We start from the raw sequence: 71,871 nt of genomic DNA, 5'->3' as shown, positions 1-71,871 counted from the left end.
TTATTGTAACCGCCGCCTGTGGCGAAGATCGTGAGCACGAGGTTGTTGCCTCCGTGAACTCACTGTTGTACATACTAACCTAGTGATAGTTTGCAGCCTGTGGGCTACTGTGGTTTTTCCCCTAGTGTGGGGTTTTCCACGTAAACATCCTGCGTACTCTTCTCTTCCATTGTGTCGTTCTTTATTTCCCGTTTTTTGTGTATGATTCTAAGCTCGGTTGTGGCCGAGCGTTGCGTATAGGGAGTGTTTCAGTTCCCGTTAGATCCGTCTCATCAAACTCAACATCCCGGCTAACTCGGAACTGCTTCGTCCGGGGGTTATAACACTTATACCCCTTTTGCTCATGCGAGTAACTGACGAGGATGCATTTTTCCGACTTTGCATCCAACTTCCTCTACTTCTCATCCGGCACATGCACATATGCAATGCTACCGAATATCCGAAGGTGTCTCAAATTCGGCTTGCGCCCGAAATATACCTCATGCGCCAACACCTTGTCACCGATCCGGTTTTGGATATAGACGGTTGTCTGGACCGCCTCAACCCAGTAGAATTTGGGCATGCTCTTCTCCTCCAGCATCACCCTTGCCGCGTCGATAATCGACCAGTTCTTCCGCTCGGCCACACCGTTTTGCTCCGGTGTGTATCTGCAACTGAACTCTCTCCGAATTCCTTTTTGCTGCAGATAACTATTGAATTGGCCGGAAAAGTATTCTTTCCCGCCATCCGACCGCAGGCACTTGATCTTCCTCTTCGTTTCCTGTTCAACCAGGCTTTGCAGGTTCGGGAAACACTCGAAGACTTCTCTCTTCCTCTCGATGAGGTAGATCCACGTGTGTCGGCTGTAGTTGTCGATGAAGGAGATGAAATATCAACTCTTGCCAAGACTAACGTTCTATGCCGGTCCCCATACATCCGATGAATAAGGTCGAGCTTGTTACGGCTCCGGTTTCGTTCGGTGGGGAATGGAAGCCGGTGTGGCTTCCCGAGTTGGCAAGCTTCACATATTTGGACCTTCCGGCCACTGAACTTCGGCAAACCGAAAACAACTTGTTTCATTTGCAGGTCTTGAAGCCTCTGGTAATTGACGTGGACGATCCGCTTGTGCCAAAGATCAATATCCGATTCAATTTTCTGTCCTTTGGCGAACAAAGCGGTGCCGACGTTATTGGTGTCGAGGATGAACATCCTCCCATCTTTGCGCCCTTGCGCAATAATCTGGCCTTCTTCCTCGATGAAGCACCCAAGGTGCATAAACTGCACCTACATCCCTTCGTCAACGATCTGACCTACTGACACTAGGTTCTTCGTGATAGTCGTTATGTGTAATACGTTCATCAGCTTCCCCCTCTATCCGTCGTGGCTCAAAGGGACTTCTCCGACATGCACAATTGGGTGAGGAGTGTCATCTCCGGTTTCGAAGACTCCCAGTTGTTCCGGTTTCTCCAAGAAGGAGAACCACTCCCTGTGGCTCGTCATGTGATTCGACGCACCGGAATCAACGTACCACACTTCCTCCGATTTGGAAGTTGTCTTCTTCATCGAGTTAGCCTTGTGTTTGATCACCAAGGCTGGCCCTTTACCGGCTTTTCCGGTTTTGGATCCTCCCGATCCTTTTGCGTAGTGTGAGTATTGCCGGTTCTCTCTGCCGGCCTTGCAGGATCCAGATCTGTCCGAATCGGCGCGCTTCTTTCAGCACTCGCTTCCTCTGTGGCCCTTTTTACCACAATACCAACATTTCGTGATGGCCTTTGCTTGCCGGCTTCCGGCACCGCATTGACTCCCCTTGCTTGTGGAGGGTCCGAAACTGCTATCAGCACGTTCTCTGTGCCTTCGGTCCTGCTCTTGCCGGCCGCTGCCATTGTGAGCCGACCCGCCTCGTCCACCACGCCCACGGGGCCGATCCGCCTCCGTGTACAGCATTCGGCTATTGGTGGGTGCACTTGTTGACGCACCGGCGTGGTTCTCCTCTACAAGGAGCATCGACTGTAAGTCGAAAAATGTCGATGTATTCTCCCTTGTACATACTGCCGTTCGGAACGCTTTGAACTTAGACGCTAGGCCCCCAAGACAGATCTGCACCATCTCATCTTCCTCTACCATGACGTTGATAGAGGCAAGTGAGTCACAAATCTCTTTGATTTGGGCCGTGTAATCGGCTACCGACATGTCCTTCTATCGAACATTGCTCAACTCCTGTCAGAGTTGCAGCTTCCAGGCCATAGTGCTTGCCGCGAAAACCTTCTTCAGGTTTCCCCAAGGTTCTTTTGGCGTCTTGGCATCTCGGACATGGCTCAACAGCTGGTCTCCGACACTGGACGCAAAGCAGTATATCACTTTGCTTGTAGCTTGTTCCCACGCTGGGAAGTCCTTGTGTGCCGCATCAGGTGTTGTGTCGTTAGTTCCGTCGACATAGCTCAAGTAACCATGCCCAAGCAGGTACTGGTGCATCTTGTATGACCAAGATGCGTCGTTGGATCTGTCAAGCATCTCCACCGGGAGCAAGCTAGCCATTCCTCTGCCCATTACTTCTCTTTCTATACTTACCGAGTCTTAGGGTTTGTCTCCAGATGTTGATGTCGGCTGTAGAGGTTCTCAGCCCTCGCACTTTGATACCATGTAAAAACAAAGGTGCGGAAGTGTTAGACAACCGGCTTAGCCGGATAGCAACAGAGAGAGAGAGAGATTAACACACAGAAGATACGCAGGAGAGAGAGAGAGAGAGAGAGAGAGAGAGAGAGAGAGAGCAGAACAACATAAATCTATTATCATCAACTCTATAAAATTCTCTATGCATACAACGTGCTCAACAACACTATTTATACAAGTCCTAAGAGGACTGACAGAAGTATAGTGTACTTCAATGCTCACACGAGCGTCTAACACTAACTACGAGACATTAACTACCTAGTAGTCTAGGTTGCTACCAGGCTTCCGGTTACTGCTGGATCCGGCTAACCAGCACCCCAGCTCACCAGCTCACTTGCTCACCGGCTCACCGATCCGTCTCATCCTTCTAGATGCCGATACGGCTCAGGCTTATTCAGCCGATCTGGATCTGGTTGAGCTTGCCGCTCAACAAATTTATATTTCAGTTTACATAATAAAGGTAAAAGTGACCACTACATCAACATGTACAACACCTTTACCAATGAATGTTGCAATGCACATTGCACATTGCCATTGTGAAAGGAATGTATGCCAGGAAAGCATAGTTGAAATCCCAACCAACTTCGAGTTCCGACCTGTCGAATTTGAACAAATGACCTAAGGATTTCAATCAATACTACAATCCTCCGCTCTACCAATTGAGCTAATGTCGGAGGTGTGGTAAAGCCTGGATATTGCTCCAATATAGAAGCAAAAATGGACGTTCCTAGGGTAAAATCTAATGCTTGATGTCAAGCCTACAATGGTGCAAATATATTATATTAGTGACCATAGTCAGATGTTGGCTTTAATATAGGGACGATATTCAAACGAACAAGGAGTGAAAAAGAACAAACGTTTAAGACCAAATTTATATTTCATTTTACATAATAAAGGTAAAAGTGTCCACTACATCTACATGTACAACACCTTTACCAATGAATGTTTCAATGCTGCACATTGCCATTGTGAAAGGAATTTATGCAAGGAAAGCATAGTTGAAATCGCAACCAACTTAGAGTTCCGACCTCTCGGATTTGAACCAATGACCTAAGGATGACTATCAATACTACAGTCCTCCACTCTACCGACTTTGAGTTCCAACCTATCGGATTTGAACCAACAACCTAAGGATGACAATCACACTATAGTCCTCCGCTCTACCATCCGAGGTAAGATCGTAGGTGTGGTAAAGCTTGGATATTGCTCCAATATAGAAGCAAAAATGGATGTTCCTAGAGACAACACAACATCTATACCAAGTTTCCATTCATGAGTAACTTCTAATGCTTGATGTTAAGCACGCAACATTGCAGATATATTATATTAGTGAACATAGTCAGATGTTGGATTTTATATAGGGACGATGTTTAGACGAACAAGGAGTGACAGAGAATGGAGGTATTCGGTAAAAATAGATAGGTAGATTATATTATATTCTACCTATTAGATGAATAATATTTCATTTTACATAATAAGGTTGAAAGTGATCACTAGATCTAGATGTTCAACACCTTTTCCCATGAATGTTGCAATGGAGAGCGCACATTGCGATTGTGGAAGAAATTCATGCAAGTAAAGTATAGTAAAAATCGCAACCAACTTAGAGTTGTGACTTGTCGGATTTGAACCAATGACCTCAGGATGACTATTGAATATTGAAACTACAATCCTTCGCTCTCCCAACTGAGCTAAGGGGAAAGCTGTCTAATAGACTTCGTATTGATTCGATATAGAACCAATGATGGATGGGTGTTCCTAGTGTGAATGCAACATGAATGACATGTTTCCATTGATAGCTAACATATAATACTTGATGTCGAGCTTGCAATGTGGCATATTTATTAATTGCATGACCAAAGTCAGATTTGGGATTTAATAAAGGGACGATACTCAGACAAACGGGGAGTGACAAAGTTTGGAGGTGTTGTGCAAAGGTAAATCGATAGATGGTGGGGGGGATTGAAGCAAATCGTGAGGGGTTGAGAATCACACTAGACTCATTTTGTTGTTCTTTGTACAGGACCTTGGTAGTAAGCGGCGAGATGGTTGATTGGAACGGAATGAATCATAATTTTGTTTAGTGTTAAGGTTGAGTGAAGATGGTGTGGGGATCGAAGCAGATGGTGTGAGGTGAGGAGGACATAGTTCATCTTGTTTATAGGGAGATTATTATAAGTACATTTTCAATTTTCGTAGAGATGAAGGACATGGTCGTTTTGATATGGGAGATGATACATGGGGGCGACATAGGCCACCCATCACATTTTACCCAAGCGTCAGGTGCATCATGGACTACTTTGGTGTCCTCAACTGTTGTGTAATAAACATTTGTCAAATAGCATCACCCTAGTGGATAGCCAGTGATGGTGAACAACTTCAGTATAGGTGGAGTCAAATGCATACATGGACTCGTTTTTAGACTACTGGTTAGGGTCGACAACTAGGGTATATTGACTAGGATTACCACCAAGATATGTAAAGATATGTATTCTCTTGGACCACGGGAATTTGGTTATAGGTTGACAATGAGTCTTGTTGGCAAAGGCTGAGAGAGTTTTCATGGATATAATTAGCCTTATCTTGCCAAAGGCCATCATTTATATTTGGTATTTTTTTGATAGATACTTGTGTAGTGGAAATTATTATATACAAATTGTAGATGGACTTTGGCATTGTTAATTTTAATACCAATGGAGTATAGTATTTGTGGGAAAAATAAATTTTATATTTCATTTTACATAATAAAGGTAAAAGTGACCACTACATCTACATGTACAACACCTTTACCAATGAATGTTGCAATGCAAATTGCACATTGCCATTGTGAAAGGAATTTATGCAAGGAAAGCATAGCTAAAATCGCAACCAACTTCGACTTCCGACATGTCCGATTTAAACCAACGACCTAAGGATATCAATCAACACTACAGTCCTCCACTCTACCAACTGAGCTAAGGTCGGAGGTGTGGTAAAGCCTCCATATTGCTCCCATATATAACCAAAAATGGACGTTCCTAGAGACAACACAACATCTATACCAAGTATCCATTGATGACTAACATCTAATACTTGATTTCAAGCCTACAATGTTGCAAACATATTATATTAGTTAGCACACTGAGATATTGGATTTAATATAGGGACGATGTTCAGACGAACAAGGAGTCACAAAAAACGGAGGTGTTCGCTAAAGATAGATAGATATATTGTATTATATTAGACCTATGAGATGAAAAATATTTCATTTCACATAATAAGGATGAAAGTGACCACTAGATCTAGATGTTCAACACCTTTACCAATGAATGTTGCAATGGAGAGCGCAAATTGCCATTGTGGAAGAAATTCATGCAAGTAAAGCATAGTAAAACTCGTAACCAACTTAGAGTTCTGACCTGTCGGATTTGAAACAACGACCTCAGGATGACTATGAAAACTACAATCCTTTGCTCTACCAACTGAGCTAAGGTGAAGGCTGTCTGAAAGACTTCGTATTGATCCAATATAGAAGCAATGATGGATGGATGTTCCTAGCGAGAACGCAACATGAATAACATGTTTCCATTGATAGCTTACATATAATACTTGATTTCGAGCTTGCAATGCTGCAAACCTATTAAATGGTTTAGAGCAAAACCAAATTTTCGATTTAATAAAGGGACGATACTCAGATAAACAGGGAGTGACAAAGAACGGAGGTGTTGTGCAAAGATAAACATGTGCACATGTGATGTGCGCTCAATTGTAAATTTAAAAATAAGACTAAAGCCTAGTAACATCTAAGTGCATACATAGGGGTGGAAGCAAGGCTTGAACCTTGCACCTCCAAGATAGGAGACAAATTAACTTGCCACTAAAGCCACTACTGAGTGCATTAAAATTTATATATTTTGTTTTTTATATTCAGTATTTTGTAGGAAGCAAACATATAGAAACCGTGGGCACAAAACCATGGTTTTAGCCCGTGGGTTTAGCCCATGGTTTTTGCATGGGGAGACCTATAAAAGCCTATAGTTGGGCTTGTGTAAGGGGAGAGAAGTGATGTAAGAAAAACAAAACTTAATACAAGATCTAAGTTATTCTAATGGTTATGTGCTGAGTTTCTCAGATCTAAAGTCAAAGGTTCAATCTCTATCTCAATCTGTCTCATAATTGGAATCTCCGTCTCTCAATCTGTCTCTATTATCTTCTGAATACATTCTCAATTATGCTAGACAAACATCGAGTCCTGCCTGTCCAGGACCCCGGTGGTTCCGCCTCACGATCCACATGTAGTGACAGATCTTCACGACATAATTAATTGGTGAACCCGACGTGAAAGAGGTGGTAGGAAGGATCAAGTCGAGGATCAACCGATACTTGGAGATGCCATCCTCAAGCAATCAAGCGGGAGAGTTTGTAAGGATGATGTTGATCGTCAAACAAATGATGAGATCTCGAGACAACGATATGAGCGTGGAGAAGGCCATTGACCGTTGTTGTCAGAACCAAGGATAAAAGATAGAGTGATGGAAGAAGGATATTAGAGAACACGAGAAGAAAGGAACGAAATACTAAGAGAAGAATGGATGTATAAGATAGAGAAAGAAAGAGAATGGATACAAGATATGTAATGAGAGCTAAGGATTGGTGTTGATTCGAATTTATTTGAGAATACATGTATGCCCTTATTTATAGGTTCCTATAGAATAGCTTAGAGATTTCTAGAATGTTCTCGGATGTTCTAGACCTAGAATGCTCTAGGACATTCTAGAACATTCTAGAATAATCTAGAGGCTTTACAATAATCAATGTAATACAAGAAGTAGCTTTTATTGTTTTATATTACAATAAGCTATCTTAATGGTTGAGGTTTTCTAGTATGGATTACAAGGTTGAAGGTTCAAGTCTGGGTGACGCCATAATGGTCATGTGTTCATGACACTATCCCTCCTTCGAGAACGCCGAGTGGAAGTCAGCGTTAACATTGTTGGGCCGGGCTTGTTTGGATAGTGACGATGGAAGTCATTGACCAGAGCTTCAACATTACAAACGTTATCAATGGGTTCCCAAGTGCGATCACTCGGAGGATAGCCAAGCCAATCAACTAGATAATAAAGCTTATTGTGCACAATCTTAGAATCGAGAATAGCAGCTACCTCGTATTCAGGGCCGTCCACAAGTTGTGCAGAAGGCGGTGGTGGCACGACACGATTAGGAATTAAAGAGGTGTGGCAAGGTTCCAAAAGAGAGCTATGAAAGACAGGGTGAAGTCGCATATGTGCAGGAAGGTTAAGACGAAATGTTGCATCATTAATCTGCGCCGTGATGACAAAAGGACCTAAGCGTTGATAGTCAAGCTTAGCACATGGTCGGGTAGTCTTGATGTGACGACAAAGCAACCATACACGGTCACCAACCTTAAACGGAGACTTATGACGATGTTGATCGGCATTGGTCTTATGGTGTGCTTGCGCTTTCTGAAGATGTGACGATAACTCGAACTGGATTTGTTGTAGTCGATGGAGGTGATGCGCCGCACTAGGGTTTCATGACACCTCGGGAAGATCCAGTATACACCATCGAGGGTGGTTGCCAGTGTAGGCAAAGAAAGGTGTAACTTTGGTAGAAGAGTGGACCGTGTTGTTGTATGCAAACTCGGCAAGATGTAAAATATTACTCCAATCATCTTGTTGATAACTAATGAAATATCGAAGATATTGCTCGAGCGTTTGATTTGTGCGCTCTGTTTGTCCGTCAGTTTGTGGATGATAAGCCGAAGAGAGTTTGCAGGAGATTTTGAGGCCTGCCCATAGGTGCTTCCAAAAGTGTGAGATAAATTGAGGACCTCGATCGCTAATAATATCATTCGGGAGACCATGATGGCGAAACACTTCACGCATAATGAGATCTGCAGTTTCTTCACTATTGATGGTCTTTACACATGGTACAAAATGTGCCATCTTGGTAAACCGATCCACTACGTTTAAAATAGTATCAAAGCCTTTGTAAGGTGGCAGATCCGTAATGAAATCCATAGAAATAGACTGCCATGGCTTGTTGGGAGGGGGTAATGGTTGTAGTAAGCCATAAGGGTGATGCCGAGGTATTTTGGCGTGACAACAAGTGTCACAAGTGCGAACATAATCTTCAACAAATTTTTGCAAGTGAGGCCACCAAAACGAACGTTTCAACAGCTCAATGGTCTTGGAAATACCAAAATGTCCAGCCATGGGGGCATCATGACAATGTTCCAACACTTGAAGTCGGGGTGATCCGTCGGGGACGTAAAGGAGATTCTTGTAGAAGAGTAAGCCATCTTGCCACTTGAAGTCTTGATAATGTTGAGATGACCCTGGCAATGTGGAGCAAGATGGACGACTTGAACCACAGTGGGCTAAGACATCCTTAGCGAAATCATCTGAATGAAGTTGTTGCCAAATAGTGTCAAGAAGGGTAGAATCAAGTGGCGTGGCATAAATTATTGTTACCTGTAGCTTTGATGGCCCGAGGAGAATTTGCTTTTGATTTTCAAAGGCCGGATCTCCAAGTCGAAGTGCTAGATACGAACGCCGTGACAAAGCATCTGCTTTCCCTTGTTGTTTTCTGGGGCGAAAAATGATCTTGAAATCGAAACGCGTTAGAAATTGGGCCCACCGAGCTTGGCATCTATTTAATACTCGAGTTGTTTGAAAATATGTGAGATTTTTGTGATCACTATAAATGATAATCTAATGAGGTGATCCTTCTAGAAAATGACGCCATTGCTCGAATGAGTCGACCACACCTAGTAACTCCTTGTCATGCACCTCATAGTTTATCTCCGAAACAATAAATTTTCTCGAGTGAAACGCGATTGGATGTGTCTGCCTGTCCTCGCCTAGTTGCAATAGGATACTCCCCAATGCAAAGTCCAACGCATCTGCCTCAATAGTAAATGGCTTTTCAGGATCAATATGTGCTAGGATGGGTGCTGATGTGAATGCCTCTTTCAGCTGCGTAAAAGCCTTGTCTGCTTCGATACTCCAAAAAAATGCGTGATTTTTCTTAGTGAGTTGAGTAAGGGGCAACACAATGCTTGAATAATTATATATGAATTTGCGATAGAAGTTTTCAAATCCGAGGAAACACTGGACATCCCCAAACTGAGCATGGGGGTTTCCATTCCAATATTGTTTGGACTTTTGTCGGGTCCATAAAAACACCCTGGGATGAAATAGTGTATCCCAAAAATTCGACTTGTTTGCAATCAAAACTACATTTCTCAAGTTTGGCATAAAGACCATACTTCCTTAGGCGTTCAAGTACTTGCTGCACATGTATATCATGCTCCCCCTATGTTTTAGAGTAAATCAATAGATCATCTAGGTAGATGATTAGAAAAATATCCAAGAAATCCCGGAAGATGTCATTTGCCATATGTTGGAATATTGCAGGTGCATTTGTGAGCCCGAAAGGCATGACTATATACTCGAAATGACCATACCAAGTACGAAATGTTGTTTTCCACTCATCTCCCGGCCGAATTCGAACAAGATTATATGCACCCCTTAGATCACTTTTGGTAAAATGCTTTGCCCCACCAATGCGTTCTAAGAGATTGGAGATTAAAGGTAAAGCATACCTATTCCTTATGGTGACTTTATTTAAGCCTCGATAGTCCACGACCAAACGAAGGGAGCCGTCCTTTTTCTTCACAAAAAAGATAGGAGCACCAGCTGGAGACTTTGAATGTCGAATAAACCCATGTGCAAGATTTTCCTCGATGTATTCTCGAAGAACCTCAAGCTTAGTGGGTGATAAATTGTAAATCGAACCCCACGATGGCTCTTTTCCTGGTTGGAGATCAATAGGAAAGTCGTACGGCCAATGCTTTGGAAGAACACTAGCTTTGACTTTGTCGAAAACATCAGCATAGTCTTGATATTTTTTGGGAATTTGGATGTCTGAATTCCCTTGAGTGACACTAGAAGGTGTCACTGATACTGCAAATAAAAAAAGCTCATCCTTGCCTCCCACTTGGCACAATTGTTGCAATGTGATGGCTGAAATTTGATAAGAAGGATATGGTGCATCGGTAGAACTATATACTTTAGGAGGATACTCCTGAGTTCGATCCTTGACAATGATATTTTCTACTAAAGGGCACCTAATTTCTCGCTTCCTCCAATCGATTCTAGGGTTATGTAGCTCGAACCATGGCAAACTGAGGACAATTGGATGCTCAGGACTACAGATTATGTTAAAGGAAACTACACATCCTAAATCACCCAAGAGTATGTGTATTGGTTCAAACTCTTCAAATATCTTCCCGGAAGCTATGGGTCGTCCATCAATCACTACTACGGAAACTAGACAAGGAAGTGTATGCAAGGATATTTGGTGTTTTTAGGCAAAATCTCTATCCATGAAACAAGAATTGGCTCCAGTATCTAAGAGGGCGTGGACTTGAAGTTGACAACTGGGTGTCCTAACTTGTACTAGGGCTGAGAAGACTCTACTAACATGCTTGGAAGAAATGGAACCTACACTAGGTTGTACATATTTAGAGTTGTCCAACCAAATGGCTCCTATTTTGGCCGGAATTATTCGTTTGACTCCTCTTCTAATTGGCTTAGGACTTCAAATTTATTGGACAAGGGTGGATTATTCATAATATTAGATTCACTAACTGCTTCTAAAATATTGGACTCATTTTTATTGTCATAGTGAATTTGATTTACCTGACGTCTCAGCCTACGGGAGCAATGAATGGCTATATGTCCTGGACCTCCGCAATATAAGCATAGATGGTTTGCTCGACGACGTTGCTTCTCTTCGTCTGACAACGGTCCTCGTCGTTGAGTCATATCGATCTCCATGGGTGCAGGACTATCCATTGAGACTGGACTATGTGTTTGCCTTGGAGCTGGAGCAGGGCTATACATTTGCCTTGGAGATGATTGCGCCGTTACTGATGCATAAGTTGGTGTGAATCTTGATCTTGTTATTTGTTGTTATCGCTCACATCGACGCTCAAAAAGGCGATTATCACACTGTATTGCTCGACTAATAGCTTCTGTAAGTGACCTTGGATCCTCAGGGAAGGCAAGAAGTAAGTCTTTGACATCACTACGAAGGCCTGAACGGAATTGCTCCATTAGGGCTTGTTCATCCCAAGGAATATCAATTGCGATGAGACGGAAATTGGCAGCATATGTCGAAGCTGATTGATCACCTTGACGAAGTGTACGAATCTTGTTGATAGTTGTTCTCGCCCCATCAGTATCTCCGAAACAAGCCTTAAATTCCTTGATAAATTCCTCGAAATTATTAAGTAGAGGAGAATTGGTCTCTAGCAATGGAGCAAACCACGACAACGCTATGCCAGTCAATAAGGTGCCCACTAGCCCGACTCGTGATGCATTTGTTGGATAGCGCGCGGGATGCATTTGAATCACCAACCGTACTTGATTCAAGAAACCTCGGAAATGCACCCTCGACCCATCAAATTTAGCTGGGAGGCTAATTTTGGGCTCCTTGATAAGTTCCTGACCTTCAACTCTTTGTTGTTGTAACACTACGATTGTCGACTCTAATTGTTGCACTCATCGCGTGAACTCTCTTGTTGTTGTTGCTTCTCTATAGTAACCTTTTGTAGATCCCCAAGTAGACGTTGATTCTCTACTTCAAGAGATGTGAACTTGGATTTAAGGTTCTCCATTTCTGCAACAAGGGTGAGATATTCTTCTAAGTTAATGGCAGCCATGGTTTCAGGATGGTTACAAAGGAGGATAAGAGAGAGAGAGAGAGAGAGAATTCGAATCAAGCTGTCAGAACCAAGGATAAAAGATAGAGTGATGGAAGAAGGATATTAGAGAACACGAGAAGAAAGGAACGAAATACTAAGAGAAGAATGGATGTATAAGATAGAGAAAGAAAGAGAATGGATACAAGATATGTAATGAGAGCTAAAGACTGGTGTTGATTCGAATTGATTTGAGAATACATGTATGCCCTTATTTATAGGTTCCTATAGAATAGCTTAGAGATTTCTAGAATGTTCTAGAATGTTCTAGACCTAGAATGCTCTAGGACATTCTAGAACATTCTAGAATAATCTAGAGGATTTACGATAATCAATGTAATACAAGAAGTAGCTTTTATTGTTTCATATTACAATAAGTTATCTTAATGGTTGAGTTTTTCCAGTATGGATTACAAGGTTCAAGGTTCAAGTCTGGGTGACGCCATAATGGTCATGTGTTCATGACAGTTGTCGTGGAGAAAACCGTCCCTAGGAGAAATCGGTGGATGATATGCGTGAACCGGCCCTTACACACGGGCACATGTTTTGATATATTTATATACGTAGTTAAGTACAGGCCAGCGATGTAATTATCCTAGGTAGCACTAGTTCATTAAGTGGAGATGGCATCCTCAAGCAATCAAGCAGGAGAGTTCGAAAGGATGATGTTGATCGTCGAACAAATGATGAGATCTCAAGACAACGGTGCGAGCGTGGAGAAGGCCGTCGACCGTTGTCATGGAGAAAACCGTCCCTAGGAGAAATCGGTGGATGATATGTGTGAACCGGCCCTGACACACGAGCACATGTTTTGATATATTGATATATGTAGTTAAGTACAGGCCAACGATGTAATTATCCTAGGTAGCACTAGTTCATTAAGTAGGGAATCGAAGAGAACAACATGGATTTAACGGTCTGTAAATGGCTCTCTCCTTGAGCTATAAAAGGAGAGGGAAAGGGCCTGAGTAGGGATCACACATTTTAGAGAGGACGAAGTGGTGTCGGATTGGGAACCGAGCTCTTTCCTCCACCATCGTTGTTGCCGGGATTATTGGGGTTAGGTTGGTTGCCTCTGCTACGTGAAAGCCCACGTGCTTCTGGTAGAGGCTCTGCCACGTATTTCAGGGCGTGCGTTCGTCTGTGTCGAGTTTATCACCAACTTGTCGGTTGTAACATTGCAAGTTGTAATCTATATTGTTATTGGATTCGATTATTTCATTTTTTGTCTCTCTGCGTTTCAACGAGTCTCTCTCTTTTTCTCTGTCTCACGTTCCTTGGTTCAAGGCCCCTGCGGTCCCGCCTTATTTCCTACGCGTGATCGTAACAACAGAAACCGTGTCGTGTCAATTTCACGGAAGGAACATTACGAAGTTCCTTGATGCATACAAAAGGGAGATGAATCAAAGGGACGTGTCTGAAGCGCGTCAAATCACAAGTTTCAAGAGAGTGGTGGCCAACAACATCCAAAGGCGCGTCATCGAGCTTCAAGAAGGGAAGACAACATGGTCGAAGTTTGAGAAAGCGATATTAGCGGAGTTAGTGATGGAAGATTTGTCGAGGATGACTCGACATGCCTTGATGAAGTGGATAGAAAAGAAGATTAAGAGGATGAGCGCTTCGAGGGTGTACGAGGAGTTCGACCAAATGTTTCGTTGTGTCCCCGCCACGAACCAAGTGCTACTTGAGGAGTACAAGACTTTGTACTTCCTGAAAGTTGTGGACATCAAGGATAGACGAGAATTGGGGACTCTTCTTGAAGATGATACCCAAGCAAATGGGCTTGTGGCATCCTGGATTGCGGTGAAGCAGGCGTGCAATAGGCTCGACAAGCGTCGTCAGTGGGTTGATGACACCGACTTGGCGGGATCGACTGTCGTGGAGAAAACAAGACAACTGAAAGTAGCTGAGCCGCCCAAACAAAGCAGCCCGGAACAAAAGAAGATTGATGACGACATCATCGAAGAACTAGCGAAGAAGTTTGAGATGGTCACGCTAGCCAACATGAAACATTGGGGCCTCAAAGGAAAAGAACCCTTTAGATGCGTGTGGTGCGATAGCATGGACCACATGAGAAGGGATTGCACGAGCCTTCGAGATGCCATTCGACAAAATATCGTATACATGGATGGCAACATGATCTGCTTGAGTGAGACTAGAAGAACCCTACGAGTGAATTTCGGAAGAGGGGGAATGAAGAAAGTTATGGAGGATGCCGAGGTGACTCATGTGCATGCGATGCACTATGTTGCATTGGCCGGAATAAGAGTCAGGAAAGACAAAATTGAAGTTGTGAAAGCGGGAGCAAAGTTTTGGTCTACCGTTCTCGAGTATGAGAACAAGGGAAAGGTCACTCCGAACAAGGTAGCGCTTGCGGACCGAAGTGTGCAAAGCATAACCGGATGGTCAGATCCTGTGGATGACAACACCATACTTGCGGAAGTGATGTGCGACAACCACGAGGTGTTCATCGAAGAAAAGAGAAAAAGAATAGAAGAGCAAGGCCCATAAAAAAGACATGAGACAAGGAATGCAAAAAAGAAAGAAGATGCAGAAAACACTGGGTCATTTGAAACAGGTAATATGTCGTATTCTCTTTTGGCATAGTTGGCCAGATGTAGAAAAGTACCCTATTTTAGCCGGATATCGAAAATATACGATGCATGCGTACCCCTTTTGCGACTTGATGGTTAAATATAGAACAAAAAAAACCTAGCAATTACTAAATTGTATATGTGTCCACATTCGTGTCAATTTGCATATCATGGAGCACAATTGAAGACTTGGTTCAATATAAAGTTCTAAAATTGGTATCCATATTCAAATTGTAGAGTAAAACTACATAAACCGTAATTATAAATATGTGGTTTTGGGTTTAGGAATAAAGTAGTACCCCACTTGTTGGACGGGTATATCGATAGTTTCATTGTATAATGTCATATAGTTCATGACAATGTAATTGGTAAGAGTAACAATTACGTACGACATTCATTTATACTATGTGGAACCAGTAGACTTGAACCGTAGGTAACTAAAAACCTCTTATTATCAAAAACATTCGCCTTTTCATATACAGTCATGCTAACGGAAATGAGAAATTACAATATCATGTTAATATCTCAAACTGAAGAAGAGCATGGTGACCAATTATATGTAAATACAAACAACGGTTCCAATAATGATTAAAAAGGGAAATTATGAACAGGTGAATTTAATTAAACGATAAACAATTACAGATGTTCTCATATACAAATATAATATGAAGTGATGGTGAACATTATGCCTCAAAATCCTCAATTTTTACATTACGCCATCTACATCAATCTATAAGCAAATCAGGCAGAGCAGGCTCCTCTGGCGCTGATTGTTCTAGACTGTTTTCATTCGTGTCATCTCCAAGCTCTCCCGAATCTGATGTATGGTCAAACTGTGCTACATCTTCCAGGTCCACCAGCTCCCCTGCTTCTTCATCAATTGGTTCCATTGGTTCTCGTGAAGTCATCTGGAACATCTCTGTCTCGTTCATGTGTTTTGCTCCGACTTCTTGATCCTGATCTGGACAGTCCCAGATTCCTGTGATCCTCATTTTGATGAAGTTAACTTGAGCAGGGTCCTTCTCCAATGCAACACAGTTTCTAAACATCTTCAATGCACAAGCTGTCGTTGTACCTAATGGTCGCATGAACACAAACAAGTATATATAAGAAGTAACGTCTTAAACTTGATAGACAAGATTGAAATTAAGTATATATATTATACCTGTGCCAGAGAACAAGTCTAGGATCCAATCATCTGGATTCGAGAAGAGCTCTATGAGGCGGTTGATCAATCTTTGAGGTTTTTGATAAGGGTTCACCATACTTTTATCCCCTGACACATGTCTTAATTTTTTGGTTACAGTTGGGCACATGATGTAGTTAACCACGTTACGCTCATTGACATGTGCTCTAGCCTTCTTCTTTGTAATTGAATCATAGTAGCCCACACAAAAATGTTCGACCGCACTAACCATTCGATCGCCAGGGCTACGTGTAATATTTGTTTTGATCCTATAGAGAAAGAAAATCAAGTATTAGAGGTGTAAATGTGTACATATAATAAGAAGTACTGTAATGAGTAAAAGTGAACTATAACGCACCAATGCATGTGTTCAATGGCATGACAACGGGACTTCAAAGCTGTTGTGACTGACAGTGATTGCCCCATGCTATGAAATATGACTATCCTCCACAAGGGGGCCAATGTCAGTTCTGCGAAATCCTTTACCATTTTCTCGATCTGAGGGTACTTGAAAGGCACATCATCATATGTTGATCCCGCAATACGGAAACCATATGGTATGTCAGCTATCAGCAAAGTGTAGTGCCTTCTCGGTAACAGTTCGAGCATCTGGGATACTTCGTCATTGAAAACACTATAATGAAGCTGTTTGAAAGGATCGGACCTATGCAAAAAACTCTTTACAGTCTCCGAATCCTCGGGCAGTTCCATTTCCTTCCCTTTGGTCATTCTCTTCTCATATTTCGCACGTTCTAAGTGCGTGATGAAGGCCGCTGGAATACCGTCATTATTGTCGTTGTTCTTTTTCGATTTTGATGGTTTCTGCAAGTGTCATTGTTGTTAGCAGGGAACATTACTTTCTAACATATCAACATTCAAAAGACACATACCCATTCTCTAAATACAATAAAATATTCCTCCAATGCCTTGTAGGAAGAAGTTATCGGGCAAGCTTGTTCAACTTCTTCCCATGTCGGTAAACTCAGTTTTTGCATCATCAACTCCTGAATCTTCATGTATACCTTGTGACTGCACAATCAATATGAAATTAGAAATAAGATATTCAAAATAATTGAAGACTTTCATGAAAAGGTATACTATAAACACTTACTTTTGCAAGTCTGTTACCATCTCGTCCAAACTAAATTCCTTGGCGACCACTCGAGATAGCACGGATATTAACAATCTATCATCTTTGATACCTTGTAATGATCTCCAAGGTAAAAGTTTCATGTCCTCTGGTAACTCCTCGATTACCAAGTCGCTTTTCCCCTTGGTCTTTGATTTCATCTCAACTTGTGGATCAATTCTTCCCTTTTTTGATCTTTGCCCCTTGACTTCTTTCCGCTCCCACATAGAGAATATTTTGTCTTGGAGATCCCACACCTCTCCGGTTCGAAAAGCTAGTTGAAACCAAGAATCATATTTTCGGAGACCTTCGGATTTCGTACTCTCATCCACTGCAATCCCTACTTCCAATAAACACTAACGTCGCAATCCAGGCCACAATCTTGGACCAAAACGATTCAAGGCATCGAGGTATTCATGATGAAAAAATCGTATCCTCTCTATACATGACATCTTTTGCCTATAACCGTTGTCATTGTTATGGTCCCATGCGAGCAGCTTCGCCTCCTCGTGAGTTAGTCCTGCATATACCTTACATTCGGCGTATTTGAAGAACGGCGTGAGAGGATATTCTTTGACAAGCTGTCGTCGAGCTTCGGCCGAATGTGATCCTCCGATTACATAGTATGTGTAATCGTCTGCAGAGCTATACTTGAAATCTGCTATTGTTGGGCATTGTTCTTGATCAACCATTACCAAAAATGGCACCACAGTAGCGTGAGGATTGATTTTCATTTTGCTTTTCAGGTTTTGGACATGGACGGAGTGCGGCTCCCTAATTTCCAAGGGACGTCTTCCAGTCACGGGGTCAATGGGGGGCCTTTGGATAGAAGTAATGGGCAAATGAAATAGCTGGCCCCTACGCACAAGTTTAGTCTTCACAATATTTTCTCTTATTTTATTTTGTTCTGACGTCAGGACACCAGAAGATAGTTGTCCGCCTGGAGCCACGACGTCGACTTGTTGGTCGTCTTCTTCTTCCACGAACTCTAATATTTCTTCTTCTTCTTCTTCGGGTCGTGGTCGTTTAGTATATTTCTTTTGAACAGGATTTGTCTTCCTAGACTTTTTCGGTGGAGTTTCTGCTTCACCGGTCATCATCTCTCCTATCACGTACGGCCGAAGAGCTACCAACAAGTTATTTTTCGTTTGCAGGTCTTTACGCAAAGCCTTGGGATTGCAAGATTCGGGTACTAGGTTTCCCTCATCAAGTCGCAATCGCCTGTCGCCAACTGAGCTCGAGACGTCGATTAAAATACATGTAGAATCAATGTCTTCGTACTCTAGCTTGGTTACATGCCCGTAATTAAATGTTTTTCCAAGCTGAAGTTTCCCTTCCCCGTCCGATTTTGCCGTTATCAATAACAGCACCCCATCCTCCTCGACATAAGAGAGACACCATCCAAGTTCGGGGTAATCCTTATATTTCACCTCAACCGTTTTCTCCTCTTGCGTACTACCTTTGTTGATTTTGGTAGTAGCCACAGATGACTTGGATCCTCCTTCCCCCGTTGAGTCAAATAAATTCTTTTTACTTGTGTCCTTCATGAAGGAGCCAGAATCTCGTTTTGTCGGAGATCGAATCTTCAATCTAAATGAAGGAACTTTTTGTCTGGGTTCACTGAAATTAAAAACGTTGGTGAAAACATAGAAACAACGTACAATTTCATCTAAATCACGCAAATTATCATTTAAATTACGTCAATTTTATGGTCCCATGCGATAGTTTTTTATCGCAAAAACAACATTTTTTTCAACCAAAATCCGATGCACTGCATCGGATTTCGGTTGAAAGGCAGGACCTTTCAACGCAAATCCGATGCACTGCATCGGATTTTGGTTAAAGGTCCTGGCTTTCAGAATTGCTTTCCAAGTTCGTTGTACAAAATAAAATAAAATTTCTATGTGTTGAGGAAAGGAATCTTTAAGGAATCTTTAGGAATCTTAAAAAATGTAATGAATATTACTAACCTGACGATTTTCTTTCCCTTGTTCATGGTTCGTGCCGGAGGTAGTGCTGTCCACGATGTGCTTCTGAGTGCTCGAAAATTGGCCTGTGCTCTGAGCTCGATGGATTCTTTCACGTGATAATGAAAATGAAATTTCTAACCTCCTTATATAGAAGACTTTAGCATTTTTTTTAAAATAAAAAGTAATTTTTAATTATTTGTTTTTTAGGAAAATTTCGGAAAATAATATAGTTAATCTAAGTGTTCGGGTAGTTATATAGTTAGGCTTCAGCATTCCTTAATTTTCTCAAAAGAAGGTTTTAGAATACAGTTAGACTCCCTCAAATGTCTTCTTCTACAAGTAGAACATCTCTTTTTTCTATTGCCCCCTTTTCATTGTCAGATAACTCGTATTTCTCAATAGAAGAGTACGACCACAAAAAACATTCGCGGCTTAAACAGAAAAGTGTGGCTCCTAGTACTTCGAATTCTCTGTTTTCAATTGATCATGTTGATGGCCCTCTTCATGCAAGCTTACAAGCGGACGATTCTTCGTCGATAGATAACAATAGCATTACTAAACCTCTAGCATTTAAAAGAGTTCCTCGACAAGTTAGTGAAAAGAGATTTAATTTCTTATGTTCTGATCGTCAACTTCTATGCGACTTGAACAAATCGTGTTGTGCGAATCTCTGTCTATCAACTTATGGAAAGTCAAGGTTACGTGAAACACGACAAAAATACTTGTCGCTTAATGGGGAAGAGCAAGATACATTTCTTCTTGCGCATATGCAACTTAAATTGGATCACAAAGCACGGCCTAATTCAACGCAAGTTGAATATTTCCTTGGACTATATACCAAGTGTTGTCGAGCAGCTTTTAAAATCACTCATAGCATTGGAAATATGCGGCTGCAACGAGTTCAAGAGCGACTTGTGAAGGGCTCCTAGGTACAGTTCGATCAAAATGGTTCTGGATGTAAGGGTCAAATTGGACAACATGCAATTAGGTGGATGGAGGTATATTTTTCAAAACAATGCGAAGTTATGCCAACGACAGGAAGACTTCATTTGTCAGATAACTTTACTCGAAGGGAAGTTTACCAATCGTACAAGGACGACATGTCTTCCGATGTTGAGCCTTACATACAGTACAGGCATTTTAATCGACTATGGAGGTTACAATTTAATAACGTGGTTATCCCACGAAAGGTGCAAATGGGAGTCTGCTCAATATGTGCGAGTTTAAAAAGTATGGCCAAGGGTAGAAAATCAGATGTAGAGATCAAGAATTACAAGAACCTGTTAAAAGAACATCGTGAAAGTCAGGCATTGGAACGTACTAAGGCTATGCATCACCGACAAAAAGCGTTTCAATCTCCCGAAAAGTATATGTGCATGATTATTGACGGCATGGATCAAAAGAAAACTTGTTTGCCGCATTTTCAAAGACTCCCCAAGGATATTGGAGATGAGTGTCTCGTGCAAATGCATCTAGTGGGTTGTTTGACATACTGCCAAACTATAAGACCGCAAGTGTTCTTAACTTATCCCAATATCCACAACAACCCTAATCTTACTGTCACTGTCATGCACAGGGTATTGCAATCATGGTCAGGTATACTCCCGCCAGTTCTATATGTGCAACTAGACAACACAGCAAGAGAGAATAAGAACTCAACTGTCTTCGGCTATCTAAGCATGCTAGTAGAGAGGGGCATATTTAAAAAGATAAAGGTTAACTTCTTGTTGGTTGGTCATACCCATGATCACATAGATCAAATGTTCAGTAGGTTCTCAAAGAAACTTGCTCGCTGTAATGCTTTCACACTTCCCACGCTATCCAAATTGATTAGTGAAGCATATACACCAAAGCCTAAAGTACAACACTTGGAAGAAGTATACGACTTTAAACGTTTCTGGATGGATAGTGACGGGACTAAAGGTAGGGTGCTTGCACCTCTTAATAATATAAGTTTCAACCATGTCTTCCTCATAAAACAAAGATCGGCCCACCTGAAGATGACGGTGTTGTTTGCGAAACAATACTTATCTAGTGCACAATGGGAGCCCCAAGAAGGTTGTAGGCTCCTTCTTCATATCCCAGATGAACCTCTACATGGTGCACAACAAATGCCATATGATGATCGTAAAAATGTAGCACCAAATAGTACTATTGATGAACAAAGGGCATATTGGTTGAGATGTCTAGCAGAGAAACAAAATAATATTGATCGGACTAAGAAGTATGCCGGTGATGAGGATGTTGAATGGTGGGAGATTTTCTTCACCCATCAACGCACCATTTTAGATAATTACATCGCCGGTTTATGGCCAATCCGTATCCCATTCACATGGAACATTGTGATGACATCAACGATATCCCAGACTCATCACCAATAATCGAATAATATGGAGCTTCATGATTTAGTTCGGCCACTGCAAAGAGATATTTATGTGGGACCAAGAAAGTCACGTACTGTTGAGGCAAGATGGCAAGGTAATTTGCAAGAACTACAAGTGGGAATGTTGGTTGCAACATTAGCAGGGGACGATACCTTGGGCCATCCATTTTGGATTGCAAAAATGATTGAATTAGTAAGGGATGAAGAAAGTAGTCAGACAAAGTCAATAGTAGTCCATTGGTATCAGACAAATTCAACTGATGCATTTACAGGAAAGTATTCTTTAGAGATGGTTAAGGATGTCGGATGTTCAAGCAGAAAGAGAAGAAGAAAGAATATACCGAGCACGGCTAGTCTCGCACTACACCGTGTTGACATACTAGTATATGACTTCTCATTGACAAAATCAGGTCATCTAAGACAAGCAACTATCAAGATAATAAAGGAGAAAATCCCAAACATGGTGTCAAACGAAATATAGAGAATAACCAGAAGCAATTCTCATAACCACAAAGATGTTGGGTTGGAATTGGATGAGGATAATGCTTTGATTGCCACTGATGATGAGGATGAGACGTCAGAATGCTCTTCTAGTCCATCAGACATGTCTTAATATATTGGTGTGGTTCAAGCTGGGGATTGTTTTACTACATGATCGGAAACTTTGTAAATTTGTTTTGGATGTAAACTCACGAATATGAATAATTGTAACTGGTAGACATGTTGTACATTATTTTGTAATTTTGGTGATATATTTTTGGAGGCATTTTACTTATGACTCAAAGTGGTAGTCATGTTGAAATTCAATATATTTTGCCACCTTTTCTGAAAAGCTTTACGCATGCGTCGTGTCTTTTTGAAAACTGCGTGCTTTTGTGCCCTTTTTCGACGTAGTGTTCTCATAATGCGACATATTACCTGTTTCAAATGACCCGGTGTTAGAATCGAATCGAGAGTTACAAACGGAGGAAGGAGACTCAAGCCGAAAAGGGGAGTCGAGCAAACGAGTCGAAGAAACGGTTCGACCCGTGAAGGTTGGTGTTGAAGACCTCGCTCGGAAGACAAGAACTATGCCTACCTATAAGCTAAGGTCGGACATAGAGCAGACGACAGATCTGAAGAAGATTCTCGAGGAACGTGTTCTCGATAGCCATGTGACCTTGTCCTTGAGGGAATTTCTCGGCATTATGAAGAAGGAGTTCCATGATACGATCGTGGACCTTGTGACGAGAAAAAGGCAACAGTCAGACAAGGAAGAAGACAAGTCATTAAAAGCAAAAACAAATGCCATAACGATGGCAAGGGATGAAGTCGATGAAGATTTGGTGGACAGCCACTATACTCGACCTCATTGGGTACAAGCGACAATGGAGACGCCGGTGAAGATCAGGGAGAAGAAAGAGACCGTGGTAGCCTTGATCGACCCATGGCTCGGAGATCAACCTCATGTCGACTGACTTCTACAAAAAAGGAAGATGGCCAATTAATACAAACCACGGATGGAAGATTCGAGCGGCAACAAAGGCGACATAAGACTTGTACGGAGCTTGTCCAAATGTTAAAGTCACGTTCGGGGATGTGGAGATGGATCAACACTTCTTTGTACAAGAATCGGCTTTGCATCCAGTCATCCTACGTCAACTGTATATCACATCATCCCGGATGGAGACCAAGGTGTTCGATAATGGAGCAGCCTCACGCGAATCAAGAGTCTTGACAATCAAAGATATGTTCAATTCCTAATGGTGCGAGCTAATCATGAAAGAAATCGAGATAGTCTTGGAGGTGAATCCTCGGAATTTTAGAGCAGACTATTGAAGCATGGGGCACAAATAGTCTGAGCGATCACAAGTCCCCAAAAGAAGGTAGAGCTCGTGGATTGCGAGGAGAAGCAACATGTGTCACACCTAGTGGCTCATGTAAACTAGTACTACCCGACAAGAAGGAAAAGCGTCGGATACAAGTCTTTGAGAAGATGCTAAAAGAAGAAAACATAATAGAAGAAGAAGAGTTCGTGACTCATATTATGGAAGAAGCCTCATTTAACGACACCATCGGCAAAATCGAGGACGTTGTGGACTTGAGCTATCTTCACGATCAACATGTGATTTCGGTTAACTCTGTCAACATGTACACTATCATCGATGAATATCATTGACACATCTTGATGAAGGAAGCTAACATCAACACAAAATATAAAACGGTGGATAGGAAGATCAAGCTAGTTGCGGTTCCACTACCGGAAGATAGCTGGCAAAAGATGAAGGAAGTCGCTAATGATCCAAGCTTAAGAGATCCAAAGGCAATAGGTCATGTCTTCACCGAAGAGAAGAAAGGAAAGCTTAAGACGGAAGGGAGGATTTCCTCCTCCCTGAAGAGGAGCGAATGTTTCGCGACATGCTTGAGAGACATGGGAAGGCTTCCACATTTTTCCCACAAGAAATTGGATGTGTTGATCCAAGGACGATAGAGCCAATGGTGATCTTCACGGTGCCGCATGTGCCTTGGAATTTGAAACTGATACCGGTTCCAAGAGCACACCTACCGAAGCTGATCGAGCTCTTAAAGAAGAAGGTGAATATGGGAATTTTGGAACCGTCGAATGCTCCTTATTCTAATAGGTGGTTCACGGTGCCGAATAAGAATGGATCTTTGCGATTCATCCAAGATCTTCAACCCGTCAACAAGGTGACAATTTGGAATGTTGGAATCGGTCCAAGCGTGGACGAATTTACCAAAGCGTTTGCGGGGCGGTTCATCTACTCCATTGGTGATCTCTACTCTGGATACGACCAATTCCAGTTGGCGATCGATAGTCGTGACATTACAACCATGAGGACTCCGATCGGGCTCGTGCGGATGTGTACCTTGCCTCAAGGTGCAACGAATTCGGTGGCTCATATGGTGAATGCCATGAACAAGTTCTTGAAGGATTGCATCCCGGACATCACGATGCCATTCTTGGATGATATTCCGATAAAAGGATGTTCGGATGAGGAGAAAGATGAATCAAACGATAAGGAAGAGTGTAGAAAGTTCGTCGCAGATCATATGAAAGATTGTGAGAAGGTACTCCAAAGGCTCGAAGATGCGAATTTGACATTTTCAGGAGAAAAATCCGCATTCGAGCAACCAGAGATCTTGGTGGTAGGTGACTTGTGCGGACCATACGGCCGGAAGCCTTCACCATCGAAGGTGAACGCGATCCAGGATATGAAAGAAGAATGCGTAAACCAAGTAGAGGTTCAAAGGTTCCTTGGAGCATGCGCGTTTTATCATATCTGGATTCCACACTACACTCATATCGTCAAGCCTTTATATGAATTACTAAAGAAAAGAATGAAGTTCAAATGGCGAGACAAGCACACAAACGCGATGCGAAGATTGAAGAAACTACTTCTCGAAGCTCCAGCACTAAGAAAGGCCGACTATACCGAAGGGAAGCCAATTTATGTGACTGTAGATACGAGCCCAACCGGAATCAGGTGGGTCATCAACCAAGAAGGAGAAGATAATGCGCGGTATGCCATCCGGTTTGGAGCAAAGGTTCTCAGCGAACGACAACGAGGATACGCCCAAGTCAAGCGGGAACTTTCGGGCATTGTGTCGACAGTGAAGACAGAGAAAGACTACCTAATCGGGTCGGAAGTGATAATTGAGACAGATTGTCTCCTAATCCTCAGGACGATCTCAGGATGTGTGACCCAAGATCTAGCTATGCTAAGGTGGATTTCCTATATTAAGTCTTTAAGCCCGGAGATCGGCCACATTGCAGGGAAGAAGAACACCATGGCTAACATGTTGTCGAGGGAAAAGATTTGAGAATGAAGGTGACATGGTTTCGGAAGATGAAGACGTCACCCTCGACTTCTTCAAGATGGCTCGACTATCGGCAAAAGACAAGGGCACACTAACCCTCCACACCTTCAATGAGGATGAGTACGAAGGAGAGTGGTTGCTGATCGGCTGATTCTTAAGAAAAATGACAACGGATGCTTCATTGACAAAGAAGGAGACTCTTCGAATCCGGAAGAAAGCTTACCAATACTTCTTGAGGGGAGGATTCCTTTGGCGACACCTAAAAAGAAGGACAGGAATGCCACGTCGAGTGGTGGTAAAGAAAGAAGAGAAAGTGACGTTGATGACCGAATTCCACGAGAGTCTTTGGGCAGGTCATAGAGGAACATGGGCGACATTCGAAAAGTTGAAGGAGAAGTACTAGTGGCCAAGCATGTACAAAGATGTACTCCATTTCGTGTCCACATGCGAAACTTGCCAAGTACTGTAAAGAATCAAGAGACGGATTCTTGTGAAGCGGAAGAGATGTGAGTTATGTGTGTGTGTAAGAGAGAGAGTGAGAGAAAGAGTGAAACACAGAGAATACGCAAGGTAAAAGTATATTGACGAGGGAGAAAGACTCAACATTATACAAGGTGGGAGGAGGGTGCTTTATGTAGTCACCCTCTCTCTTCATTAACTACAAGGCTCATGGAGCATGGGGAATGTGAAAGCTCATAAGTTATGTGTCATAGAATATGATTCTATGACTCATACTAAATGCTAGAATACAAAGAGGTGACTTAATGGTGACTCTTGACCGTTGGAGTGTCTATTCACTCTCAAGGTGAGTTCACACACTAAACGAAGTTGAGCTTGATTCTCAACACGCCCCCTCAAGCTCAAGTCGGGTCGGTTTCAGACGGTATCCGAAATCTGTTTCGACTCGTGTTCCGAAGTCCGCGTCGACTCGCTTTATGCGGAGTTGCAAAATCCGTGCTCCAACTTGCATTGTGCGTAGTTGCAAAGTCTATGCTTCGGCTTGCGTCTTTCTTCGCGGCTTTGCGCGGTAGATCAGCTCTCCGCGGGTTTGATGTGTGGTTCGCGGAATCCACGCGTTATTGCGTAGTGTCTTGCGTACTCCCCCTCAAGCTTGGCAGGTCAGGGATCGTCAATCCGAGATTGGTGATGAATTGCCATAGCTTGTCGGCTCCTAAAGCTTTAGTGAAGATGTCGGTCGTTCGAAGATTGGTGCTAATATGTTGTAGGTCGACATCGCCAGCTAGAACGCGCTCTCGGATGAAGTGATAGTGCACTTCGATGTGCGTTGTCCGTGCGTGGAACACCGGGTTCCGAGCCAGATAAATACTGCTCATGTTGTCGCAGTAAAGGGAAGTCAGATCCTAGATGGGTACGCCCAGATCCTTCAAAATCCTCTTGAGCCATACGGCTTCACACGCAGCTACGGCTGCACCATTGTATTCCGCCTCCGTACTCGAAAAAGCGACGGTAGGCTGCTTCTTGCTACTTCAGGATATTGTTCCGCTGCCGAGGGAGAAAACAAATCCGGAGGTTGATCTTCTATCGGCTTTGTAGACGGCCCAATTGGCGTCGGTGTACTCCTCTAGTCGTATTGGCATCGCGGTCTTGTAGAGGATGCCGCAATCCATTGTGCCGCTCACGTATCGTAGAACTCACTTAGCGCAATCCAAGTGAGTATCACGCGGTGTTTGCATGAAATGGCTAAGAAGACCGACCGGATAACTGAGATCGGGTCGAGTGATCGTGAGATAGATGAGACTCCCGATGAGTTGCCGATACTGAGTCTGCTCACATGCTTTGGTGCCGGAGTTCGCATCTAGTTTGAGATTGCGATCAAGTGGGGTTGCCGTGGATTTGCACTCAACCATCCCGAACTTGTATAACAAATTGACGATGTAGTGCCGTTGAGAGATCATGATTCCTGCCGGAGTCCGAATTACCTCGATGCCGAGGAAGCAGTGGAGCTCCTTCATGTCCGTCATCTCGAACTTGTCGGAAAGGAGGGATTTGACCTTATTGATTTTGACGAGATGCTCACCTCCAATGACTAGGTCATCCACATATAAGATGATGACGAGCAGACTTGCGGAATCGCTTCGTATGTAGAGGGAGTTGTCCGATTTTGACATACGGAAGCCGATTTGATGAAGATATTGCGTTATCTTCGAATGCCAAGCACGCGGTGCTTGCTTGAGGCCATAGAGTGGCTTCTTGAGTCGGCATACAGCTTTCGGATAGGTGCTCGAGTTGTAGCCGGGTGGTTGTATCATGTACACCTCCTCTTCTAATTCGCCTTGTAGAAAGGCATTCTTGACGTCCATTTGATGGAGGTGCCATCCTTTTGCCACGGCAATCACAATTACGGTCCGCACCGTCGTCATCTTTGCCACCGGGGCAAAGGTCTCTTCGTAGTCGACGCCAGGCGTTTGAGCGTATCCTTTCGCTATGAGTCGAGCTTTGTGGCGGTTTACGGAGCCATCGGCGTTATACTTGACCTTGTAGATCCATCTGCATCCGATCGCCTTTTTGTGTGGTAAGGTGGGAACGAGATCCCACATCTCGTTCTTCCGTAGTGCCTGCATCTCCTCGTTCATTGCATCGATCCATCGCGGGTCCTTCGCGGCTTCCGAAAAGGTTTCCGGCTCCCGTACTGTCGCTACCTTCATCATAAAGGCGTAATGGTACGCCATATAATCGTTGTAGCCGAATCGGCTTACGGGGTTTTTTTCACGAGTGGATCGGCGGAGCTTTTCATTTGCAGAGATGAGGGCTTTCTTGGCTCTGATTGGTACCTCGAAACCGCCGAACTCACTGTCGAGTGAGTGAGTCGACTCATCGTCATTGAAGCGATCGTCTTCGTATTCCGACATTTTCGCCTTGCCTTTGTCCATCTTCGGGCAAGGCTATGATGTGCTTTGATCGCTCAAAGGCTCCTGTGGTCCGCTCAATCGTGTCGTGATCGGACTTTCTTCGAATATGTGCGTAAGGCGATCTTCATCCTCGATCTCTTGTTTGGCGAATTCCGGGTCGAGCGGAGTTGGAGTCGGAGTTGGAGTTGTCTCTAGTGCATACCAGGATGCGGACTCGTCAAAAACGACTTCTCGACTTACTCGAGATTTTCGAGTGGATGGGTTGTAGCACTTGTACCCCTTTTGCTCCAATGAGTATCCTACGAGGATACATTTCTCCGACTTTGGGTCGAGGTTCTGATGCTTCTCGTCAGGGCTGTGCATGTACGCTATCGCTCCGAATATGCGGATGTGTGATAAGTCCAGCTTCTTTCAGAAGTATTTTTCGTGCAGAGTGACCTCGTGCACGCCGGATGTTGTGCACAGGTTCATTAGGTAAACAACCATATTTGCAGCTTCGGCCCAATATGACTTGGGCATATCCTTCTCGTTCATCATGGCCCGCGCTACTTCGAGGATGTGCCGATTTTTGCGCTCGGCTACTCCGTTTTGTTGCGGAGTGTGTCGGCAAGTGAATTCTTGCTGAATTCCTTCCTTTCGGAGATACGCCGTGAAATCGTCCGAGAAGTACTCCTTGCCACCATCCGATCGAAGGCATCATACATGTCGGCCCGTGGCTTTCTCGACTTCATTCTTGAAATTTTGGAAGTGTCCGAACACTTCGCTCTTTTGCCGCATCGGGTAGATCCAAGTGTGCCTAGAGAAATCGACGATGAAGAGCACGTAATATTGGCATCCGCCGAATGTAGCCGTCTGCGCCGGTCCCCATACGTCGGAATGGACTACGTCGAGTAGACCTTTGCTCACGTTCCGCTCTTTCGGGAAAGGGTGTCGGTGTTGCTTGCCGAATTGGCATGCTTCGCATACACCTTCAATCTCCTTCTCTTTGAATGTCGGGAGTCCGATGACGACTCCTTTCGATTTCCTTGCTTTGAGTTTGTTGAGATTGATGTGGCCGATTCGCTTGTGCCATAGCTCTATGTCGGAGTCGACTTTCGTGTTTTTCACGAACATGGTGGATTTCATCTCGCGTGAATCAAGAATAAACATCCGACCCTCTCTTCGTCCGCGTGCGATGAGTCAGCCCTCTTTTTCGATGAAGCAACCGCCTTGATTAAATCGAACTTGCATCCCTTACTCTACAATTTGGCCGACGGAGACCAAATTCTTCGTAATGGTCGGTACATGCAAGACATTTTTAATGTCGTTTTGATTACCTTCTTTTCCGAACGGAACATTGCCAATGTGCCGAATCGGGTGCGTAGTGTTGTCTCCAGTTTCGACATAGCCGGGTCGGTCCGGCTCTCGAAGTTCTCAGAACCATTCTTGATGCGATATCATATGGTTTCAGGCACCGGAATCGACGAACCATACGTCTTCCGGACCGGAGGCAGTACTTGAGGTAGCGGCCGACATAGAGTTTGCTCTATGTTTCATCATGAACATTCCGCCACGGTCGGAGTTGTGCGCATACATTCCGCCACGATCTTCGTAGTCGGAGTTGTGCCCGTACATCTCGCCACGGTCGGAGTTGTGTGCATACATTCCGCCACGATCTTCGTAGTCGGAGTTGTGTGCGTAATTCGTGAGTTGTCGGCTTCTGGATGCCAATTCACGCATCTTCTTTCGGCACTCTTCTTCGTGGTGGCCGAGCTTTCCGCAATATCCGCATTCGGTTGCGTTCTGACGGCTCGGGCCGGAGTGGAATCTCCCCCTTCTTGCGAAGTTTCCTCGTTGGCCTCCGTTTTGCGGCCGAAATTGGGAGTTGTTGTCGTAGGTCGGACCTTGTCCGCCTTGTCCTTGGCCGAATCGTCCTCTCGCTCGTCCGCATCCTCTTCCTCCATTAGAGTGCGTGTAGAGCATGTGGCATTCCGACTCATTGCTCCTTGTATGCACGTGGTTTTCTTCGACCAATAGCATTGATTGGAACTCGAACAAGGAGGGAGATTTCTCCCATGCTAGAACAACGGTTCGCATCACGCTGAATCGTGGTGCGAGGCCGCCGAGCCATATTTGCACCATCTCATCATCATCTATACTTACGCTTATTGAGCCGAGCGAGTCGCAAAGCTCCATGATCTTCAAGGTGTATGACGTGATGGACATGTCCCTTTGTTGAATGTTGTTCAACTCTTGGCGGAGTTGAAGCTTCCTCGCGGTCGTGTTGGCGGCGAAAATCTTTCATAGATTTTCCCACGCTTCCTTCGGCGTCTTGGCTTCTCGAATGTAACCGAGCATATGGTCGTGAACACATGTCACCAAACAATACATCACGCGGCTTGCGGCTTGCTCCCATGTCACGTATCCGGGAACCGCTTCGGCAGGTCGGTCTTCATGCGCTCCTTTGATGTAGCTCCAATAGCCTTGTCCGACAAGGTATTGGTGCATCAACACTTAATTTCTCTAAATATGAATGTGTTCCCAAATACATTATATGTCATCTTTCTCGCCTCTAGACGATATGTAGAATGTTCATTCCATCTATGATATGAAGGAACTTCACGGCCAAGGTAATGAAAATGGAGAGACCTATAAAAGCCTATAGTTAGGCTTGTGTAAGGGGAGAGAAGTGATGTAAGAAAAAAAAAACTTAATACAAGATCTACGTTATTCTAATGGTAATGTGCTTAGTTTCCCAGATCTAAAGTCAAAGGTTCAATCTCTATCTCAATCTGTCTCATAATTGGAATCTCCACCTCTCAATCTGTCTCTATCTATCTTCTCAATACATTCTCCCTTATGCTAGATGTAACATCGAGACCTTCCAGTCCAGGACCCCGGTGGTTCCGCCTCACGATCCTCACGTAGTGACGGATCTTCACGACATAAATAATTGGTGGACCCGACGTGGAAGAAGTGGTAGGAAGGATCAAGTCGAGGATCAACCGATACTTGGAAATGCCATCCTCAAGCAATCAAGCGGGACGGTTCGAAACGATGATGTTGACCGTTAAACAAATGATGAGATCTCGAGACAACAATGTGAGCGTGGAGAAGGTCGTCGACCGTTGTCGTGGACAAAACCGTCCCTAAGAGAAATCAGTGGATGATATGCGTGAACCGGCCCTTACACACGGGCACATGTTTTGATATATTTATATACATAGTTAAGTACAGGCCAGCGACGTATTTATCCTAGGTACCACTAGTTCATTAAGTGGAGATGGCATCCTCAACCAATCAAGCAGGAGAGTTCGAAAGGATGATGTTTTCATTACAATCAACCCTAAACCCTAAACCATAAGGATATCCATCAACATTACAATCCTCCGCTCTACAAACTGAGCTAAGGTCAGAGGTGTGGTAAAGCCTGTCGGATTGTAACCAACGACCTAAGGATGGGAATCAACAACACAATCCTCCGCTCTACCAACTAAGCTAAGGTGAAAGTTGTGTGAAAGACTTCGTATTCATCCAATATAGAAGCAATGATGGATGGATGTTCCTAGCGACAACGCAACATGAATAACATGTTTCCATTGATAGCTTAAATATAATACTTGATTTCAAGCTTGCAATGTTGCAAACCTATCAAATGGTTTGGAGGAAAATCAAATTTTTGATTTAATAAAGGGAGGATACTCAGATAAACGGGAAGTGACAAAGAACGGAGGTGTTGTGCAAAGATAAATCGATAGATTCTATTAGGTGTGACATTTAAGACGAAATTTATATTTCATTCTACATAATAAAGGTAAAAATGACCATTACATCTAAATGTAAACTACCTTTACCGATGAATGTTGCAATGCAGAGTGCACATTGCCATTGTAAAAGGAATTTATGCAAGGAAATCATAAAAGCTGAAATCGCAAGCAACTTCGAGTTCCGACCTGTCGGATTTGAACCAACGACCTACGGATGACAATGAACACTACAATCCTCCGCTCTACCAACTGAGCTAAGGTCGGAGGTGTGGAAAAACTTCCATATTTCTCCGTTATAGACGCAAAAAGGACACAACATTTATATCGAGTTTTGATTGATGACTAACATGTAATGCTCAATGTCAAGCTTCCAACATTGCAGATATATTATATTAGTGAGCATTGTCATATGCTAGATTTTATATAGGGATGATGTTTAGACGAACAAGGGGTTACAACGAACGGAGATACTACTTAAAGATAGATAGATAGATAGATTGTATTATATTTGACCTCTAAGATGACAAATATTTCATTTCAAGTAATAAGGGTGAAAGTGAGCACTACATCTAGATGTTCAACACCTTTTCCCATGAATGTTGCAATGGAGACCACAGATTGCGATTCTGAAAGGAATTTATGCAAAGAAAGCATAGTTGAAATTGCAACCAACTGTCGGATTGTAACCAACGACCTAAGGATGGCAATCAACGGGAAGTGACAAAGAACGGAGGTGTTGTGCAAAGATAAATCGATAGATTCTATTAGGTGTGACATTTAAGACGGAATTTATATTTCATTCTACATAATAAAGGTAAAAATGACCATTACATCTACATGTAAAACACCTTTACCGAAGAATGTTGCAATACAAAGTGCACATTGCCATTGGAAAAGGAATTTATGCAAGGAAATCATAAAAGCTAAAATCGCAAGCAACTTCGAGTTCCGACCTGTCGGATTTGAACCAACGACCTAAGGATGACAATAAACACTACAATCCTTCGCTCTACCAACTGAGCTAAGATCGGAGGTGTTGAAAAGCTTCCATATTTCTCAGTTATAAACGCAAAAGTGGACATCTATACCAGGTTTTGATTAATGACTAACATGTAATGCTGAATGTCAAGCTTCCAACATTGCAGATATATTATATTAGTGAGCATTGTTAGATGCTGGATTTTATATAGGGATGATGTTTAGACGAACAAGGGGTTACAACGAACGGAGGTATTGCTTAAAGATAGATAGATAGATTGTATTATATTTGACCTCTGAGACGAACAATATTTCATTTCACGTAATAAGGGTGAAAGTGAGAACTAGATCTAGATGTTCAACACCTTTTCCCATGAATGTTGCAATGGAGACCAAACATTGCGATTGTGAAAGGAATTTATGCAAACAAAGCATAGTTGAAATTGCAACCAACTGTCGGATTCGATATGTCGGATTGTAACCAACAACCTAAGGATGGCAATCAACAACACAATCCTCCGCTCTAACAACTAAGCTAAGCTGAAAGTTGTGTGAAAGACTTCGTATTCATCCAATATAGAAGCAATGATGGATGGATGTTCCTAGCGACAACGCAACATGAATAACATGTTTCCATTGATAGCTTACATATAATACTTGATTTCAAGTTTGCAATATTGCAAACCTGTTCAATGGTTTATAGCAAAGTCAAATTTTCGATTTAATAAAGGGACAATACTCAGATAAACGGGAAGTGACAAAGAACGGAGGTGTTGTGCAAAGATAAATCGATAGATTCTATTAGGTGTGACATTTAAGACGAAATTTATATTTCATTCTACATAATAAAGGTAAAAATGACCATTACATCTAAATGTAAAATACCTTTACCGATGAATGTTGCAATGCAGAGTGCACATTGCCATTGCAAAAGGAATTTATGCAAGGAAATCATAAAAGCTAAAATCCCAAGCAACTTCGAGTTCCGACCTGTCGGATTTGAACCAACGACCTCAGGATGACAATGAACACTACAATCCTCCGCTCTACCAACTGAGCTAAGATCGGAGGTGTCGAAAAGCTTCCATATTTCTCAATTATAGACGCAAAAATGGACACAACATCTATACCAGGTTTTGATTAATGACTAACATGTAATGTTGAATGTCAAGCTTCCAACATTGCAGATATATTATATTAGTGACCATTGTCAGATGCTGGATTTTATATATGGAAGATGTTTAGACGAACAAGGGGTTACAACGAACGGAGATACTACTTAAAGATAGATAGATAGATTGTATTATATTTGACCTCTAAGACGACAAATATTTCATTTCAAGTAATCAGGGTGAAAGGGAGCACTAGATCTACATGTTCAACACCTTTTCCCATGAATGTTGCAATGGACACCACACATTGCGATTGTGAAAGGAATTTATGCAAAGAAAGCATAGTTGAAATTGCAACCAACTGTCGGATTGTAACCAACGACCTAAGGATGGCAATCAACGGGAAGTGACAAAGAACGGAGGTGTTGTGCAAAGATAAATCGATAGATTCTATTAGGTGTGACATTTAAGACGGAATTTATATTTCATTCTACATAATAAAGGTAAAAATGACCATTACATCTACATGTAAAACACCTTTACCGATGAATGTTGCAATGCAGAGTGCACATTGCTATTGGAAAAGGAATTTATGCAAGGAAATCATAAAAGCTGAAATCGCAAGCAACTTTGAGTTCCGACCTGTCAAATTTGAACCAATGACCTAAGGATTACAATGAACACTACAGTCCTCCGCTCTACCAACTGAGCTAAGATCGGAGGTGTGGAAAAGCTTCAATATTTCTAAATTATAGACGCAAAAATGGACATCTATACCAGGTTTTGATTAATGACTAACATGTAATGCTGAATGTCAAGCTTTCAACATTGTAGATATATTACATTAGTGAGCATTATCAGATGCTGGATTTTATATAGGGATGATGTTTAGACGAACAAGGGGTTAAAACGAACGGAGGGATTGCTTAAAGATAGATAGATAGATTGTATTATATTTTACCTCTGAGACGACCAATATTTCATTTCAAGTAATAAAGGTGAAAGTGAGCACTAGATCTAGATGTTTAACACCTTTTCCCATTAATGTTGCAATGGAGACCACACATTGCGATTGTGAAAGGAATTTATGCAAAGAAAGCATAGTTGAAATTGCAACCAACTGTCGGATTGTAACCAACGACCTAAGGATGGAAATCAACAACACAATCCTCCGCTCTACCAACTAAGCTAAGCTGAAAGTTGTGTGAAAGACTTCGTATTCATCCAATATAGAAGCAATGATGGATGGATGTTCCTAGCAACAACGCAACATGAATAACATGTTTCCATTGATAGCTTACATATAATACTTGATTTCAAGCTTGCAATGTTGCAAACCTATCAAATGGTTAAGAGGAAAATCAAATTTTTTATTTAATAAAGGGAGGATACTCAGGTAAACGGGAAGTTACAAAGAACGGAGGTGTTGTGCAAAGATAAATCGATAGATTCTATTAGGTGTGACATTTAAGACGAAATTTATATTTCATTCTACATAATAAAGGTAAAAATGACCATTACATCTAAATGTAAAATACCTATATCGATGAATGTTGCAATGCAGAGTGCACAATGCCATTGTAAAAGGAATTTATGCAAGGAAATCATAAAAGCTAAAATCCCAAGCAACTTCGAGTTCCGACCTGTCGGATTTGAACCAACGACCTAAGGATGACAATGAACAGTACAGTCCTCCGCTCTACCTACTGAGCTAAGATCAGAAGTGTGGAAAAGCTTCCATATTTCCCAATTATAGACGCAAAAATGGACACAACATCTATACCAGGTTTTGATTAATGACTAACATGTAATGTTGAATGTCAAGCTTCCAACATTGCAGATATATTATATTAGTGACCATTGTCAGATGCTGGATTTTATATAGGGAAGATGTTTAGATGAACAAGGGGTTACAACGAACGGAGATACTACTTAAAGATATATAGATAGATTGTATTATATTTGACCTCTAAGACGACAAATATTTCATTTCAAGTAATCAGGGTGAAAGGGAGCACTAGATCTACATGTTCAACACCTTTTCCCATGAATGTTGCAATGGAGACCACACATTGCGATTGTGAAAGGAATTTATGCAAAGAAAGCATAGTTGAAATTGCAACCAACTGTCGGATTGTAACCAACGACCTAAGGATGGCAATCAACGGGAAGTGACAAAGAACGGAGGTGTTGTGCAAAGATAAATCGATAGATTCTATTAGGTGTGACATTTAAGACGGAATTTATATTTCATTCTACATAATAAAGGTAAAAATGACCATTACATCTACATGTAAAACACCTTTACCGAAGAATGTTGCAATGCAAAGTGCACATTGCCATTGGAAAAGGAATTTATGCAAGGAAATCATAAAAGCTGGAATCGCAAGCAACTTCGAGTTTCGACCTGTCGGATTTGAACCAACGACCTAAGGATGACAATAAACACTACAGTCCTCCGCTCTACCAACTGAGCTAAGGTCGGAGGTGTGGAAAAGCTTGAATATTTCTCAATTATAGACGCAAAAATGGACATCTATACCAGGATTTGATTAGTGACTAACATGTAATGCTGAATGTCAAGTTTCCAACATTGCAGATATATTATATTAGTGAGCATTGTCAGATGCTGGATTTTATATAGGGATGATGTTTAGACGAACAAGGGGTTAAAACGAACGGAGGTATTGCTTAAAGATAGATAGATAGATTGTATTATATTTTACCTCTGAGACGACCAATATTTCATTTCAAGTAATAAAGGTGAAAGTCAGCACTAGATCTAGATGTTTAACACCTTTTCCCATTAATGTTGCAATGGAGACCACACATTGCGATTGTGAAAGGAATTTATGCAAAGAAAGCATAGTTGAAATTGCAACCAACTGTCGGATTGTAACCAACGACCTAAGGATGGAAATCAAAAACACAATCCTCCGCTCTACCAACTAAGCTAATCTGAAAGTTGTGTGAAAGACTTCGTATTCATCCAATATAGAAGCAATGATGGATGGATGTTCCTAGCAACAACGCAACATGAATAACATGTTTCCATTGATAGCTTACATATAATACTTGATTTCAAGCTTGCAATGTTGCAAACCTATCAAATGGTTAAGAGGAAAATCAAATGTTTGATTTAATAAAGGGAGGATACTCAGGTAAACGGGAAGTTACAAAGAACGGAGGTGTTGTGCAAAGATAAATCGATAGATTCTATTAGGTGTGACATTTAAGACGAAATTTATATTTCATTCTACATAATAAAGGTAAAAATGACCATTACATCTAAATGTAAAATACCTATATCGATGAATGTTGCAATGCAGAGTGCACAATGCCATTGTAAAAGGAATTTATGCAAGAAAATCATAAAAGCTAAAATCCCATGCAACTTCGAGTTCCGACCTGTCGGATTTGAACTAACGACCTAAGGATGACAATGAACACTACAGTCCTCCGCTCTACCAACTGAGCTAAGATCGGAAGTGTGGAAAAGCTTCCATATTTCTCAATTATAGACGCAAAAATGGACACAACATCTATACCAGGTTTTGATTAATGACTAACATGTAATGCTCAATGTCAAGCTTCCAACATTGCAGATATATTATATTAGTGAGCATTGTCAAATACTGGATTTTATATAGGGATGATGTTTAGACGAACAAGGGGTTACAACGAACGGAGATACTACTTAAAGATAGATAGATAGATTGTATTATATTTGACCTCTAAGACGACAAATATTTCATTTCAAGTAATAAGGGTGAAAGTGAGCACTAGATCTAGATGTTCAACACCTTTTCCCATGAATGTTGCAATGGACACCACACATTGCGATTGTGAAAGGAATTTATGCAAAGAAAGCATAGTTGAAATTGCAACCAACTGTCGGATTGTAACCAACGACCTAAGGATGGCAATCAAAGGGGAAGTGACAAAGAACAGAAGTGTTGTGCAAAGATAAATCGATAGATTCTATTAGGTGTGACATTTAAGACGGAATTTATATTTCATTCTACATAATAAAGGTAGAAATGACCATTACATCTACATGTAAAACACCTTTACCGAAGAATGTTGCAATGCAGAGTGCACATTGCCATTGGAAAAGGAATTTATGCAAGGAAATCATAAAAGCTGAAATAGCAAGCAACTTTGAGTTCCGACCTGTCGGATTTGAACCAACGACCTAAGGATGACAATGAGCACTACAGTCCTCCGCTCTACCAACTGAGCTAAGGTCGGAGGTGTGGAAAAGCTTCCATATTTCTCCGTTATAGACGCAAAAATGGACACAACATTTATATCGAGTTTTGATTGATGACTAACATCTAATGCTGAATGTCAAGCCTACAACATTGCAGATATATTATATTAGTGAGCATTGTCATATGCTGGATTTTATATAGGGATGATGTTTAGACGAACAAGGGGTTAAAACGAACGGAGGGATTGCTTAAAGATAGATAGATAGATTGTATTATATTTTACCTCTAAGACGACCAATATTTCATTTCAAGTAATAAAGGTGAAAGTGAGCACTAGATCTAGATGTTTAACACCTTTTCCCATTAATGTTGCAATGGAGACCACACATTGCGATTGTGAAAGGAATTTATGCAAAGAAAGCATAGTTGAAATTGCAACCAACTGTCGGATTGTAACCAACGACCTAAGGATGGAAATCAACAACACAATCCTCCGCTCTACCAACTAAGCTAAGCTGAAAGTTGTGTGAAAGACTTCGTATTCATCCAATATAGAAGCATTGATGGATGGATGTTCCTATCAACAACGCAACATGAATAACATGTTTCCATTGATAGCTTACATATAATACTTGATTTCAAGCTTGCAATGTTGCAAACCTATCAAATGGTTAAGAGGAAAATCAAATTTTTGATTTAATAAAGGGAGGATACTCAGGTAAACGGGAAGTTACAAAGAACGGAGGTGTTGTGCAAAGATAAATCGATAGATTCTATTAGGTGTGACATTTAAGACGAAATTTATATTTCATTCTACATAATAAAGGTAAAAATGACCATTACATCTAAATGTAAAATACCTATATCGATGAATGTTGCAATGCAGAGTGCACAATGCCATTGTAAAAGGAATTTATGCAAGGAAATCATAAAAGCTAAAATCCCAAGCAACTTCGAGTTCCGACCTGTCGGATTTGAACCAACGACCTAAGGATGACAATGAACACTACAGTCCTCCGCTCTACCAACTGAGCTAAGATCGGAAGTGTGGAAAAGCTTCCATATTTCTCAATTATAGACGCAAAAATGGACACAACATCTATACCAGGTTTTGATTAATGACTAACATGTAATGCTCAATGTCAAGCTTCCAACATTGCAGATATATTATATTAGTGAGCATTGTCAAATACTGGATTTTATATAGGGATGATGTTTAGATGAACAAGGGGTTACAACGAACGGAGATACTACTTAAAGATAGATAGATAGATTGTATTATATTTGACCTCTAAGACGACAAATATTTCATTTCAAGTAATAAGGGTGAAAGTGAGCACTAGATCTAGATGTTCAACACCTTTTCCCATGAATGTTGCAATGGACACCACACATTGCGATTGTGAAAGGAATTTATGCAAAGAAAGCATAGTTGAAATTGCAACCAACTGTCGGATTGTAACCAACGACCTAAGGATGGCAATCAAAGGGGAAGTGACAAAGAACAGAAGTGTTGTGCAAAGATAAATCGATAGATTCTATTAGGTGTGACATTTAAGACGGAATTTATATTTCATTCTACATAATAAAGGTAGAAATGACCATTACATCTACATGTAAAACACCTTTACCGAAGAATGTTGCAATGCAGAGTGCACATTGCCATTGGAAAAGGAATTTATGCAAGGAAATCATAAAAGCTGAAATCGCAAGCAACTTTGAGTTCCGACCTGTCGGATTTGAACCAACGACCTAAGGATGACAATGAGCACTACAGTCCTCCGCTCTACCAACTGAGCTAAGGTCGGAGGTGTGGAAAAGCTTCCATATTTCTCCGTTATAGACGCAAAAATGGACACAACATTTATATCGAGTTTTGATTGATGACTAACATCTAATGCTGAATGTCAAGCCTACAACATTGCAGATATATTATATTAGTGAGCATTGTCATATGCTGGATTTTATATAGGGATGATGTTTAGACGAACAAGGGGTTAAAACGAACGGAGGGATTGCTTAAAGATAGATAGATAGATTGTATTATATTTTACCTCTAAGACGACCAATATTTCATTTCAAGTAATAAAGGTGAAAGTGAGCACTAGATCTAGATGTTTAACACCTTTTCCCATTAATGTTGCAATGGAGACCACACATTGCGATTGTGAAAGGAATTTATGCAAAGAAAGCATAGTTGAAATTGCAACCAACTGTCGGATTGTAACCAACGACCTAAGGATGGAAATCAACAACACAATCCTCCGCTCTACCAACTAAGCTAAGCTGAAAGTTGTGTGAAAGACTTCGTATTCATCCAATATAGAAGCAATGATGGATGGATGTTCCTATCAACAACGCAACATGAATAACATGTTTCCATTGATAGCTTACATATAATACTTGATTTCAAGCTTGCAATGTTGCAAACCTATCAAATGGTTAAGAGGAAAATCAAATTTTTGATTTAATAAAGGGAGGATACTCAGGTAAACGGGAAGTTACAAAGAACGGAGGTGTTGTGCAAAGATAAATCGATAGATTCTATTAGGTGTGACATTTAAGACGAAATTTATATTTCATTCTACATAATAAAGGTAAAAATGACCATTACATCTAAATGTAAAATACCTATATCGATGAATGTTGCAATGCAGAGTGCACAATGCCATTGTAAAAGGAATTTATGCAAGGAAATCATAAAAGCTAAAATCCCAAGCAACTTCGAGTTCCGACCTGTCGGATTTGAACCAACGACCTAAGGATGACAATGAACACTACAGTCCTCCGCTCTACCAACTGAGCTAAGATCGGAAGTGTGGAAAAGCTTCCATATTTCTCAATTATAGACGCAAAAATGGACACAACATCTATACCAGGTTTTGATTAATGACTAACATGTAATGTTCAATGTCAAGTTTCCAACATTGCAGATATATTATATTAGTGAGCATTGTCAAATACTGGATTTTATATAGGGATGATGTTTAGACGAACAAGGGGTTACAACGAACGGAGATACTACTTAAAGATAGATAGATAGATTGTATTATATTTGACCTCTAAAACGACAAATATTTCATTTCAAGTAATAAGGGTGAAAGTGAGCACTAGATCTAGATGTTCAACACCTTTTCCCATGAATGTTGCAATGGACACCACACATTGCGATTGTGAAAGGAATTTATGCAAAGAAAGCATAGTTGAAATTGCAACCAACTGTCGGATTGTAACCAACGACCTAAGGATGGCAATCAAAGGGGAAGTGACAAAGAACAGAAGTGTTGTGCAAAGATAAATCGATAGATTCTATTAGGTGTGACATTTAAGACGGAATTTATATTTCATTCTACATAATAAAGGTAGAAATGACCATTACATCTACATGTAAAACACCTTTACCGAAGAATGTTGCAATGCAGAGTGCACATTGCCATTGGAAAAGGAATTTATGCAAGGAAATCATAAAAGCTGAAATCGCAAGCAACTTTGAGTTCCGACCTGTCGGATTTGAACCAACGACCTAAGGATGACAATGAGCACTACAGTCCTCCGCTCTACCAACTGAGCTAAGGTCGGAGGTGTGGAAAAGCTTCCATATTTCTCCGTTATAGACGCAAAAATGGACACAACATTTATATCGAGTTTTGATTGATGACTAACATCTAATGCTGAATGTCAAGCCTACAACATTGCAGATATATTATATTAGTGAGCATTGTCATATGCTGGATTTTATATAGGGATGATGTTTAGACGAACAAGGGGTTAAAACGAACGGAGGGATTGCTTAAAGATAGATAGATAGATTGTATTATATTTTACCTCTGAGACGACCAATATTTCATTTCAAGTAATAAAGGTGAAAGTGAGCACTAGATCTAGATGTTTAACACCTTTTCCCATTAATGTTGCAATGGAGACCACACATTGCGATTGTGAAAGGAATTTATGCAAAGAAAGCATAGTTGAAATTGCAACCAACTGTCGGATTGTAACCAACGACCTAAGGATGGAAATCAACAACACAATCCTCCGCTCTACCAACTAAGCTAAGCTGAAAGTTGTGTGAAAGACTTCGTATTCATCCAATATAGAAGCAATGATGGATGGATGTTCCTAGCAACAACGCAACATGAATAACATGTTTCCATTGATAGCTTACATATAATACTTGATTTCAAGCTTGCAATGTTGCAAACCTATCAAATGGTTAAGAGGAAAATCAAATTTTTTATTTAATAAAGGGAGGATACTCAGGTAAACGGGAAGTTACAAAGAACGGAGGTGTTGTGCAAAGATAAATCGATAGATTCTATTAGGTGTGACATTTAAGACGAAATTTATATTTCATTCTACATAATAAAGGTAAAAATGACCATTACATCTAAATGTAAAATACCTATATCGATGAATGTTGCAATGCAGAGTGCACAATGCCATTGTAAAAGGAATTTATGCAAGGAAATCATAAAAGCTAAAATCCCAAGCAACTTCGAGTTCCGACCTGTCGGATTTGAACCAACGACCTAAGGATGACAATGAACACTACAGTCCTCCGCTCTACCAACTGAGCTAAGATCGGAAGTGTGGAAAAGCTTCCATATTTCTCAATTATAGACGCAAAAATGGACACAACATCTATACCAGGTTTTGATTAATGACTAACATGTAATGCTCAATGTCAAGCTTCCAACATTGCAGATATATTATATTAGTGAGCATTGTCAAATACTGGATTTTATATAGGGATGATGTTTAGACGAACAAGGGGTTACAACGAACGGAGATACTACTTAAAGATAGATAGATAGATTGTATTATATTTGACCTCTAAGACGACAAATATTTCATTTCAAGTAATAAGGGTGAAAGTGAGCACTAGATCTAGATGTTCAACACCTTTTCCCATGAATGTTGCAATGGACACCACACATTGCGATTGTGAAAGGAATTTATGCAAAGAAAGCATAGTTGAAATTGCAACCAACTGTCGGATTGTAACCAACGACCTAAGGATGGCAATCAAAGGGGAAGTGACAAAGAACAGAAGTGTTGTGCAAAGATAAATCGATAGATTCTATTAGGTGTGACATTTAAGACGGAATTTATATTTCATTCTACATAATAAAGGTAGAAATGACCATTACATCTACATGTAAAACACCTTTACCGAAGAATGTTGCAATGCAGAGTGCACATTGCCATTGGAAAAGGAATTTATGCAAGGAAATCATAAAAGCTGAAATCGCAAGCAACTTTGAGTTCCGACCTGTCGGATTTGAACCAACGACCTAAGGATGACAATGAGCACTACAGTCCTCCGCTCTACCAACTGAGCTAAGGTCGGAGGTGTGGAAAAGCTTCCATATTTCTCCGTTATAGACGCAAAAATGGACACAACATTTATATCGAGTTTTGATTGATGACTAACATCTAATGCTGAATGTCAAGCCTACAACATTGCAGATATATTATATTAGTGAGCATTGTCATATGCTGGATTTTATATAGGGATGATGTTTAGACGAACAAGGGGTTAAAACGAACGGAGGGATTGCTTAAAGATAGATAGATAGATTGTATTATATTTTACCTCTGAGACGACCAATATTTCATTTCAAGTAATAAAGGTGAAAGTGAGCACTAGATCTAGATGTTTAACACCTTTTCCCATTAATGTTGCAATGGAGACCACACATTGCGATTGTGAAAGGAATTTATGCAAAGAAAGCATAGTTGAAATTGCAACCAACTGTCGGATTGTAACCAACGACCTAAGGATGGAAATCAACAACACAATCCTCCGCTCTACCAACTAAGCTAAGCTTAAAGTTGTGTGAAAGACTTCGTATTCATCCAATATAGAAGCAATGATGGATGGATGTTCCTATCAACAACGCAACATGAATAACATGTTTCCATTGATAGCTTACATATAATACTTGATTTCAAGCTTGCAATGTTGCAAACCTATCAAATGGTTAAGAGGAAAATCAAATTTTTGATTTAATAAAGGGAGGATACTCAGGTAAACGGGAAGTTACAAAGAACGGAGGTGTTGTGCAAAGATAAATCGATAGATTCTATTAGGTGTGACATTTAAGACGAAATTTATATTTCATTCTACATAATAAAGGTAAAAATGACCATTACATCTAAATGTAAAATACCTATATCGATGAATGTTGGAATGCAGAGTGCACAATGCCATTGTAAAAGGAATTTATGCAAGGAAATCATAAAAGCTAAAATCCCAAGCAACTTCGAGTTCCGACCTGTCGGATTTGAACCAACGACCTAAGGATGACAATGAACACTACAGTCCTCCGCTCTACCAACTGAGCTAAGATCGGAAGTGTGGAAAAGCTTCCATATTTCTCAATTATAGACGCAAAAATGGACACAACATCTATACCAGGTTTTGATTAATGACTAACATGTAATGCTCAATGTCAAGCTTCCAACATTGCAGATATATTATATTAGTGAGCATTGTCAAATACTGGATTTTATATAGGGATGATGTTTAGACTAACAAGGGGTTACAACGAACGGAGATACTACTTAAAGATAGATAGATAGATTGTATTATATTTGACCTCTGAGACGAACAATATTTCATTTCACGTAATAAGGGTGAAAGTGAGCACTAGATCTAGATGTTCAACACCTTTTCCCATGAATGTTGCAATGGAGACCACACAGTGCGATTCTGAAAGGAATTGATGCAGAGAAAGCATAGTTGAAATTGCAACCAACTATTGGATTGTAACCAACGACCTAAGAATGGCAATCAACAACACAATCCTCCATTGTACCAACTAAGCTAAGCTAAAAGTTGTGTGAAAGACTTCGTATTCATCTAATATAGAAGCAATGATGGATGGATGTTCCTAGCGACAACGCAACATGAATAACATGTTTCCATTGATAGCTTACATATAATACTTGATTTCGAGCTTGCAATATTGCAAACCTGTTCAATGGTTTAGAGCAAAGTCAAATTTTTGATTTAATAAAGGGACGATACTCATATAAACGGGAAGTGACAAAGAACAGAGGTGTTGTGGAAAGATAAATCGATAGATTCTATTAGGTGTGACATTTAAGACGGAATTTATATTTCATTCTACATAATAAAGGTAAAAATGACCATTACATCTACATGCAAAACACCTTTACCGATGAATGTTGGAATGCAGAGTGCACATTGCCATTGTCAAAGGAATTTATGCAAGGAAATCATAAAAGCTAAAATCGCAAGCAACTTTGAGTTCCGACCTGTCGGATTTGAACCAATGACCTAAGGATGACAATGAACACTACAGTCCTCCGCTCTACCAACTGAGGTAAGGTCGGAGGTGTGGAAAAGCTTCCATATTTCTCAATTATAGACTCAAAAATGGACACAACATCTGTACCAAGTTTTGATTGATGAATAACATCTAATGTTGAATGTCAATGTCAAGCCTAGAACATTGCAGATATATTATATTAGTGAGCATTGTCAGATGTTGGATTTTATATAGGGATGATGTTCAGACAAACAACATACGTCGTATCGAGTTCCTGTATAAAACACAAACATAATACAAGAACTCGATACGCCGTATTGAGTTCCTGTATAAAACCTAAACATCACACAAGAACTCAATACGTCGTATTGAGTTCATGTATATTGTTTGTGTTTTATACAGGAACTCGATACGGCGTATCGAGTTCGTATTGTTAAAACATATTTACAAAAATGTCCACAGTGTCAGAGGCTTACCTGGAGTCCTAGCGCCCGATTTTCTTTGAAGACATGGTTGATTTTTGTCGATTCTTAGGCGGAGATCTCGTTATTGTGCTTTGTGCTCTGTGTGCTCTGTTTGCTTTGTTTGTTGTGTGCTCTTTTGTGCTCTTGTGTTTCGTGTGAGTGAAATATGACAAGGTCTTCCTATTTAGAGGGATTGAAGTAACCATAGTCAGCTTAACCAAGGTTGGCAAGCGTGAGGTTAGTTAGTTAGTAACCACAGTCACATTAACCTTAGTAACTTATGATTGCATTAATGATTACAAAGTCAAACTAACATATTTATGAATATTTTATAGTCAAAATAACTTAGAATGACTTTGAAGGTCATGAAGGAAACAATGATAGAGGTTCATGAATGAACCAATGATTGATTAGTGAAATGAACATTTTTATGACTCTTAATTGCTTTGTATTAAAGATGTGGGCATGAATGAACCAATGATTGAAAAGTCTTATATTTAAAATGGTGGGCATTAATGAACCAATGACTGAGAAGTTCTATATTAAATATGGGTGACATTAATTAACCAATGATTTTTACTTTAATCCAACATATATATGGCTTGGTAATGATTGTAATTATATTTTACTTGATTTAACTTTATACAGACTAGTTTAAGTAATTATTAATATGTTGAATACAATTATTATATTTAAAATAATATCTTTATGTATTGTATTAATGTAATATTAAATAATATAGACATTATATTGGGGGAACTTCTGTTTAGAGAGAAGTTTATGTTTAGAGAGGAGCTTATCAATTTTTTATGCTAGCCTAAGCACATAACTTAAACAGCTCTGTGTGGACCTTAAGCCATGAGTGAAGATTCACCGTTCTCGATTGAAGAATATTGTTTGTCATCAGACTCTTCGTTTTCTACCGAAGAGTATTGTTTGTCATCAGACTCACCATTTTCTATTGAGGAATATTGTCTGTCGACAAACTCACCATATTCTATCGAAGAGTATTGTCTAAGCTCATCTTCACCTACAACGAGAGTGAATAATGACACATGTGAAGAGTTCTCTATTGAAGAATACGAGATTAATAAAGATATGGAGAATGAAGGTAGTGCCAATGAAACATCGAATATCATGGGCGATGGTCACAACAAAGAATTGGATAGTAACAATGTTACACCAACTTCTATGCAGGAAGAGAAATCCGGAAGCCCTATGCATATTAGAAGAATCCCACGAAGAATTCGTCTGGCTAGATTTAACTTGGTGACATCAGATAATAGATTAGATTTGATGTCAAAAAAATATGTTGTGCCCGTGGTTGTATGTCTATGATTGGAAAATCAAAGTTGCGAGAATTAAGGCAATACTATTTTTCGATGACTGGTGATGAGCAAGACACTTACCTCGGGTCACATATGCAACTAGTGTCTGACAAATGTACGGGGATCAAAGTATCATTCGAGTATTATATCTTCCATGCGCAACAAATATGTAGAGTTACATTTAAAATTGTGTTATGTGTTAGTAACATGCGGCTACATAGAGTACAACAACGTCTACTTAGCGGGGACCAGATGCTCAATTGTAAAGAGGTTCCAAGTATGAAAGGTGCAATTGGAAGACATGCTATTGGTTGGATGAAAACTTACTTTCAGTTAAATTGTGAAGTAATGCCCACTACAGGTAGGATGCTCCTTTCTGATAATTACACACGTCGGGAAGTTTATGATGTCTATCGATCTGATATGGTGGGCTCACGTAATAAGTTTGTCACATATAGCCAATTCACAAGATTATGGAGAGCTCGGTTTTCAAATGTTATCATTCCACGTAAAGTACGCATGGGATATTGCTCCATTTGTGCAAATCTTAAAAGTTTGGCTAAAGGTGCAAAGACATCAATGGAAAAGGATATGAGTAAGAAGTTAGTACAAGAGCATCGTGAGACACAATCATTAGAACGAAAGAAGGTGATGCATCATAGAGAGAAGTGTTTGAAGAGGCCCGAACAATACATATGCTTAATGATAGATGGCATGGACCAGAAGAAGATGTGCTTGCCGCATATGCGGAGGCTCCCGAAAGACGTCAATGATGAATGCCTTGTTCAAATGCACTTGGTGGAATGCTTGGATTATAATAGGTCTATTGGATCTCACGTCTTCATTACATACCCCAATGTTCACAATGACCCTAACCTAACAATTATAATGATTCACCGAGTTTTGATGTCTTGGGGCCAACCTTTCCCCCCTGTTCTATACATTCAATTGGACAATACTGCTAGAGAGAACAAAAATTCAACTGTGTTTGGCTATCTAAGTATGTTGGTCAACCAAGGATTGTTTAGGAAAGTGAAAGTCAATTTTCTTTTGGTTGGCCACACACATGATCATATAGATCAAATGTTTAGCACATTCTCCAGACAGTTGTCTCGGCATGATGCTTTCACATTACTTAAACTATTTGATGTCATTTGTGATGCATATACACCACGCCCAAAAGTGTTACACTTGAAGGAGGTATATGACTTTAAGATATATATATTAGATGGGGGTGTTGGGAATGTTAAAGTGCTTGCCCAATTAAACAATATAAGCTTCAATCACATTTTTATGAGAAAGAAAAATGAAATAAGTGGTTCTACACTTTTGTATGCTAAACAATATTCATCTTCTACAACATGGGAACCTGAAGGTGGTTGCTAGTTATTACTTTGTATGCCGAGTAAAATTGTCCATAGAGCTAAGCAAATGCCAATTGAGAAGAAAGGACAGTTGCAAAGTGACTTGGTATCGAAACAAAAACGGTTATGGCTCCAAGTCTTAGAAGAAAAAAGAAAGCATGTTGAGGCCGCCAAGAAATATGCCGCACAACAAGACACGTCATGGTGGGATGTATTTTATAGTGATCAAAAAGGAATTATAGACAATTGTGTATTTGGTGATAATTGGAATTTGGAAATGCCATTCACATGGTCGCTGCAACACGATCGTGTAAATAGAACTCTAGAGCAACCAGCAAATGCGATTAATGACAGTTTGGTCATCCACAACAAAGAGACATTTATGTGGGACCAAGGATGACCAAAGCAACCGAAGCTAGATGGCAAGGCAATTTGCAAGAGCTCATTGTGGGGATGTTGATTGCAACGCCGGCTGATGAGAATTCACATGGCCACCAATTTTGGGTTGGTAAAATTCTAGAAGTGTTAATGCATGAAATAGAAAACACTATCAAGTCTATAAACGTTCATTGGTACAACACTAGAAGTGCAAATGCTTTTACAGGTAAGTATACTTTGGAGATGATTGAATGCCCAACAAGAAGGGGAGGTAGGAAGAGGAAGTGAAACCTTCGTAACACCTCTACCCTTGATATCTCTGATGTGGATATCATCGTGTACGACTTCACGCTTACAAAAGCCGAACGATTAAGGAAGTCAACAATAGATATAATAAAAGAAAAATTTACCAGGTCTACAAGGTGGCTCGAGTCAAAGGCAAACGAGATCTGCTACATATAATCTAGAGTCAAACCATTTGGTTTATGACGAAGATAATGCACTGATTGGTACATCCGAGGATGACGAAGAGGAATCGTCATTGTATATTAGTTATAGTAGTGATTCTCCGTAAAGGAATGATCATGAATGTATTTTTGGCTATTAAGTGTAAATACATTCCGCTTGTAACAAATCGAGTAATATAAAAGCATGTGTTTTGAATTCTTATGATTTCTAAAAAATCGTTTCTTATAAAATAACATTGGTTGTAAAGTTTCTGATATAAATTGAGAATGTAACTTTTTGAAATTCCTCTTTTTTTAGTTACTTCTAAATCACGAAAATAGTGGATTTTTAACCTTTTCATAGTATGTTTGAACATGTACGATAGTGGTATCAATGTGTTTTGTAAAATCATTGAAAAAGCCCTAAAATCAACCAAAATTTTCCTTATCCTTCCATTTATGCGCGATCCTTCCACTTGTGAACGCGGGCATGTTATGTTCAAAACTTTTGCCAATGAATGTTGCAATGGAGAGCGGAGATTGCGATTGTGGAAGAAATTTATGCAAGTGAACCATAGTTGAAATCACAACCAACTTCAAGGTCCAATTTGTCGGATTTTAACGAACGACCTCAGGATGACAATCAACACTACAATCCTCCGGTCTACCAACTAATCTAAGGTGAAAGCTATGTGAAAGACTTTGTATTCTAATGCTTGATGTCAAGCCTAGAATGTTGCAAATATATTATATTAGTGAGCATATCAAATGTTGGATTTAATATAGGGACGATGTTCAGTCAACCAAGGAGTGACAAAGAACGGAGGTGTTCGCTAAACATAGATAGATAGATTGTATTATATTTGACCTCTGAGATGAAAAATATTTCATTTCACCTAATAAGGGTGAAAGTGAGCTCTCGATCTAGATTTTCAACACCTTTTCCAATGAATGTTGCAATGGAGAGTGCACATTGCGATTGTGAAAGGAATTTATGCAAGCAAAGCATAGTTGAAATCCCTACCAACATCGAGTTCTGACCTGTTGGATTTGAACCAACGACCTAAGGATGACAATCTATTGTAGGCTCCTCCGCTCTACCAACTGAGCAAAGGTCAGATGTGTGATAAAACCTGGATATTGCCCTAATATAGAAGCGAAAATGTGCGTAACATCTATACAAAGTTTCCATTGATGAGTAACATCTAATGCTTGATGTCAAGCCTACAACGTTGTAAATATATTATATTAGTTAGCATACTGAGATGTTGGATTTAATATAGGAACGTTGTACAGACGAACAAGGACTAACAAAGAACGGAGGTGTTGGCTATAGATACATAGATAGATTGTATTATATTGTGGTGTGCATGTGTTCCTTTGTGCCACCCTTTTAGCACACCCTTTTTAGGATCCGTGTGCCCAAAATGACCCACCCTTTTAGCACACCCTTTTTAGCGAAGCCAACCCAAATGGGTTCCGTTGTATCAACTATAAATTGATTAAGAAGTAAGAAGCTAAGTAGACTGGTTTGATCTCTTATGTGCATTTCACAATATTTGACCTATGAGACAGAAAATAGTTTATTTCACATAATAAGGTGAAAGTGGGTGCTAGATCTAGGTGTTCAAAACCTTTACCAATGAATGTTGTAATGGAGATTGCACATTGCGATTGTGGAAGAAATTCATGCAAGTAAAGCATAGTAGAAATCGCAACTAACTTAAGAGTTCTGACCTGTCGAATTTGAACCAACGACCTCAGGATGACAATCAAAACTACAATCCTTTGCTCCACCAACTGAGCTAAGGTGAAAGTTGTCTGAAAGACTTCGTATTGATCCAATATAGAAGCAATTATTGATGGATGTTCCTAGCGAGAACGCAACATGAATAAAATGTTTCCATTGATAGCTAACATATAATGCTTGATGTCGAGCTTGCAATGTTGCATAATTATTAAATGGATGAGTCACAAAGAACAAAGGTGTTGTTCAAAGATAAATAGATACAGTGTATTATATTTTACCTTTAAGATGGAATTTATATTTCATTTTACATATAAAGGTAAAAGTTACCGCTACATCTACATGTACAACACCTTTACCAATAAATATTGCAATGCAGAGTGCACATTGCCGTTGTGAAAGGAATTGATGCAAGAAAAGCATGGTTGAAATCGCAATCAACTTAGACTTCCGATCTGTTTGCTATGAACCAACGGCCTAAGGATGACAATCAACACTACAAGCCTTTGCTCTACCAACTATGCTAAGGTCGGAGATGTGGAAAAACTCTATATTGCTTCAATATAGAAGCAAAAATGGGTGTTCCTAGAGACAACACAATATCTATACCAAGTTTCCATTCATGAGTAACATCTAATATTTGATGTCAATCCTGCAACGTTACAAATATATTATATTACTGAGCATTGTCAGATGTTGGATTTAATATATGGGAGATGTTCAGACGAACAAGGAATGCTAAAGAACGGAGGAGTTGGCTAAACATAGATAGATAGATTGTATTATATTTGACTTATGAGACTGAAAAATATTCCATTTCACATAATAAGGGTGAATGTGAGCACTCGATCTAGATGTTCAAACCTTTAAGAATGAATGTTGCAATGGAGAGCGCACATTGCGATTGTGAAACGAATTTATGCAAGGAAAGCATAGTCCAAATAGCAACCAACTTCGTGTTCCGACCTATCAGATTTGAACCAACAACTCAAGGATGTCAATCAACACTACAGACCTTCGCTCTACCAACTGAGCTAAGGTCGGAGGTGTGGTATAGCTTGGATATTGCTCTAATATAGAAGCTAAAATGGGCGTTCCATGAGACAAAACAACATTGCTACCAAGTTTCCATTGATGAGTAACATCCAATGCTTCATGTCAAGCCTATAGTTGCAAATATATTATATTAGGGAGCATAGTCAGATGTTGGATTTAATATAGGGATGATGTTCAAACGAACAAGGAGTGAAAAATAACGGAGGTGTTGTGCAAAGATAGATACTAGATAGATTGTATTATATTTGAAGTTTATGCCCAAATTTATATTTCATTTTACATAATAAAGGTAAAAGTGTTGTAAATTTTATATATCATTTTACAACATCTTTACCAATGAATGTTGTAATGCAAACTGCACATTGCCCTTGTTAAAGGAATCTATGCAAGGAAAGCGTAGTTGAAATTGAGACCAACTTCGAGTTCCGGGCTATCGGATTTGAACCAACGACCTCAAGATGACAATCAACACTACAGGTGTGGTAAAGCCTCAATATTGCTCCAATATAGAAGTAAACATGGACGTTCCTAGAGACAACACAACATCTATACCAAGTTTCCATTGATGAGTAACATCTAATGCTTTCTGTCAAGCTTGCAACATTGCATATATATTATATTAGTGAGCATAGTCAGATGTTGGATTTTATATAGGGATGATCCTAGCGAGAACGCAACATGAATAAACCGTTTCCGTTGATAGCTAACATATAATACTTGATGTCGAGCTTACAAAGTTGCATAATTATTAACTGCATCAGCAATGTCAGATTTTAGATTAAATAAAGGGATGATACACAAACAAACGAGGAGTGCCAAACAACGGAGGTGTTGTGCAAAGATAAATCGATAGATTGTATTATATTTGAACTTTAAGATGAAATTTATATTTTATTTTACATAATAAAGGTAAAAGTGACCTCTACATCTACAACACATTTACCAATGATTGTTGCAATGCAAATTGCACATTGTCATTGTCAAAGGAATTTATGACAGGAAACCATAGGGGAAATCACAACCAACTTCGAGTTCCGACCTCTCGGATTTGAACCAATGACCTAAGGATGTCAATAAACACTACAGTCCTCCACTCTAGCAACTTATCTAAGGTCAGATGTGTGGTAAATCCTGGATATTGCTCCAATATATAAGCAAAAATGGACATTCCTAGAGACAACACAACATCAATACCAAGTTTCCATTGATGAGTAACGTCTAATGCTTGATGTCAAGCCTACAATGTTGCAAATATATTATATTAGTGAGCATAGTCAGATGTTGGATTTAATATAGGGACAATATTCAGTTGACCAAGGAGTGACAAAGAATGGAGGTATTGGCTAAAAATAGATAGATTGATTGTATTATATTTGACCTATGAGATGAAAAATATTTCATTTCACATAATAAGGGTGAAAGTGAGCAATACATCTAGATGTTCAACACCTTTTCCAATGAATGTTGCAATGGAGAGGGCACATTGCGATTGTGAAAGGAATTTATGCAAGCAAACCATAGTTGTAATCGCTACCAACTTCGAATTTTGACCTATCGGAATTGAACCAACGACATCAGGATGACAATCAACTATAGGATCCTCCGCCCTACCAACTGAGCTAAGGTCGGAGGTATGGTAAATTTAAGACTAAATTTATATTTCATTTTACATAATAAAGGTAAAAGTGACCACTACATCTACATGTACAACACCTTTACCAATGAATTTTGCAATGTAGAGTACACATTGCCATTGTGAAAGAAATTTATGCAAGGAAAGTATAGTTGAAATCGTAACCAACGACCTAAGGATGACAATCAACACTACAGTCCTCCGCCTTACTAACTGCACTAAGGTCGGAGGTGTGGTAAAGCCTCCATATTGCTCCAATATAGAAGCAAAAATGTTCATTCCTAAAGACAACACAACATCTATACTGAGTTTCCATTGATGAGTAACATCTAATGCTTGATGTCAAGTGTGCAACGTTGCAAATATATTATATTAGTGAGCATAGCTAGATGTTGGATTTAATATAGGGACGATGTTTAGACGAACAAGGAGTGACAAAGACAGAGGTGTTGGCTAAATATAGATAGATAGATTGTATTATATTTGACCTATGAGACGAAAAATACTTCATTTCACATAATAAGGGTGAAAGAGAGCACTAGATCTAGATGTTTAACACCTTTTCCAATTAATGTTGCAAAGGAGAGCGCACATTGGGATTGTGAAAGGAATTTATGCAAGGAAAGCATAGTTGAAATCACAACGAATGTCGAGTTCCGACCAGTCGGATTTGAACCAAGAACGTAAGGATGACAATCACGACAATAGTCCTCCGCTCTACCAACTAAGCTAAGGTCGAAGGTGTGAAAAACATCTATATTCCTTTGATACAGAAACAGAAATGGATGTTCCTAGACATAAGGTAACATCTATAATAAGTTTCCATTGATGACTAACATCTAATACTTGATGTCGCGCTTGCAACATTGCCGATATATTATATGCGTGAGAAAAATCGAATTTTGGAATTAATAAAGGGATGATGGTCATAGGAATGAAGAGTGACAAAGAACGGAGGTGTTGTGCAAAGACATATAGATAGATTGTTTTATATTTTACCTATGAGATCAAAAACATTTCATTTCACATAATAAAGACACATAAAGACTTAGTACAACCCTATGTTCGCATATACACAGTCATCAAAGCACAAAAAGTCAATTAGCTTCACATCCATACATAAATTTCACATTATTTTGATGACACAAGCTCAATCAGTTAGCTTCACATCCATACATACAAATTCACATTATTCTAATCACACAAGTTCGATTATATTCATACATTCTAGGAAATATATTTGGGAAATTAATCTATTTGCAACTAGCCCAAAAGTGAGGGGAAACTCTTAACCCTTCATCACCAAAGTCATCCTATAAGTTTTCTTTTCACATGGGTAGTATGCTTAGTATAGAATCCTCTGAGGCAATATTGGTTGAGAAGAAGCTAAAAGGTGAATAGAGTATGCCATTTCCCGTAGATGTATGTGAAACATGTGATTATGTTTTTTTCTCTACTAATCTCGTGTAATAACACCCTTAAATTTGATTGAGGTTGTTACCCGTATAGGTGTACGGGAGGGTTAGGTGTAATGTGGAAGGTGTGTAAGGTGTAATATGAAATGTTAATGTGTGACTGTGAGGTGGGATAAGTAGGTGTAACTACCCCCCATTCGGCGTTTTGTACTGATCTTGTATACTATATAAACCCCCACCCATGGGACATGAAAAAGAGCAGAAATATAGTGAATTTACCCCTCAACTGTGTCTGTCTCGACTCTCCCTCTCTCTCATTCTTTGTGTATATATATCTCTCTCTCTCTCTCCCCTCACATCCGAACCCTCTAGGAGAGGGGGTGGAGCCAAGATTCAACAGAGGCCATGAAATATATGTTTGAGAGGTGGAAGCAAGCACATGATTTCACATTGTTGTATGTGAAATGCTACAGTGCCACCTTAAACAACTAATAAATGTGTTTGCCATCGATAAAGTAAAACATCATGTGCTAAAGCACAATATCAATGCATTAATATATGCATCCCATAAACGAGACATCCCACAATTGATGGTTTATATTATTATTAATCGAAATCCTAAAACTTCAAACACATCAACATGATGATGTTTTAGTTTGCGAAATTAAGGTTGTGGTTTCAATGTGTAAAGCAATGGGGGTATAATGTTGTGGTCTCATGGTACAAACTTTGTGTAACTCTAATTTGAGAGTTCATACACTAACAATTTGATAATAAAAAAGGCTTTTTGCTAGACAGATGTTGACATTGACAAATTCCTCCAAGAGTGAAAACCACCCTCGAAAAGGCAACGCTAATAACAAATCGTCCTTGCATACATTTACTTCAAGGTAAGTCAAAAACCGTCCTAGCGAATGTGATGGAAACATGATCTCTATTTAAGGATGGAAACATGACATGTGGAGAGAGATAAATGTAACATGATGTTAGGGACAAAGCCAAGCTTTTCATGTCCAAGGAATCCAAACATCCATCTATTGGGGAGGAAGACAACTGTAGCACAAGATTTGTGGTCAACCAAAGCTTTTCACATATTTGTTGTGTCTAGTGCCCGAAGCAATCATCGCTCTCGCGAGATGAGATGCACGATGTGCGATAATGGCGAGCAAAAAACAATAAGGAGGAGATATGAATGCCTATCGATCGCCATGAACACAGGCGGGGGCATAAGGCGAGAAGCTTTTTTCCACATTATATAAGATGGGCATTTTTGCTAGATAGATAGAGAGCTGGTAACACACCATACGAGGATAAGGAGGTGTGCAAGGACATCATGGGTAGAAGGTTGGTCTTGGTCCGTGGGTATGTGAGGATGGGTGGTGGAGACTCTATACACACACTCGTGTGAGTTCATGCAATGGGCGGCAGCGGCGGGCGGGCGACACACGCGATGGATGGGCTCGTATCGTGGGTTGGGGCCCGAGGTACGGCTGGCGCTGCAGTGCTGACAAGGCAGCATGACAGCTCAGCTTCTAAAGGCCTGAAATGGATAAGGAAGGAGGAGAATGCTCCACGTCTGCACCTACTAACTCTTTCTCTCTCTCTTCTTTCTTCTTTTCTCTCTCCTCTGTTCACACACACACACACACACACAGAGCTATGTTCTGTGTTCTCCGCCATAGCTGATATGGCTTCTTCCCTCCTACCTCGACTTTCCTCCCTTGCCACATCCACCACATCATCCTCATCTTTCCTTCAATTCAACTCTCTGCCACAGCTCAACCTAATTCACCACAATCGATCAGCCCATACCACGAATAATATTAATCTCAGAACCCATCTTCATATTGTCTGTGCCACCACAAGCGATGAATCCGAATCGAATCAAACCACTCCAATAACAATAACAACACCGACGCCCCCGACGACGCCGACACCCTCTACTACTGGAAAAGAAGAGGATGTGATTCCTACACCACTCAGCAAACAGAGCACTTCTAGTAGTAATAACAGTAATAGTGTTTCTCTGACCTTGGAAGACGTGAATCCTGTTGGGTTGGGCCGCCGATCTCGCCAGTTGTTCGATGATGTGTGGCGTCGTTTCACCGAGCTTGGTCAATTGACTCGATCGCCTAGAGGAGATGAGGAATTCGATGGTGTCTTGGTGGGTGGACCCATGTGTGAATTCACTATACCTGGGGCAGACACTACCACAGTTCTGGTTGCCGGAGCTACTAGCAGAGTGGGTCGCATCGTCATTCGGAAGCTTCAGCTTCGTGGTTATAAAGTCAAGGTAATAAATCCTGTATCCATCAATCCTTCTTTTTTTTCTTATTCCATCGATTGCATTGATTGACCATCATCTTTGCATACATAATATTGTATTTACTGTTCATTTCACAATGTTGCACCAATGTCGGAACATGTGAGCACCGAGGACATAATGGTGAATATTGCACCGGTCAAGCAGATCTGATCTGATATTGGTCTCATCGTGTCTCTTCTTTGGCATCTGCGATGTGCTGAAGAGAAATGATCATCTACATGGACAAATGTTTTTTTCCTTGGTATGTTGTACACTGCGGATGCTACGTAGTGACAAATGATTAATGTTGCATTGATCAATCTGATCCGATTTCGGTCTCATTGTATCTCAAAGAGAGAAATAATAATCTATATGGACACATGATTTTTCCCATTTAGTGGTAATGGCCAATGTTGCAACGGTTGATGCACTCTGAACTTGGTCTGTCCTTTTTCTTTAATTAGTGGTGAATGCCAAAGAGATAACGAAAATTATTGTGTTCATTAATCTGATCGACATTATTTGACATCATGAAGTGTGACAGAGAGAAATGGCACACTGACATGGAAGCACTTTTCATTATCTGGCTGATTGTATGTGCCACAAACACACATGAATCATATCTCGGTCACACAAATTATTTTGCAGTTCTTTGTTTACTGGTAGAGAACTTCTAGCAGCCAAGAGTTACATTCAAGGTATGAGCATTGCTGCTCTCCCATGGTATGGTACATTGAGAGAACCTCATGCCAACGGCCTTCTCCAATTTACTCTTTCGTTACTCTTTCTTATGTTAATAATTGATGAGGTTCTTAAGATCCTTACACTAAATTTACAGGCATTAGTCCGTAATGCTGACCCCGAGATTGTAGAGATGCTGCCAAGATCCGTGCAGATTGCAGTTGGTGATGTTGGGGAGCCTTCGACACTCAAGAATGCAGTCGAGGGATGCAACAAAATTATCTTCTGCGCGAGAGCACGGTCTAATATCACCGGAGATCTCAACCGAGTTGATCGGCTGGGCGTCTACAACTTAGCAAAAGCTTTCCAGGTTTTTGCATATATTTTCAACATTTTCTGTGCTTGGAACTCCCACATTCCCCAGCCTCCAAATGTACAAGAATATGCAACTCAAGTGAATTGGGCCAAAGAGTGGTCCATGGGGATGCATTATGACATAGATTTGGGATTAAACTTGTTTGTATACATATATAAGGGGTAGAAAGAAACCCTGTTGTGCAATTCCTCTTGATATTTTTGGCGGCTATCCCCTTTGTAGCAGGGATAATATATCTCTCTCTTTGATGGTGAGTGCACTGCCACTTCCTGAGGGTACCAGGTCGTGTTGGTTCTCTCCCATGGGTATAAATGGACAATGAGGCATGGGAGAGCACCTCACCCCAGGGGTTTTCTGTTGGGCGGAAAGTTTTATGTTTACTTCTCAATTAGATGATTAAGATCCTTGAACCACAGGACTACAACCATAGGCTAGCTCAAGCAAGGGCCGGAAGAAGTAGCAAGAGCAAGCTCCTTATATCAAAATTCAGTCAGCCAAAGGAGAAGGAGGCATGGACAGTATTGCAAGGAACATACTTTACTGACGATATTGCTGTCAAGTTCGATGGAGGTATGAGTGCTGATCTTCAGATTGGAGAGGATGGTAATGCAGTTTTCTCAGGTACACCTACCTAGTTTGAAATTTTACCCTGCTGCTTTATATTATTCTCTCAATTTTCCAAGAAACCCATTATATGGAGTATTGTGTAGGTTATGTGTTTACACGAGGCGGCTATGTAGAGATGGTGAAGAAGCTTTCATTCTCACCTGGTATTTCCTTGGATAGGTACTTGGTGAATTCATTCTGGTTTAAGGGTATATGGTCAACTGTATTTCTATCAACAAATGTACAACTCTAATCTCAATCTCCAGATATGAAGGCTTGGTCCTATCGGTGTGTGGAGATGGAAAAGTGTATAGCCTGATACTTGAAGCATGCTCCATGGATGACCCCTCCCACAGAATTCTTTACTTTTCAAGATTTACCACCCGAATTGGGTATAGTAGGGTGAGAGACCAAATATAAATCTATTAGTTTTTCTTTTCATTATTAAATATATGAAGTAAAAACTACTGTGAAAGACCATATACAATAGTCCACGGGTGCGGTAGAAAGTGCCGTAGGTACAGAAGGGGGCAGTAGAAACAGTAGCAACAGCCCGAAAGTTGAAATTAAGAAAGATATAGAAAACATTGTAGAGCCCACATACACTTCTGAGAATTGGATTTTACTTGGGATAACTTTTCATAGAATTGATTGTGTAATGACATCATTTCTTTTCTGCGCAGGTAAGGGTACCATTTTCCTCATTCAGGCCGGTTAATCCTGAAGACCCAGCGTTAGATCCTTTTTCAGTGCACACACTGACCATTCGATTTGAACCACGGAAACAGGTATTTGATTGATCTTAATTCTTTGGTTATCTGTTTTTGTATGACACCACATATTTTGAATGAAATGTTTTGCAGAGGCCGCCCCCTGTTCGAAACGGGAGTACAGCCCCAGCAACCAATAGAGATAACAACAGTTTCAAATTGGTGATAGATTATATTAAAGCATTACCGGTAATGATGCTATTCGAATAAATCAAGTGTAAAAGTTGGAAGATGAGCAGTGAACTGGAAAGTCGAATCTTGTTTTTGGTAAATCTGTGCTGACAGGGGGGCCAAGAAACAGATTTTGTGTTGCTCTCCTGTACTGGAGCAGGACTTGATGATGATGAACGTGAGAAGGTCCTCAAAGTTAAGCAGGTTAGAAAGGAGTTTCCCGTGCTAACATTGTAAACTGTTGACATCACCGCTGTAAAGCCATTTTCCAGAGGAGTAAACCATTATCATGCTCTCGAACTATATTTATTTAGAGTTTATAATGAACGCAACATCAAAGAGATTGCTTGAGAGACCTGAATCTGTAACCTTAATGTTGCAAAACATAATCTTGACATGACCATGCTCATGTATTTGAAATCTAGAATTTCTATTAGGTAAAAACAGGTGGGTGTAGGGAAGTAAAAAATTAACTTGACAAACCATCTGTAAAGGAAATGCTTTCACATTGGGCTTTAGGCTGTAATGAATTGTTTTGATAGGGCTTAGGGATTGTGTAAAAGATGCTGCTAAATTTATTTGTGCTCATTCTAATGAAGGCTGGAGAGGCTGCTCTAAGGAACTCTGGGCTTGGATATACTATCATCCGGCCAGGTCCATTACAGGTGTGTGATCATTGTATCAGTATGTTAGTATTATGTTTTTATGCTATTCTATGTTATTTGTAATGTCCTCACTTATTATCACGATGTGGTTGATAGGATGAACCAGGAGGTCAACGTGCCCTCGTCTTTGATCAAGGGAACAGGATTTCTCAAGTAAGGCTCTTGAGTAGGCTTATATTTGGTAGAGGTTTCAACACAAGGTTTGAGTTGATGATAGGGTTTTTATGATTTCATAGGGAATAAGCTGTGCTGATGTAGCTGATATCTGTGTCAAGGCTTTACACAATCCAGCTGCCCGAAACAAAAGCTTTGATGTAAGCTCTGTTGTCTACCTTGTATCTAACAGTCGGTAACGGTTCGGTTCAAACCGAACCAAACTGCGAAACTGCGGTTTAACTGTTAAAACGGTTGGGTTCAAGTTCAGGTTTTAAAAAAATGTTTCGGTTCGGTTTCAACGGTTTAACGGGTTTTTTTATTATTTAAATTTTAAACAATCTTTTCATTTTCAAGCCTTATTCTCACATTTAGGAAATTCTTTAAAATTTTGAAAAATTAAATTTAAAATATTAAATATTTTAAAATTTTAAAATTTAAAATTGGAATTTTGATCTAAGTTGAAAACTGAAACTGAACATGAAACCGCGGTTTTAACTGTTTAATGGTTTAACGGTTGAATTTTTTTTAACGGTTTCGTGGTTCAGTTCGGTTCAGTTCAAGATTCAAAATTTTTAAAAGGTTCAGTTTTGACACTCTCAAACCGAACCGAACCGAACCAAACCATTGCCAATTGTTACTTGTATCTTGCCATAAAAGCCCTGGTATCAGAACTTGTTTTATTGGTTTCCTCGGTATAAAAAATAGTGGTACTTACTGCCTTCTTTTATGTGTGCAGGTATGCTATGAATATGTAGCTGAGCAAGGACAAGGGCTATATGAGCTTGTAATCTCTCTTTCTCTCTCTCTCTCTCATCTCCATGCATAGTTAAATATTTGATGATGTTTTTTACCTCATTTTGCAAGAACCAGTATTATGTATCCATCACTTTTTTGTTTTTTAACATCTTTCTCCATGTCCAAGAATCAGCACTTTGTAAACTTTGTATTTAATGATAGTTTTTACCTCTTTTCCTGAAGAATCACTGTTATATAGCCCTGCATTCCGTTACTTAAAAAAGTGTCATATAATCATGTTTTCATGTTTCTTCATTGAATAACAGGTGGCGCATTTACCCGATAAATCAAACAATTATTTGACACCAGCATTGTCTGTCTTGGAGAAGAACACATGATGTTCACATCATTTATATGAGCTGCAGCATACTAGTCACCCCTGAAATATCATGCTTGTAACATCATTAGCTTCGCTTGAGGAAATTCACATTACAACAAAGGTGGGTGATGTTTCTTTCCTGAGCAAAAATAATGCACGGCTCATTGTAGATCAAAGACCTGTACTTACCACAGACTGAGAAGGCTGGCTACCTTATGTTCTTTCTTCATCAGCTTAAAGAGTTTGTATATTAGGATGATATGTAAATAGAGTGCTATTTGATTCCACATGGAACAACAAGTTATTATTTTATTTGAAATTATGAACGATGAAAGAGAGTACCTTGAAAAGTTCGATCGAAAACATTATCATGGTTGTGAGCTACCATTATTGTACTTATCTTTTGATCGAACCTCATGGCACTGAAAGATGATATATTATTCTCAATTGGATCAATAACTCATTTGCTCACTATTCGAGGATCCTCTTTTATATCTTATGTTTGTGTCCATCTTGTTGTACTTCAAAATAAAAACATTAGTTTGATAAGAGTATGTATTGCACTTCAAGTTTGGTGGTTCTTCATTATGAGAATTTGTTGGTCACTACTTTCTTCAAAAGAACGATGCCTCTCTCTCTTTGGTTGTTGGGTTGGTGGTTTTACATTGTAGTATGAAAGTTCTCAATTTGTGAGAGCACAAGTTCGATCCTCCCCATGGGCTGTTTGATCCTCCCCATGGGCTAGGCCCCGTCTCATGGACCACAAATGGGAGGATGTCATCAATGTATCTATCTCTCACCTCACACACAAAAATAAAAGATGTGTTTGGTCTCTACCCAAATGGACTACAATTGGGAGGATGTTATCTATGTATCTATCACTCTATATCTCACACACAAATAAAAGCTTTATAAGTTATAACATATAAGAAAAACATATAGATTTGTACATATGGTTGGATCTTGAGATGGTTTAGATCTTGCTAGCTTTGTTGTTTAGGTTATCTTTTATGTCATCAGAATGCTTGCTCCACCACCATCACCAAATGTTTGCGCAAAGGGCATTCCAAAAAAGTGAGAGAATATTTGGCTATTTACAAATTGGATGTCATTTAATGCATGGGGAGATTACATGCAACGATTTTTTAAATTAGGCCTTTGATGAAACATAGAGAGTTTGCACATAATGAACCTTTGAGCTCCAACCAAGCACTAAACTTTGGTAAATTGTTAATAAACTTCAATTCAACTTAGTCAATGTTTGTGTGGGCTCTAAGATGGTTTGGCAAACCATAGAATATGCTAATCAAAGATTATGAATATTTGATCATGTGCAAAACAAAGCGATTGTAAAGAATCAAATGGATTTTGTGCAGTGGAAGAATTGTGTGTGTGTGTGTGGAAAGAGAGAGTGAGTGAGAGAGCTCAAGATTACAGAAAAACAGGAAAATTGTATTACAAAGGAAGCAAGAATTACCAACAGTTACAAAGAGAAGGAGAAAGTGCTTATGTAGTCACCTTCTCTCTAAGTTCTCTCACTAGTACAACCTCTTGGGAAAGAGGTCATGTCTTAACTACTTCAAGAATATGTGTCATAGGATAGTTACTATACAAGGAGGTGGGGTGGTCACACACTTGAGTATCTTAGAGTGTGTTCCCACACATGGGAAGTTGAGTTTGATTCTCAACACGCCCCTTCAAACACAACTTCTGGTCGTCGGATCGTCGGATGGTTGGTTCAGACTGGTCTTCGGGTCAGCTTTGAGTCAACTCCGGCTTCAGCTTTGAATGGCCGGTTCACTCCTGTTGGTCTTCGCTCCCCCTCAAGCTCAGCTGGTCAACAATCGAAAGACCCAGGTTCATCGTGAACTACCGTAGCTTTTTGACTCCCAGGGCCTTGGTGAAGATGTCGGTTCTTTGCAGGTTCGTGTTGATGTGTTGCAGGTCAACATCCCTGGCTAGGACATGCTCTTAGATGAAGTGATAGGGCACTTCGATGTGCTTAGTTCGAGCATGGAAAACTGGGTTCCGAGCGAGGTGAATACTGCTCATGTTGTCGCAGTAGAGGAGAATCGGATCCTTGATGGGAATGCCCAGATTCTTCAAGATTCTGTTATCAAGACAAATGACTTCACATGCGGCGACAGTCACGCCCCTGTATTCGGCTTCGGTGCTCGATAGTGCGACTGTCGGTTGCTTTTTGCTACTCCAAGAGATGGCTCCACTACCGAGGGAGAAGACGAACCCTGAGGTTGATCGTCTATCGGCTTTGTAGATGGCCCAATCGGCATCTTTGTACCCTTCGAGTCGTATCAGTGTGGCTGATTTGTAGAGGATGTTGAAATCCATGGTTCCACTCACATACCTTAGCACTTGCTTCTCAAATCGGATTGGGTAATTGTGAGGTAGATGAGGCTTCCAACTAGCTGACGATAGATCATCAACTCACACTCTCTTGTGCCTGAGTTGGCATCTAGCTTTAGATTTCGATCGAGAGGGGTAGTGATGGGCTTACACTGTGTCATCCCAAACTTATAACGAAGATTGAGGATATAGTGCCTTTGAGAAAGCATGATGTCGTCATGAGTCCATTACTCCTATTCCTAAAAAGTAATGAAACTCCTCCATGTCTTTCATTTCGAATTAGTTGGAGAGGAGCTTCTTGATGTGCTCGATATCTGCTAAATGCTCTCCTCCTATTACCAAGTCATCCACATAAATGATGATAAATATCTATCCTCTAGAGTCATTCTGGATGAACAGAGAGTTGTCAGACTTGGACATTTGAAAACCGATTTGATGAAGATATTGGGTTACCTTCGAATGTCATGCTCTCGGTGCCTGCTTGAGACGGTAGAGAGGCTTCTTGAGTCGGCAGATAGCAGTCGGATGCATACCTGACACAATCTAGGAGGTTGCACCATGTACACCTCTTTGTCTAACTCGCCTTGAAGGAAGGCATTCTTTACGTCCATTTGGTGGAGGTGCCACCCTTTTGCTGTTAGGTTCACAGTTCGAATTGTAGTCATCTTTGCCATTGGGGCAAAGTTCTCTTCGTAATCGACACCGTGCGTCTGCGCGTAGCCCTTCGCCACAAGCTGGGCCTTGTACCGATTGACAATGTTGTCGGCATTGTGCTTCACCTTGAATATCCACTGGTATCCAATTTCCTTTTGGTGGTGTGAAGAAGGGATGAGATCCCATGTCTCGTTCTTGGAGAGTGCATGCATCTCCTCATTCATCGCTTCGACCCATCTAGGGTCCTTCACGGCTTCGGAAAAGGTTTCCGGTTCTCAGACTATCGTCACCTTCATCATGAATGCATAATGATATGCCATATAGTCATTGTAGCTTAATCGACTGACTACGTTCTTTATTCGGGTGGAGCGAAGTGGTTCTCCTGGTGTCCTCATGATGGGCATATCTAGTCCACCATACTCACTGTCGGGTGAGTGAGTCGATTCATTTCCATCTAAGTCTTCGTACTCTGGCATTTTGGCCTTTCCTTTGTCATGTTTCGGACTCGTCCGCGACGTGCTTTGGTCGCTTGGAGGTTGTCAAGAACAGTACTAATTCTCTCGAGAAGGAATTAGTACTAAGAGAGGTGAAGAACTGAACTCTCGAGAGAAGGAAAGAGTGAGTGAGAGGGATGGAGAGAGAGAGAGAGAGTGATGATAAGAAAAGATATATATTATGTGAAGAGAATGTACAATAGTACTTAGGAGGCTTAAGACTGACGTTGAACCGATTTGGTTCGAAATAATGCCTTGTGCCTCCTTTTATAGTGTTGTTAGGAGTACTCCTGAAGTTTCTAGAATGTTCCAGAGAACTCTAGAATATACATCAATTTCCTATAATAAAACTTAAATGAAAATAATATCTTTCGTATTACAATACATAGTCTAATGGTAAGAGCTCAACCTATGTAGCATAAGGTCATGGGTTCGAGTCTTGCCATATCTGACACTATCCCCCCTTTAAAACGACGAGTGTCACGAGTCGTTTTGGATTGAGGACCCAGTTTGTGTGGATATTGACGATGGAAGTCTTCAAGAAGAGCATGAGCATTGGTCAAATTCTCGATCAGTTCCCAAGTACGTTCGTTGGGACTATATCCTATCCAATCGACTAGATAGTGGAGCTTGTTGCGAACAATCTTGGAATCAAGGATGGCGGCAACCTCGTACTCCGGTTCATCTTCAAGCTCGATCGGGGGTGGTGGTTGAATAATACGTCCTGGGATGGTGCTCTCATGATAGGGTTCGAGGAGAGAACTATGAAACACCAGATGTATCTGAAGTTGCGGAGGTAGATTGAGACGAAAAGCGACATCATTAATCTTTCCGATAATACGGAAAGGACCTAATCGCCGATAATCCAACTTCTCACATGGGCGAGTAGTCTTGATGTGTCGTTGTAGCAGCCACACCCGATCTCCAATGTTAAAACTGGATGGAAGTCGATGATGATCCGCATAGACCTTGTGTGTTTGTTGAGCTTGCTGGAGATGAGTAGATAAATCCGCTTGTATCTTGTGTAACCGCTCCAAACGATCCTCCGCGCAAGGATTTGTGGACACCTCTAGGGTTTCAAGTACACACCACCGGGGGTGATATCCCGTATAAGCATAAAATGGCGTAACTTTAGTCGATGCGTGGATAGAGTTATTATAGGCAAATTCGGCGAAGTGGAGAATATCTACCCAATCATCCTGATGATAGCTAAGAAAGCACCGTAGATATTGCTCCAACGTTTGATTTGTTCGTTCGGCTTGGCCATTAGTTTGTGGGTGGTAGCCAGAGGAGAGGTTACAAGTGACCTTGAGCATTTTAAAAAGGTGCTTCCAGAATTTTGACACGAACTGGGGTCCACGATCGCTGATGATACTATCGGGAAGTCCATGATGCCGACATACTTCATGCATGACAATTTCGGCGGTGTCTTCACTGGAGATTTCCTTAGTACATGGCAAGAAATGAGCCATCTTCGTATATCGATCTACCACTGTTAGAATCGCATTGAACCCCTTAGAGACTGGAAGATCTGTGATGAAGTCTAGAGCAATGGATTGCCATGGCTTGCTTGGATGATGCCTTGGCATTTTCGCTCTGCAGCATGTATCACAAGTCTGAACAAAATCTTCGACAAATTGTCGCATACGGGGCCACCAGAATGATCGTTGTACTAAATCTAATGTTTTAGTACTACCAAAATGCCTAGCTGTATATGTGTCATGACAGTTTTGTACTACTCGAAGGCGGCAAGAACCATTAGGAACATACAAAAGTTCTTTAAAGAAGAGTAATCCATCATGGTATTTGAATTGCCGATAGTCCGTACCTAGTGGTTGCGACTGTAAACACGACGCTCGAGAGGGATCAATTTGTGCTAGTATAGCTTGGGTGAAAGCATCTGTCTTCAAGTCCGCACGTATGATATTGATAACATGGGAATCCATGGGGATGCCAAAGACCTATGTTGCTTGCAGTCGTGCTGGTCCCAAGATTACTTGCTTTTGGTTATCGAAAGATGGCTCGTCGGGACGCGGTGCTAGGTATGAACGCCGTGATAATGCATCTGCTTTCCCTTGATGCTTCCCAGGTCGATATGTAATCTTGAAGTCGAAACGTGTGAGAAAATGGGCCCACTGAGCTTGATGTCGATTTAACACACAAGCGTCTTGAAAATAGGCGAGGTTTTTGTGGTCACTGAATACAGTGACTTGATGAGAAGATCCCTCTAGAAAATGCCTCCATTGCATAAAAGAGTCCACTATAGCCAATAGCTCTTTATCATGAATTTCGTAGTTGATTTCGGCAGCGTCAAACTTGCGTGAGTGAAAAGCCATAGGATGTAGCTTCTCATCATTACCTCGTTGTGATAGAATGCTCCCCAATGCAAAATCCGATGCATCCACTTCGATGATGAATGGTTTTTCTGGATCAACGTGAGCTAGAATCGGAGCTGATGTAAATGCCTTTTTAAGATTCTCAGAAGCCATGTCCGCTTCTTCAGACCAAACGAACGATTGTCCCTTCCTAGTAAGTTATGTAAGAGTCAAAACGAGCTTTAAGTAATCCTTTATAAACTTCCGGTAAAAATTGGCAAAGCCTAAAAAGCATTGCACATCCCGCACCGAACGCGGAGTCTGCCAGTCTACCACCGTTTTGACCTTAGCTGGGTCCATGGAGATGCCTTCTGAGTAAATGACATAGCCAAGAAATTCCACCTGGTTGCACCCGAAACTACATTTTTCCAGCTTTGCATAAAGACAATGTTCTCGAAGTCGTTTTAGTACTAAAAGTACATGAGAATCATGCTCTTCTTGGGTCTTTGAGTAAACCAGTAGATCATCCAAATAGATGATTAGACACACATCCAAGAGATCTAGGAAAATATCATTTGCCATGTGCTAGAAGACTGTTGGTGCATTTATGAGGCCGAACAGCATGACCGTATACTCAAAGTGCCCATATCTGGTGCGGAACGCGGTCTTCCATTCATCTCCTGGTCGAATCCGTAAGAGGTTATAGGCTCCCCGTAAGTCGATCTTCGTGAAGAACTTGGCACCATTGATCCGTTCTAAAAGACTTGAGATAAGGGGGAGTGCATACCTATTTTGGATTGTAACCTTATTCAAGCCACAATAATCTACAACGAGACTGTAAAGAATCAAGAGATGGATTCTTGTGAAGCGGAATAGGTGTGAACTGTGTGTGTATGTGTGTGTGTGTGTGTGTGTGTGTGTGTGTGTGTGTGTATGAGATAGATAGAGAGAGACAGAGACAGAGAGTATATGCAACGTTAAGTGTATTAACAAAGGAGAAAGAGTCGACACAATACAAGGTGGGAGAAGGGTGCTTTATATAGTCACCCTCTCTCTTCATTAACTACAAGGCTCATGGAGCATGGGGAATGTGAAAGCTCATAAGTTATGTGTCATAGAATATGATTCTATGACTCATACTAAATGCTAGAATACAAAGAGGTGACTTAATGGTGACTCTTGACCGTTGGAGTGTCTATTCACTCTCAAGGTGAGTTCACACACTAGACCAAGTTGAGCTTGATTCTCAACACGCCCCCTCAAGCTCAAGTCGGGTCAGTTTTAGACGGTATTCGAAATCTGCTTCGACTCGCATTTATGCGGAGTTGCGGAATCCGTGCTCCAGCTTGCGTTGTGCGTAGTTGCGAAGTCTATGCTTCGGCTTGCGTCTTTCTTCGCGGCTTCGTTGCGCGGTTGCGGAATCTACGCGTTATTGCGATTGTGTAGTGTCTTGCGTACTCCCCCTCAAGCTTGGCAAGTCAGGGATCGTCAATCCGAGATCGGTCATGAATTGCCATAGCTTGTCGGCTCCTAAAGCTTTAGTGAAGATGTCGGCCGTTTGGAGATTGGTGCTAATGTGTTGTAGGTCGACATCGACAGCTAGAATGCGCTCTCGAATGAAGTGATAGTGCACTTCAATGTGCTTTGTCCGCGTGTGGAACACCGGGTTCCGAGCCAAATAAATACTGCTCATGTTGTCGCAGTAAAGGGGAGTCGGATCCTTGATGGGAACGCCCAAATCCTTCAAAATCCTCTTGAGCCATACGGCTTCACATGCAGCTACGGCTGTGCACCTGTATTCCGCCTCCGTACTCGAAAGAGCGACAGCAGGTTGCTTCTTGCTACTCCAGGATATTGCTCCGTTGCCGAGGGAGAAAACAAATCTGGAGGTTGATCTTCCATCGGCTTTGTAGCTGGCCCAATCGGCGTCGGTGTACCCCTCGAGTCGTATTGGCATCGCGGTCTTGTAGAGGATGCCGCAATCCATTGTGCCGCTCACGTAGCGTAGAACTTGATTAGCGCAATCCAAGTGAGTATCATGCGGTGTTTGCATGAATTGACTAAGGAGACCGACCGGATATTTGAGATCGGGTCGAGTGATCGTGAGGTAGATGAGACTCCCGATGAGTTTTCGATACTGAGTCGGCTCACACGCTTTGGTGCCGGAGTTCGCATCTAGTTTGAGATTACGATCGAGCGGGGTTGCCACGGATTTGCACTCAGTCATCCTGAACTTGTATAACAAGTTGAGGATGTAGTGCCGTTGAGAGATCATGATTCCGGACGGAGTCCAAATTACCTCGATGCCGAGGAAGTAGTGGAGCTCCTTCATGTCCGTGATCTCGAACTTGTCGGAAAGGAGGGATTTGACCTTAGTGATTTCGACGAGATGCTCACCTCCAATGACTAGGTCATCCACATATAAGATGATGATGATCGGACTTGCGGAATCGTTTCGTATGTAGAGGGAGTTGTCCGATTTTGACATACGGAAGCCGATTTGATGAAGATATTGCGTTATCTTCGAATGCGAAGCACATGATGCTTGCTTGAGGCCGTAGAGTGGCCTCTTGAGTCGGCATACAGCTTTCGGATGGGTGCTCGAGTTGAAGTCGGGTGGTTGTATCATGTACACCTCCTCTTCTAATTCACCTTGTAGAAAGGCGTTCTTGACATCCATTTGATGGAGGTGCCACCCTTTCGCCGCGGCAAGTGCAATTACGGTCCATACCGTCGTCATCTTTGCCACCGGGGCAAAGGTGTCCTCATAGTCAACTCGGTGCATTTGGGTGTAGCCTTTCGCTACAAGTCGCGCTTTGTAGCGGTTGACGGAACCGTCGGCGTTGTGCTTCACTTTGTAGATCCATCTGCATCCGATCGCCTTTTTGTGCGGTGAGGTGGGAACGAGATCCCACGTCTTGTTCTTCCGTAGTGCTTGCATCTCCTCATTCATTGCTTCGATCCATCGCGGGTCCTTCGCGGCTTCCGAAAAGGTTTCCGGCTCCCGTACTGTCGCTACCTTCACCATAAAGGCATAATGGTACGCCATATAATCATTGTAGCCGAATCGGCTTAAGGGGTTCTTTTCATGGGTGGATCAGCGAAGCTTTTCATTTGCAGAGATGAGGGCTTTTTTAGCTCCGATTGGTACCTCGAAACCGCCGAACTCACTATCGAGTGAGTGAGTCGACTCATCGTCGTTGAAGCAATCGTCTTCGTATTCCGACATTTTTGCCTTGCCTTTATCCATCTTCGGGCTATGCCGTGATGTGCTTTGATCGCTCAAAGGCTCTTGTGGTCCGCTCAATCGGGTCGTGATCGGACTTTCTTCGAATATGCGCATAAGGCGATCTTCATCCTCGATCTCTTGTTCGGCGAATTCCGGGTCGAGCGAAGTCGGAGTTGGAGTTGTCTCTGGTGCGTACCAGGATGCGGACTCGTCAAAAATGACGTCTCGACTTACTCGAGATTTTCGAGTTGAGGGGTTGTAGCACTTGTACCCCTTTTGCTCCAATGAGTATCCTACGAGGATACATTTCTCCGACTTCGGGTCAAGCTTTTGACGCTTCTCTTCGGGAATGTGCATGTACACAATGGGGCCAAATATCCGGATGTGCGATAAGTCCGGCTTCTTTCCGTAGTATTTTCCGTG

At 40.9% G+C, this 71,871-nt stretch overlaps 1 protein-coding gene and 13 non-coding genes across 14 annotated transcripts; 1 reads left to right on the top strand and 13 right to left on the bottom strand.

Moving 5' to 3' along the window:
- Positions 1–32,295: 32,295 nt before the first annotated feature.
- On the bottom strand, positions 32,296–32,379 carry TRNAY-GUA (transfer RNA tyrosine (anticodon GUA)). The gene is given in 2 exon segments: positions 32,296–32,331; positions 32,343–32,379. It is a non-coding gene; the product is annotated as a tRNA-Tyr (tRNA).
- Positions 32,380–33,062: 683 nt separating this feature from the next.
- Positions 33,063–33,146, bottom strand: TRNAY-GUA (transfer RNA tyrosine (anticodon GUA)). The gene is given in 2 exon segments: positions 33,063–33,098; positions 33,110–33,146. It is a non-coding gene; the product is annotated as a tRNA-Tyr (tRNA).
- Positions 33,147–34,077: 931 nt separating this feature from the next.
- Positions 34,078–34,161, bottom strand: TRNAY-GUA (transfer RNA tyrosine (anticodon GUA)). Its single transcript is given in 2 exon segments — positions 34,078–34,113; positions 34,125–34,161. It is a non-coding gene; the product is annotated as a tRNA-Tyr (tRNA).
- A 2,445-nt stretch (positions 34,162–36,606) lies between these two features.
- TRNAY-GUA (transfer RNA tyrosine (anticodon GUA)) lies at positions 36,607–36,690 on the bottom strand. Its single transcript is given in 2 exon segments — positions 36,607–36,642; positions 36,654–36,690. It is a non-coding gene; the product is annotated as a tRNA-Tyr (tRNA).
- A 917-nt stretch (positions 36,691–37,607) lies between these two features.
- On the bottom strand, positions 37,608–37,691 carry TRNAY-GUA (transfer RNA tyrosine (anticodon GUA)). Its single transcript is given in 2 exon segments — positions 37,608–37,643; positions 37,655–37,691. It is a non-coding gene; the product is annotated as a tRNA-Tyr (tRNA).
- Positions 37,692–38,372: 681 nt separating this feature from the next.
- TRNAY-GUA (transfer RNA tyrosine (anticodon GUA)) lies at positions 38,373–38,456 on the bottom strand. The gene is given in 2 exon segments: positions 38,373–38,408; positions 38,420–38,456. It is a non-coding gene; the product is annotated as a tRNA-Tyr (tRNA).
- Positions 38,457–39,378: 922 nt separating this feature from the next.
- On the bottom strand, positions 39,379–39,462 carry TRNAY-GUA (transfer RNA tyrosine (anticodon GUA)). The gene is given in 2 exon segments: positions 39,379–39,414; positions 39,426–39,462. It is a non-coding gene; the product is annotated as a tRNA-Tyr (tRNA).
- A 681-nt stretch (positions 39,463–40,143) lies between these two features.
- TRNAY-GUA (transfer RNA tyrosine (anticodon GUA)) lies at positions 40,144–40,227 on the bottom strand. Its single transcript is given in 2 exon segments — positions 40,144–40,179; positions 40,191–40,227. It is a non-coding gene; the product is annotated as a tRNA-Tyr (tRNA).
- A 922-nt stretch (positions 40,228–41,149) lies between these two features.
- Positions 41,150–41,233, bottom strand: TRNAY-GUA (transfer RNA tyrosine (anticodon GUA)). Its single transcript is given in 2 exon segments — positions 41,150–41,185; positions 41,197–41,233. It is a non-coding gene; the product is annotated as a tRNA-Tyr (tRNA).
- Positions 41,234–41,914: 681 nt separating this feature from the next.
- TRNAY-GUA (transfer RNA tyrosine (anticodon GUA)) lies at positions 41,915–41,998 on the bottom strand. Its single transcript is given in 2 exon segments — positions 41,915–41,950; positions 41,962–41,998. It is a non-coding gene; the product is annotated as a tRNA-Tyr (tRNA).
- A 922-nt stretch (positions 41,999–42,920) lies between these two features.
- Positions 42,921–43,004, bottom strand: TRNAY-GUA (transfer RNA tyrosine (anticodon GUA)). The gene is given in 2 exon segments: positions 42,921–42,956; positions 42,968–43,004. It is a non-coding gene; the product is annotated as a tRNA-Tyr (tRNA).
- A 681-nt stretch (positions 43,005–43,685) lies between these two features.
- On the bottom strand, positions 43,686–43,769 carry TRNAY-GUA (transfer RNA tyrosine (anticodon GUA)). The gene is given in 2 exon segments: positions 43,686–43,721; positions 43,733–43,769. It is a non-coding gene; the product is annotated as a tRNA-Tyr (tRNA).
- Positions 43,770–44,691: 922 nt separating this feature from the next.
- Positions 44,692–44,775, bottom strand: TRNAY-GUA (transfer RNA tyrosine (anticodon GUA)). The gene is given in 2 exon segments: positions 44,692–44,727; positions 44,739–44,775. It is a non-coding gene; the product is annotated as a tRNA-Tyr (tRNA).
- Positions 44,776–57,186: 12,411 nt separating this feature from the next.
- On the top strand, positions 57,187–62,866 carry HCF173 (high chlorophyll fluorescence phenotype 173). The gene is made up of 13 exons (XM_087326151.1): positions 57,187–57,841; positions 58,692–58,904; positions 59,327–59,531; positions 59,621–59,696; positions 59,783–59,918; positions 60,200–60,304; positions 60,380–60,475; positions 60,572–60,661; positions 61,057–61,122; positions 61,219–61,275; positions 61,359–61,436; positions 62,015–62,062; positions 62,340–62,866. The coding sequence occupies exons 1-13, from the start codon at positions 57,236–57,238 to the stop codon at positions 62,409–62,411; spliced, it is 1,848 nt and encodes a 615-aa protein (XP_087182277.1). The 5' UTR covers positions 57,187–57,235; the 3' UTR covers positions 62,412–62,866.
- Positions 62,867–71,871: the final 9,005 nt, after the last annotated feature.

This window comes from Azolla caroliniana, unplaced genomic scaffold, assembly GCF_043228905.1.
Source record: "Azolla caroliniana isolate FFs.n. ecotype wild unplaced genomic scaffold, voAzoCaro1.0.p SCAF_1, whole genome shotgun sequence".
NCBI lineage: Eukaryota > Viridiplantae > Streptophyta > Polypodiopsida > Salviniales > Salviniaceae > Azolla > Azolla caroliniana.
Note: the sequence above shows the minus strand (reverse complement) of the source record. Positions and strands in the feature narration are given on the sequence as shown.

What these genes read in the sequence shown, in the direction of transcription:
- HCF173 (XM_087326151.1), top strand. Translation starts at nt 57,236, where the DNA reads ATGGCTTCTTCCCTCCTACCTCGACTTTCCTCCCTTGCCACATCCACC. An exon ending in CCTGGTATTTCCTTGGATAG is followed by an intron (nt 59,697 to 59,782) that starts GTACTTGGTGAA and finishes CTCAATCTCCAG; the next exon opens with ATATGAAGGCTTGGTCCTAT. An exon ending in CCCGAATTGGGTATAGTAGG is followed by an intron (nt 59,919 to 60,199) that starts GTGAGAGACCAA and finishes TTTTCTGCGCAG; the next exon opens with GTAAGGGTACCATTTTCCTC.